This window comes from Microchirus variegatus, assembly GCF_963457635.1.
Source record: "Microchirus variegatus genome assembly, chromosome: 17".
NCBI classification, from domain to species: domain Eukaryota; kingdom Metazoa; phylum Chordata; class Actinopteri; order Pleuronectiformes; family Soleidae; genus Microchirus; species Microchirus variegatus.
The window spans coordinates 25,231,524-25,286,447 of record NC_139818.1 but is presented as its reverse complement, the minus strand read 5'-3'; the positions used below and the strand labels follow the sequence as shown (position 1 = coordinate 25,286,447).

The 54,924-nt window shown below is 41.0% G+C and overlaps 1 protein-coding gene across 1 annotated transcript; it reads left to right on the top strand.

Moving 5' to 3' along the window:
• Nucleotides 1-3,182: 3,182 nt before the first annotated feature.
• On the top strand, nucleotides 3,183-48,153 carry abcc3 (ATP-binding cassette, sub-family C (CFTR/MRP), member 3; the record flags this gene model as incomplete). The annotated part of the gene is made up of 31 exons (XM_083903857.1): nucleotides 3,183-3,296; nucleotides 14,660-14,836; nucleotides 15,895-16,020; nucleotides 18,480-18,617; nucleotides 20,471-20,596; nucleotides 20,814-20,875; nucleotides 22,469-22,600; nucleotides 27,165-27,443; nucleotides 28,590-28,767; nucleotides 28,857-29,018; nucleotides 29,161-29,253; nucleotides 29,491-29,694; nucleotides 30,907-31,053; nucleotides 31,153-31,240; nucleotides 31,571-31,637; nucleotides 32,520-32,646; nucleotides 32,785-32,961; nucleotides 33,059-33,226; nucleotides 34,394-34,580; nucleotides 34,651-34,759; nucleotides 34,847-35,003; nucleotides 35,100-35,307; nucleotides 36,979-37,289; nucleotides 41,728-41,927; nucleotides 43,063-43,189; nucleotides 44,217-44,318; nucleotides 44,868-45,014; nucleotides 45,105-45,263; nucleotides 46,086-46,252; nucleotides 46,334-46,528; nucleotides 48,042-48,153. Exons 1-31 carry the CDS (start codon nucleotides 3,261-3,263, stop codon nucleotides 48,151-48,153), a joined length of 4,668 nt encoding a protein of 1,555 aa, XP_083759983.1. The 5' UTR covers nucleotides 3,183-3,260.
• Nucleotides 48,154-54,924: the final 6,771 nt, after the last annotated feature.

Genomic DNA, 54,924 nt, shown 5'->3' with positions numbered 1-54,924 from the left:
GGTGAGTTCACACTGCGGGTGCTGCTGCTTATCTGCTCGGCATCAGTAAGGAAAAGGGCTGTGGACGTGGAGGAGGAGGCTGCTGCTGCTGCTGCCACCTGTGGGCCAAGGTCAGATCCACAGGTGGGGAACAGCAGGGCTTAGCGCGCGGTAATCAGATCCTCACTTGACAACGCTTCACTGTTCGACAGCCTAAACAGCCTTTACAAGAGGAATACCGGTCTATCAACGCGCCGGTTCCTGTTTTGGACGTAGTAGTACTCGTGCAGTTACCAGTTCGACGTGTCCCGCTTGTTTGTGTTTTGATTGAACGGTCCTTGAGCCTTCTGTTGATAATCCAAACAACGTCAAAGTCCACACTGCACACGCCGGTGCCCCCCAGTAAGTCGACGACCAAGTTTGAAGCCAAATCGTACGGTAAAGTTGTCACATTTCTACCAACATGTCTCACTTTTCTCGCCCAAACACCGTAAAACGTCAGCACTGCACACACCGGTGGCCCTAGGTCAACGATCAAGTTTAAAGCCTGTCAAGCAAACCATCGGACAGTTATGAGATTAAAAGACAGACGGACATTCGTTGGAGATCCTCAGTCATCCAGTGCCGTGTTTCCATCCCGGTATGGTTCGGTTTGGTACAGTACAGTGTGGTTTGGATTTGGAAGACATTTCCATGACGACTGACCGGAAAAAAGACGCGAACGACGTCATGTTCACGTGCCGCGACACCGGAGTCCAGGCACCGTTTACCAGTTAGCTCTGTTAGCTGCATTAGCTCCTTTAAGCGCCGGTTAGCACGCCTACAGTGGAACGAGAGCGGCTTGTTTATTAAAGGAAAAGAGCCGCGCTAACAAATAACGTTAGCGTACCTTTGTACTGCGTATGTGCGCCTCTGTTTTTAAAGTTTAGCGATACTGCAAGAGACTCGAGACTCAGTCGTCAGGGAAACGTGTTATGCGTTAACGGGCTTTAACGTTCACGTCGTTGACGCGTTAAACGTTTGACGGCACTAGTTTGGACCGGTCAAGCCTCGCGGTGGGAGTCACAGGGTACGATACGCTACGAACTGTGTGCTAGAACTGTGGGCATGAGCTTCAAGTGGGCAAACTATGCTAGTCCCACATGGTTTCAGTAACAGGGGCCCCAGATGGGAAGGGCAAACACGGGAGGGGGGGGCACCATGGAAACCACAGACAAACCTGCTTGGGACCCACTTTGTTAGCCCCAATATAACCCTTATGGGGGCCCATAGCTACATCCTGGAGGGTGTTTATCTAGGTGAACTAGCTCCAGATATTCCAGCGATGGTTGAAAACACTCATAAATGCACATTTCCCCCCCCCTTAATGAACGTTTGAAAAATTAATCTTTGATGAAAACCAGATAACTGTCAAGAGAAAGTGAAGCAAGCTAGTTTATGTGGTCTATAACCATATTGCAATTGCTCCCTCTTATATAAATAGGCCAAACACACATGTCTTACACTCCCATGGTGCATTGCTGCTAGTGCATCAACAGCTAAGCCTCAGAGGAGCTGCCCTCGCCGGGTAAGTGGATCCTCCGGTGGTTGTCATGGCGCGTCGGCATCGTCTCTGGAGAGTACAGTACACTTAGTATGGAGTGTTTACACCGTCATTGGTAACAATCGGTGACGCCTGTACATGGAAGTGATGGAAATACCAAGATTAGCCAGTTAGCTTATTTAGTTACAACAACAAAAGTGTGTTTTTAATGTTCTTATAGCATGTTTTTCTTCTGTACACACTAACCAGGGCTGCACAACATTATATGACACTAATCCAAGACGTAATACAAATTAGGTCTTTGATTGTACAAAGTCGCCATATTTCTTTTTCTACTGGGTTTAACGCAGCATGATGTTGCATTACCGCCACCTTCTGATGTTAGAAAACACATTGCACCACTTGATTTAGTCACATTATTGGAAGAGGAAGGTTATACAAGTTCAACTTTTTACTTGAACAAACAAAAAACTTAAACATGTACAAACCACTCACTGAGTCCATGATTTGGCATTACTGCCACCTTCTGGTGTCAGAAAACATTGCGTTGGTGTAGAAGAGGAAGATTAAAGTTCAAGTTTTTTACTCTTAACACAAAAAAAAGGACTGAAACTTTTTTTTTTTTACCAAAACATGAATTAAAAACACTTTACTATAAGGCAAGTTTTGAGTGACAGAATGTAAACATGTATGTTGTGTAAAATGTGTTTAACGACAGCTTAATGTCGCATTGATGCCACTTCCTGGTGTAGAATACGCATTGCACCTCTTAGTGTGCAGTAGAAGAAGAAGGTTATACGATAACAAAAAGTTTACTTTAATAAAAGTCCTTCATCATGACACACTAAATAACGCAATTTAAACATATACAAACCACTTTGTTTCTCTTCGTCTTCTTCTATGGGAGTCCATGATTTTGCAATACTGCTACCTTGTGGTATGAGGGGAAAAAAAACTGTTTTATTTTTTACTGAAACGTGAATTAAAAACACTTTACTTTACGGCAAGTTTTGATTAGCGTCAACATTTAAACGTGTATGTTGTGTAAAATGCGTTTAACGACAGCTTAATGTCGCATTAATGCCACTTCCTGGTGTTAGAATACGCATTGCACCTCTTAGTGTGCAGTAGAAGAAGAAGAAGGTTATATGATAACAAAAAGTTTACTTTAATAAAAGTCCTTCATCATGACACACTAAATAACACAATTTAAACATATACAAACCACTTTGTTTTTCTTCATCTTCTTCGACTGGAGTCCACGATTTTGCAATACTGCCACCTTGTGGTGTGAGGAAAAAAAAGTTGTATTTTTTAACTGAAACGTGAATTAAAAACACTTTAGTACACGGTAACGTTTTGACGAGCGACAAACACACACTTTAAACACGTAAAAACTGGTATTAACCGCTTTTCCCCCTTCTTCTGTGGGGTTAAAACGGCAGCTTGGTGTCGCATTACTGCCACCTGGTGGTCCGAGGAAACTCCCACAGTCACTTCTCCTCGATCACTTTCACAACTATAGTAAGCGGAGGCTCCGCCCTCTCGTGACGTCACGGCTATTTCCTTGCCAGTCGCCCAGGCTCCGGGTAAAACTCCTCCCACTCTACTTTCGCTGCGGCGGAAAGAGCCGATCGTTTCCTGACTGACTGACTCACGGTCGGTCCACGCCGGGATAAGGAACCCTCACTCTCCGGTCGTTGCCGGTTCTCCCCCCTTCCCCTCCTCCGCGGCAGAGATGGAGACACTCTGCGGACCAGAGTTGCCCTTCTGGGTAAGTACCGCTGCCGTGGCGCCGGTGTCCCGCTAAATGTGTCACAAGATCCCGTCAAACTCCACCAGCAGCAGCAGCAGCAGCTCTACTACCAGCGCTGTGTGTTCACTTCGCGTGTAATCGGACTTTTCTCTCTCCCCGGGGGGAGGAATCCATTCAGGAACAGCGGCTAACTGTAAATAATCCGCTTTGATTGCGTTTACGGTGTCAATAAGATTCCATTTAATGTATGGCTTTTTTTTGTCAAATTTTAACTGCGTAAACAACTGCGTGTTAATGTTTTCGAGGTAAACGTGAGTTTTTTTGTTGTTGTTGTTGTGTTTACGACGGCGGCGAAGGTCCGTGAAGTTATCTCGGGTACAGTAGCTAGGTCCCGGCAGGATAACAATAACGACACTTTAGAAGAGGAAGTAGCTAATAATTAGCCACCTTAGACTTCAAATAGGAACATTTATGGGCGGATTACACGCATAAGAAAGTCACTTTATATCGATATTAACAAGGAAGTAAAAGGAGGGGAGAGTTAAAGGAGGTGAAACACGAGTAGTTCCACCTGAGCGGTTTACATGTAAACCGTGACTCGGCAAATTTTTGTAGAAAAAAAAAATCAAAGTTTTTACAGCTATTTCTGTAAATATTAGTATTAGTAGTTTGTGTATATAGTTTGTAATTTAGAGGATATATTTGCGATATTTCTTTCCCAACTGTTATATATTTTATCATTTATTAATGACTTAATGAATTCAAACATGTTTAAAGTAAAGTTTACACACATTTTTGACTTGGAAATGGCCGGTTTAGACATTCGCTATAGAATCACTGTAAAAAGTAGTAACAGGTGGGTCATGACGATGTTTTTACAATATTTCTTGCCCCAACTTTTACATTATTTTAGTATTAATTCACGATACAATAAAGTTTAAACACATTTGTCTTTAGAAATAGCCTGTTTAGCCATTCACTATAGAAATAAAAAATAGCCATCTTTTACATATTTTATTATTTATTCATTAATTAAAACATGTATAAATCAACCAGGCTGGAAAGGCAACTTGATGGAATTAAAAACCGTGCAAAAAGATAACACTAAAGAAGTAATACACTGTAAAAATAGATTTTCCAGAAAGTGAAATCTCTTTTTTTTTCCTAGAGAAGTAATCTGATTTTAGGAAGAAGAAAAAAACATACATTTGTTTTACTGAGACATCACAGCTTACTTTAAGCTGTTAAGATCCCCATCGTGGGAACAATAAAGTATTATCTTATCTTAATGACCAGATAAACAAGATAAAACAATGATATGCGTGAAGTCCCAACTGCTCCTGGTTGGTGTGTGTGTTTTTAAATATTGAACAGTATAGTCTAAAAATAGTTGGATTTATAAGTTAGTTTAGATTATTATTGTTACCTGGTTGGTGGATTTGTTTCAATTTAGTAAATGGCTGGAAAAACAAACCTAAATGTAGATTATTTTTTCCTGCCTTTTGAAATAATAATAATCATAATGTGTGGTGGAATAAATCAGTGATACAAGGATTATATAAACCTGACTTAACTGTGTAGTTCGAGTATCTCCATAACTTAAAATAACGTCCGCCTGTCTGTGCATAATTTAATAATTTATAACTGTCCAATGGTTTGCGTGACGGGCTTCATACTTGGTAGGGTTCTTACTAAGGACACCAGTGTGTGCAGTACCGACTTTGGTGGCGTTTGGACGAGAAACGCGAGAGTTATCGGTAGAAATGCGACATCTATAATATTGCTAAACACCCTTGAATGCTCTCAACTTTGTTGAGATAGCACTTGATTATTAGCCTTCTGTTGGTGGAAGATTCTTTTTTAATAATATTTGATGATTACGTTTGAGAGGAAGCCCAGGAAGTCGAAGTGGACGACTCATTTCTAACATTATCGTCTTGTGCAACCTTTAATATCAGAAGTACTTTACTTTACTTGCATTTCTAGCTACTTGTACTTTTATGCCACTACATTTCCTCTAACCAAATAAAATCAGTAGAAGAACTTTTCAGACTTCTACCAAAGTAATTTTCTGGTAAAAAAACTTGTACTTTTACTCTAAAAGTATCACCTTTTTAAAGGTACTTTATAGAAGACTTTTACTTTGTGGCGTTGGGGATGATTGGGAAGAGTGAAGAAACTCAATTTGTTGTTTTAATAAAGGCTTAATGAGACCATACGCCTGATTGTTCTCGGGCCCCAGATCTTTTCCCGGGTCATCTGAGGTGACTTTCACTGTTTGCTGCTTTTATACGACGACTTCAAACAACACTGCAGGCAGTTGTAATATCCTCCACTGTTGGGTAAATACTCATGCTAAGGCTTGGCTGTGGGGATTTTAATATTCAGCTGGATTTAGACCGTGTGGGCGTTCAAGAAACGCTGGTCGAAAAGGGAGGGAAGTTTTTCACTGTCGCGCAATGAAGAGTTGGGGCTGGTTATTTTGGTAATATTCCAATTGGAAACGCAAAAAAATCCCAGATTACAGATGAACTCTGTGTCGCAGCATCGTGAACGATAATTGGTTGGGATAATCTGACATCGCGAAAGACGGAGATATCACGTCATATCACGTTTTATCAATCATTAAAACAAGTTTCTCTGATTTTTCAGCTTCTGAAAAGGGAATATTTTCCATCTTTCTTTGCTCGGCGCAACAAATAAATCATTAAAATTGATTTATTTTGTGTTTGTGGACAAAATGAGACGTTTGAAAACATAATTGATGGTAAAAATTCTGTAAATTTGTTCCATCTGCGACTAACCCAAACCGGACTTTGGGAATCCTAGCTTTTGAAGGAGTAGCAACGATTCCCAAATTGCTAAATTATTCAGCATTTAAAAAAAAAAAATACTTAAAACCACTTTCTGTGATTTTTCAACCTCTTAAATGTGAATATTTCCTGGTTTTCTTTTGCTCCATATAACAAAGAAAATGAAAAGTTTGTGCTAGCGGGGAACGTTCTAACTGTTTCTGAGAGCTGAGACGTCAAAGAACGTGTGGTTATTACACTAATTACACGCTAGTTTCACGCCGTTTCATCCCCAATATGTTTTATGTTGTTCAAATTTCACGCAATTACACGCAAAATCTGCCGTGTTTTTCCAAATAAACTTGATTTGAAACTTTTAAAACCGTATTTTAACGTGCGGTAAATTGTAAATAACTGCCAAATATTGTAAGCTAATCTGTAAAAATGGACAAAAAGCACTTAGTTACAGGTCCTTTTTATGGTTAAAATAAAATAGACGTTAAAAGGGTTAAAGCCGAGATCTGTCAATACCGATATTGTGCCGAATAAAAATGTCCTTTTAAGTGTGAGGGAGAATAATCATTCATTCATTCATTCATTCATTCATTCATTTATTCATTTATATTCACTGTTGATGGCCCAACAATCATGTGACCACAGCTGTTTCTCGGTATAAAAAAGGCTTCGTGCCCAGCTTCATTCATCAAACCGCCCACAAACCTTTTCATCGTACATCACATGATCTTCCTCTGAGCGCGACTTCTTTGGTTGTTGTTGTTGGAGTAAAAGCGCAGAGTCATCCTCTGCTCAGGAAACGCCTCCGTGGTGACGGTCTTTGCTGTGATTGTGTGGAATGTGTTTTTTGTTGTAAGAAGTTAACCTTTACTTCCTGTGTTTATTTAAACGTGTGATTCGTTTCTTCTCCTCCTCCTCGAGCCGCACATTTACTCCAGTTTATTGTAAAATTAACATCTTTATTTGATTAAAAATTCACTCCAGTTTGTTTGTCACTTGGATTTAGAGATTTATTATTTAGTTTATTAATAGATGAAGTAGTTCTACAAGTGTTAATAAGATTTGACATTTGAGGATATTTTCAATTTCTGGTTTAAGGAACAAATACTGAAATTTTTCTCCATTCGATGCTAAATTTGGATTGTTTTGAGGACATTTTTGTTGTTTATGAACCAATTCATTGTGCAAATTATCCACAGATTCATTGATAGGTTGTACTTTTATTGACCCCATCCCATCGGGGAAATGAAAAGTGACACAATTTCTTATCATAAAGTTGTTTTTGGTATTTATTTATTCTTCGTATTCTATTATTGTTTTTCCTTGTGATAAATTGGTGTTAATAAGGAGGAGACGTCTGTGAGTTGAGTTTACTGCCTCCAGCACCTCAACACGGCCATGTTGGCACAAGTTGTCCAGGCTCTTTTCCTTTTTCTATATTGGCCTCTTCTCGTTCACTCAATCTATCTCTCTGTTGATCTATTATGGGATGTCTCATCTTGTTTGTGACCCAGTTATGATTCGTGGAAGCTTCAGCTGCTCTCGTGCTCGACTCAACGCGGTTTGGTATGGTTTTAGTACAAGATGGCTCCTCCTCAATGTGGACGGGGTTATCACAGCGCGGCTGCATGAAACACTTGTTTCATACGCCACTTGTTCTTTACGCTCCCTCACTTGTTCTTTACACTTCCTCACTTGTTCTTTGCGCTCCCTCACTTGTTCTTTACGCTCCCTCACTTGTTCTTTACTCTCCCTCACTTGTTCTTTACGCCACTTGTTCTTTACGCTCCCTCACGTTTTTTACGGCCCCTCACTTGTTCTCTACACTCCCTCACTTATTCTTTGCGCACCCTCACTTATTCTTTGCGCTCCCTCAGTTATTCTTTGCGCTCCCTCACTTGTTATTTACGCTCCCTCACTTGTTCTTTACGCTCCCTCACTTGTTCTTTACGCTCCCTCACTCGTTCTTTACGCTAAAGTGCTCCCTGATTTGTTCTTCACGTTCCCTGATTTGTTCTTTGCACTCCCTCGCTTGTTCTTTGCAAAATATTTGCGAATATTTAACGTTTGTCAGATTATAAACGTTGCAAACTTACAATTGTTTTGTTGCACTGGGATTTTATTTTATGATTAAATCGACTTTTTATTTGCTTCTTAAAAAGTGTTCTAAGTGATCTAATTCCATACAGAAGCAGACAGACTCTGCTGCCTTCAGTAAAACCACACACATTAACAGGCTGATGTAAAGCCTGGTTATTATCAACATTATACATATACTGTATATATATGTATAGCAGTAATTTAGACTGGGGGCTTTAGCCTGGATTACAGTCTGACAGACTAATGTCATCTTGTATAAGTCTTCATCACTCGGAGCCGAACAGAAACTGCAAAAAGACGAAGTTGTCAGTCTCGTAATGATCAAGTGTTTCTCGTTGGGAAAGTTCACTGTTTGTTTGCTTGGGCGTGTTCTCCGTAACTGAAGCACATGTACACATGTGTACTGCACCTTCTCCGGCCATAAATAACACATCGACGTGTTGTGTCTTTAGGCACAAGTCGTGTCTTTGTGCTCAAATGTTGTGTCAGTGTCACAGCGTTGCGTCTACTTGACCTTGCGCCACCATAAAACATCCACATTGCCTCAGTCCAAGCTAAAGTGGGAGGCGAGGCAGCTGAAATTAGCACACGAAAGTGAAACCAAATCAATAATGTAGTTTTTGTAGTACTTTTAATTCATCAATGTCCCAAAAAAATGACCTAAAATGGTGGAAAAATGTAAATGACAAAAAACATATCATGTGAAATAAGATATTAAATATTAAAGTAGTTCTTTTAGTAGTCAATTGTACATTGATATCATGAGGTTAATGTCAGATAAAACCATTGGTTCATGACTCAAGTGAGTTTATTTATTTATTACCAATAAAATATTACAGTTTCTGGTCTTGGTTGTCTCACTTGGATGGTAACGTGCTAAATATCCTGTCCTTCTAGTTAAGAAAATCCCCTAACTGCAGTTTCAAGTTCCTAAATTGACCGAAAACTGCTAACACAGCCAAAAAATAATTGTAAAAATGAGTTTCATTTGTTGTGTTGTCTTGTGGTGAACTGCAGAAAAAGCTGCTGCTGCTGCTGCTGCTGATGATGATGTAGAAACGGTGGAAAACGACTCTCCATAAAAGATTAACAGGACGAGCTGAATTCCTGTAAACGCCTCACATTTGTGTATAATTCCTTGGTGGCAGCTCCTTGATATATGATTTTTGTTCAGTGTTTGCGTCGTCTTTGGGACTTCCTGCATGTTCTCCTTTTTAAACCCTTACATAAAACGATCATTCCTGCAGCATGAGCAACGATGATCTGCATGTACAAATCTGGTTGTATCTTTGGAATCTATTAAAAGAACGCAGATCCATCAATAACGTGGCTAATGTTTTCCATGTTGGAGTTAAAGCAAACAAGGCCGGCAGCGATTCCTGTCCTTGTGCAGTCTCTTAACTGTTGTTGACCCTTTGGTTTGTTCGTACGCCGGTCTAACGCAGAACAGATGGTCAGTCTGCTGCACGTCCTTATCTAAAACCTCTACAAAAAAGTCTACGTGGACCTGCTCGACGTTTCCGAGCTCATTGAATGAAGGAAAACACTTGTGACATAGAGTATGTCGTTGTGCTGGTGTTGTAGTGTTTTCTCTGGCGCTTTTCCATGAGACCGTTCTAGCACAGAGTCCTAACATTATATTTTGAAGGTGTTATTATGTAAAAATAAATAAAAGTGGCCCCAGTGTTGAGCCTTGTGGTACGCCACAGTTGACCGATATGGGTTTTTCTATGGCTGATGCCGATTTCTAGAAATGAGAGCAGTCAATGCAGATTTTCTTTGCTTTAAAATTAGCCATTGTACCTGCCGTTTGTTTTAGTACCTGCCCTGGTGAGGTTCCAAGTGAGCTGAGCCAGTCAGAGCGTGTCGTCACTGGAAAGAGTCATGAGTGCGACGTCTGACAAAAATCACGTTTTAAAATCCACCACCATGTGTACAAGTTGGTTCCAGTCTCCTTTGCTGCTGACTGTTTTAGCTCTGTTTTTGGTCTCCACCACCTCCTAACGTAAACGGGTGGCTCTTTGCGACGTTGTACGTCCACATCGCGACAGTATATAAATCGTTTTTGTATCCTTTCAGTATTTTATTTGGAACCCTATATAGTTCACAATAGAAAAAGAAAAAAAACATTTATGATGTAAAATGAATCCCTAAATTTACAAATGGTGCTAGACGTAGCTCATGACAAAATTATATACTAGTGCCGCAAGTTTGGGGCGGAAGTTGAGTCAACGAGATAAAAAGATAAACAATTATTTTAACAATTTTTAAAACTATTTAAGCAACCTCTAAACAAGCTTTTTACTGTATTTTGTTTCAATCTGCATTTTTTTTTAAGCGATTATGAAAAATAAAGTGGCCAGGTTGTTGTTGATAAAATTTAGCAAGAGACATACTGTATATTATATTTATCCAAAACATAGTACGTTAGTAGTACAAGGTATCAAAGCCATGACGTTGTTTTTGCTCAAATTGAACCTATATATACATATATATATATGTATATATATAGTTTGTAGTGCTGCTTTTTCTACATCGGAATGTCTTTAATGTCAAAGAAATCTTATTATTATATGTATAAAATGTATAATATTGCCGTGTCAAAATTGCTGTGTCATGCTCCCTGTGAAGTGGAGTAATCCCCACGCCTCTGTCGCAGCCAGGTTGTTATCACAAAGCACCTCAAACCCCCTTTTCATCTCGCCTTTTGTTCCACGCTCAGGTTTCGGGTTTCACACGAAGTGCGATGTAAAGTGCTCTGAAAGTCTGTGAAATGGAAGAAGAAAGACTTCCTGTGTGGGATATGAGGGACTTTCACGCCTCTGGCTCTGACCTGTGTACAGTAAAATAAATTTGATTAGATAAGATTATCAGTTTGACAGTTCGGTATGTATACTGTAAATACCAGGTCAAAAGCGTTGTATGACATGTACATGCGATAGTGCATTTTTCTAATGTTGTGTTGTTTTAAAGCAGGGGGCCTCAAACTCAAATTAACCTCTAGAAAATGTATTATTTGTCTTTGTACAACTTTTGTTTAACTTTTTTTTAATTTTCCTATTAAAAAACCCGCAAAGTGTACTTTTTTTTTTTTTACTGTTTTAGCTCTGTTTTTGGTCTCCACCTCCTCCTAATGTAAACGGGTGGCTCTTTGCGACAGCGTTACAACAGCATAGGACTTATTTTCATTTCCTTTGAGTACTTTATATGGACCCCTATACCGTTTACAATAAAAAAAAACATATATTTATGATGTATAATGAAGCTATAAATTACAAATACAGACAGAAATAGCTCACCATAGCTTGATATTACGCGCCGGGACCTGTATTTAAGGGAAAGTTGAGTCAACGAGATAAAACAACATAACATTTTCTTCAGATAAACAATTATTTTAGTTTCAGCTTCTTAAATTTGAATATTTCCTAATTTCTTTGCTCCACGTGACAAAGAAATCATTCAAACCGAATAGATTTGTTTGTTTTTTTGGGACGATCGATAATATTTCAACATTTTCTCACGAAAGAACTCATTGATTTTTTACCAAGAAAGATAAAAGACACGGTTATGAAACCAATCATTAGTTGCACTTCAACTCAACTTCACCCTAACAGGGTTGTCATTTCCGTCAGTCATCCATCACCACCACGATAATTACGACACTTTTTTCTCCATTCATGGTAAATATTTACGATAATCTCTGTCGTCTAGCGTGAATGTGAAAGGTGTGGGCCTTTATCAAATCCACTTCCTCTTTCAACAAGATAAGAGTCCATGTGAAGAATGCCAAAATGCCTTTTGTGCATTAATATGGTCTTTGTCCAGAGTAAATACACTCAAAGGGTGACATTCATTTTTGTGAACTGTGTGTGTCTGACCTGTAGCAGGAGTCATTTTAGAATGAAGGGTGTGTTAGTTGCGCACGTTATTTGCAATGCAAACTCGTCCCCACATCAAATCTTGATGTAAACACACGCGTGCGGACACATTGAATGGAAATAGCCAAGACAAATAGTCGTCTGTATGTTCACGCTAATGCAAATGTTTGCAGAAGTTGCTCTCGCGTGTCAGTCGGGGCGAGACCACGGTTCATCAAACCGTGGCAACGTGTACCACCAATGGTACGCAAGCTTTCCTCTGGTGGTTCTTGGAGATTAAAGTTCTTTGTGGTTAACAAACGTAGTAGTAGTAGTAGTACTCGTAGTTTGGGTCGTCCGTGCCTTGGTCGGCATACGTTTTACACGCTGAAATTTAACACCATTGCATCCACAATTGAGTGTGTAAAAGGTGCCAGTGAACGGTGACATCATCTCTCTCGAGATGTAACCGGTTAAGGTTCCCACGTGTTAGATTTCACAGTCATGCTGGGCGATTAGCATCCGGTTACCATGGAAAACGCCGGTGCTGATTCAGTGACAGGACGCGCCGGGTGTCCAACCCATAATTTACGAAAGGAATCGTGAGCCATAGGAATATAAAAATAGACTTAGGCCCCGTCCCAATACCTCCCCTAACCCTTACATCTGCCAAAGAACAATTTCATTATATATAATATGTTTTCGCTAATAAGCACGTTACAATGTCAAAATGTGTTGGAATATGTTGGTTTGATATACGTCCACAGGGCCGTTGAGCTTTGAATGCTGATGTCATAAAATAACTGACGATTTTATGAAAGCAGCTAGCTAACTACAGTAGCTAGCTCGCAGCTATTTGCCGAGTGCTTCGAGAGCGTTTGCCCGTCGCGTAGCTCTACATGACGGGCAAAACGCTCCCGGCATTTTTCCTGAATGAAAAAAGTAGAATTGTTAACATGTGACGTAATTTAGCAAGTTTGTTACGTTCACTACGCTAATTTGCATTCCATAGGGAAGCCACTTCCCTCAACAAGGGGAATTTACGGTTGAGGGCACTCCCAACCAAGTGGAAATTTTGGAGGTATTGGGACGCGGCCATATTCTATCCGTAAGGACTTCACCTGCTTTACAAATGTAATAAATCGAGTGAGTAGAAGCAAATTTTCCCGAAAGTGTGTCGGTTCCCGAAGAACGCACAAACTCAGTGTTTCAGAGACGTTCTCCCTGCTGCTGCTGCTGCTGCATCTGAAGCTGATGACTTCCAGCTGTGTTTGTCATACAAAAAAAAACACAATTTACATCCTGAAAAAACGGTCGTAGAGAGGCCTCGCGAAAACATGCGTTTACATTTCAAAGTGTTTATTCGCTTTCCTGCTGAGTCATTGTTCAGAGCGTGAGTGTATTTCGAGGGCAGACTGAAAATACATGTCGGCTGTTTGCTCGAGTTGCCGTGAAATAAAGACGTGCTGTCGAGATGAGTAATGACAATCGGCCGTTTGACAAAGAAAGCCTCGACTTCACACACTCACTCCCCCCCCCCCCGTCCTCTTAATCCCAGTCCACTCTCGCACACATGCCGAGCCGTACACGTGCTCGGGCAGATGGGTGTGGTGATCTGTGGAGAGCGGCCGGAGACTGGCAGCTGTGTTTATCTTGATTCTATCTGTGGGTGGGCCTTCAAACGTGTTTGTCCAGCGGAGCACAATAACCACAGAAGTCGGCGCTGCACCTCAGCGCTGCCATCCGTGTTTGTCTTGCTCCTGCTGATAACCCTGCCGGCGGTCAGTTATTGTTCCCGCAGCAGGGAAAATAAATGAATCTGACTCTTTTTCACATCACGTGAAAGTGGTCATTCCCAAACCCTGGGTCAGGAAGTGGGGCTTGAGCCTCGTTTCCAACCAGGGGAACGGTTCAGTTTGTTAAAGTTCACTCGTTTTTCTTTGCTTTACAATTAACTATTGTACCTGGCACTCTTTTAGTAGTCTGTATAATGCCAGAAAAAGTTGTAAAATTATATTTTGAAGGCGTTATTACTTAAAGATAAAAAGAAAAGGTGGGCCCAGTTTTGAGCTTTGTGGGACGCCACGGTCGACCAATATGTGTTTTTCTATGGCTGACGCAGATTTCTAGAAATCAGAGCCGATTTCGTTGCTTTAAAATTAGCTATTGTACCTGGTGTTTGTTTTAGCCAAAGTGTGGACCAGTTATAAAGACTTTTAACGAAAACATTTCTTGAAACTATTTGTGGAAAAATGACTAAGACAAACATTGTAACTTCTGTTTCTGCGAAGATAAGACTTAAACTCAGTTGTTATCATTGTTTTGCATTGTTCTATAACGGAAAATGCCAACTTTATGATTCTTTACAAGTGTTTTGATACAATTTGTTTGTAAAACCCAATTAACAGAGAATGAAGTTTAACTTTTGAGGATTTTTTTGCTCGATGTGCTTAATACAGTTGGTGAGTATTAAAAATATATATAATTACAGCAGGTTGCCTGTAGGTTGTGCTGAAAAAAGGGGGATGGAAGACGCTCATATTGCTTCGTGGGAGGGGTTGAGATTGCAGAGTTTGCACTGGTCTGATGTGAAGTGTTGCCGTGTGTGTGTGTGCAGGTAGAAAATGAGACGCTCCACACAGACCGGCCCGACCTGCCCCAGTGTTTCCAGCTGTCCGTCCTGGCATGGCTGCCCTGCATCTTCCTGTGGGCCATCACCCCCATCTACCTCTTCTATCTCAAGAGGAACAACAAAGGATACATCATGATGTCCATTTTGAACCGGTTAAAAACGGTGAGAGTTGGATTACACACACACACACACACATACAAATACTGACCCTGGCCTAGCCATACAATGCCCAACCCTAACGCGAACCTCACCATAGTTCTAACCTTAGTCCTAAACTTCACCAGTTCCTCAGAAATTAGGTTCTGCCTCATCAGGACCAGGTTTTGGTCTCCATGGTCCTGCGTTTATGCCAGAAAAAGTCATAACATTATATTTTGAATGTGTTTTTACTTCTAACATTTAAAAAAAAGCGGGCCCAGTATTGAACTTTGTGGTACACCACGGTCGACCGATAAAGGTTTTCCTATGGCTTAGAAATCAGGGCATTCGATGCTGATTTTTTTTTGGCTGAATTTTTCTTCTTGTATAGTATAATTATTTGTATTATAACAAATGGTACAAAACAAATGCTTGTCACCACTTATTTAACACCAATAAGTGTCTGTCTCGTCAATATACTTCTACGTCTGCACTGCAGTGCAATTATACACAGTATTTTCAATAAAAATAACGTGTAAACTATATATTAAATACATGACAAATTTAAATTGAGTGACTTTGTCACATTAATCAAGAAAAAGTGAAAACGGAAGGTGTTTTCACTAATAAAGTAATAAATCAAAGTGGGCCCAGTATTGAACTTTGTGGTACGCCATGGTTGACCGATATAGGTTTTTATATGGCTGAGGCAGATTTTAGAAATAAGGGCAGTCGATGCTGAATTTTTCTTGTAAAATATAACCATTTGTATTATAATTTGTATAATAATACACAAACAAATTCTTGTAACCACTTATTTAACACCAATAAGTGTCTTTCCCGTCAAGCTACATTTTTTTACGTCTGCACTGCAGTGCAATTACACAAATCCATAAATCCATGAAAAATGTAAATTTTGTGACTTTGCCACATTAAGCAAGCAAGAAAAATGGTAAATCTGAAGTAACGTTAATACAAACGCATGCGACCAGTATCTACTTGGTCATGTTGTCATCCAAACAATACTCCCACGATCTAATGGAGCGGCTAATTCACCATCGTTCATTCTTGTCTGCTCTCAGGCGATCGGCCTCTTGTTATGGATCGTGTGTTGGGCAGACCTCTTCTACACGTTCCATGAGCTGCGGCAGGGGAACAGCCAGCCGCCCATCTACTTTATCACCCCGCTGGTGCTCGGCATGACCATGGTGAGTTGAGCAAGCGTCGGCGTCCGTCCAGAAACTCTTTACCTCCTCCTGAGAAGAGTGAACTGTCCCACGTTCACCGCAGCGCACGATAACACAACAGACGTGAAGCGGAGATAAGAGCCTTTGTTTAGATTGGGGAAAGTTTTATCTGAGAGCAACACTTCCTTTTTCAGGAAGGAGCGACTCGCGCTCTAGAAAGGACTTAGGACTTCTTCTTCTTGTTTGTCGGGTACAATGGAAATGTTATATATATATATATAAGGACTAGTGCTGTGCAATAGGTTAGCGCATGACACGTTTCCATGAAAAAGACGCACATGACGTCATGTTTACGTGCCGCGACACCGGAGTCCAGGCACCGTTTACCAGTTAGCTCCGTTAGCTGCATTAGCTCCTTTTGGGGTCGTACCTATGTTCCCCGGGTCCTATGTTCCCCGTTTTTCCCCGAAAAGGTCCTATGTTCCCCACTTTGTATGTGACAGGGAACATGGGACCCTTTTTTTGAAAAATGGTTGGGTTAGGGTTAGGGTTAGAGAAAGGGTCCTATGTTCCCCGGTCACATACAAAGCGGGGAACATAGGACCTGGGGAACATAGATACGGTCCCCTCCTTTTAGCGCATACTGTTGAACTGGAGCAGTCTGTTTATTAAGCGGAAAGAGCAGCGCTACAAATAACCAGCGTACCTGTGTACTCCGTATGTGTGCCTCTGTTTTTAAAGTTTAGCGGTAGTTTAGCGTGACTCATTTTAACAATCGGGAGTCACGTAAACATGACGTCAAACGCGTCAACGTTGACGCCGTTAAACGCCGTTGACGCGCTAACGTTTGACGGCACTAATAGGGATGTGTCTGATCCTGATATCACAAACTCGATAGCTGCCGATAGCTAGCTCAGCTAAAATGCTGTTGCTGATTTGTATTTACGTTTTTACGGTAAGATTTCACATTGTTATCTGTCCGATATTTACCATACACTGATTTTGACCGATACGGAGAACCCGATACCGTACGGCGCTGACATATACGGTGGGAATAAGGCGTGGGAAATCGACAGTGTCTGGTTTTTTTTTGGGAGGAAGTGGTTTCACTCACTTTGAGCCCAGTCAACGTTCCACGGCAGAGTGGAACCGGTCCTTTGCACTGATGAGTGGATCACATGATCACATGACCCACTCTCTCTCTCTCTCGCACACACACACACACACCCCCACACACACACACATTCTCTCAAGAGTACCTTTTACATTGTTCCTGGTTAAAAAAACAACGAGTTAAGTTGTTTTTATTTTTGGCTAACGGCTCCTGTGTTATTCTTCTGTGAGAGCAAGTTTACGTTGGCTCGAGAGTATGAGTCAAAGGCAGCTGAGAGACGTGTGTGTGTGTGTGTGTGTGTGTGTGTGTGTGTGTGTGTGTGTGTGTGTGTGTGTGTGTGCGTGTGCGCGTGCGTGTGTGTGAAATCAGTTCCAGACCAACACATTTGGTTTCAGATATCCGTCAAACTTGGAGAACGTCGCGCGGCAATTAAACTTCACAAAGAGGAAAATCAAACACTGAGTCGTCTTGGGTTTAAAACTAGTTTTGGGATCTATAGTTCTTTTTTTGCAGTGCATTATGGGAAAAATAGTATCTCCTAACTCTTACCGTCTGTGTGTTGTCGGTTTTAAATCATCAGCATTTCCCGCATTTGCATAGTAAATTAGCAGAAACTTAGTAAATATTGCTTTTTATGACCCGTTTTGCATATTTCTTACTGAAAATGCTGTATTTATAATGCGTGCATTTATTCCTTCAGAAATGAAATAAAACTAAAGGATAACAGGAAATAAAATGAGGAAAACTCAATATTAGTATCAGATAAAATGTGTTGTTTCGTATGTGGTTACTATTTGTGTTGTTTTTATATTTTCTACAGTATTTTATTGTCTTATTGTCTATTTTGTTTGTTTTTGAACCCTTTTTTTTTTTAGATATTGTGTTTCTATAGTCTGTTGCACAGCACTTTGTTTCAGCTGTTGTTGTTTTAAAAGTGCTTTATAGATAAAATTGGACATAGCAGCCTGACTTCTATGGATTCTCTGTGGTTAAATTAAACGGAATCCTTCAAAGCTCAGTGTCATTACGACCCCAACGATTTGAGCGGTAACTTCATTCATGATTAATCAGTTGAGGATTTTCCTCGGTGAGTCGATGCGTTGTTGTTGCTAACCGTGCAACAACGAGGCAGAAAACACAGCAGAGTGCTTTAATCAGCGAGAGCCCGGAGGTTGTGTCGGGACACGGGAAAGCCATAAAAGCCGAAGCGGCAGCCAAGCAAGTGTTTGATGGAGGAACATTGGGAATGAAAGACTGACCCAGTCAGACCACGGTTTACCTCGCATGCCCTCAGTGATTCTGTCTGAGCTAATCTAACTCAGGATCTCCCCTGGTATCTCCCTCCCTCCCTCCCTCTTTTCCTCAGCTGCTGGCCACGTTTCTGATCCAGTACGAGAGGTTACGTGGGGTTCAGTCCTCAGGGATCCTCTTCATCTTCTGGTTCCTGTCTGTGCTGTGTGCAATCGTGCCTTTCCGCTCCAAGATCCTGCAGGCGTCCAGCCAGGTGAGTGAAGTCCATACAGAGATTCTCCTCTTCGTACATTATAGATATGTTAGAAACGTTCCAGCTGTGGAGTAAAGACTGAAAATTTCTGTTTTTGGATTGCCTAAAAATATGTGTTCATGACGTTCTGGAACCTTCATTTGCTCCTCCTGAAACGCTATAACGTTTAGCGCTCACCTGCCCGCTAGCTGAGATGTTTCTCAGGAGTTTTTCAGGAGAAAATAGAGCTCAGTTTGTGAGAGCACTCTGCAGGCCGCTAAGACGTTGCAGTAAAAGCTCGTAAAATAAACAAAAAAAACACGTAAGCTAGCGTTGGATTCTTTTAGCGTTGGATTTTAGCCCCTTTTCCACTGCAGGATCATTTACCCAGGATTTTTTGAAGAAAATGTCCCTCGACTTGTAATGTCGTAATTCGGGCTCATAACGACCATTAAAGATAAGTTTGAACTTGATTCTTGGAAAAGAAAGTGACAGCCCTAGCGGCTTCCTGCCAAAATGGCGTTGTTTTGGTTCCCAGTGTTGACAGGACCTGTTTTAAAATAGAGTCATGTGACTTTTTTTCTGCACAGTCACTCATCCGAGGCTGCGTGGAGCGAGATAAGACCCTCAGGAAACATCCGAACAGGCTCGATGACGATAGTCACAAGTGTAGCGATAAAGACGCGGAGCTGAAAATCCACCGGAATTACTCGACTCCCAAATAAATCCACCATTTCTTAAGAGATTAGTGACCTATTAAACATTTCAACTACTTAGATCCTTTAAGGAATCTGATTATAATTCTTATTAAATGGGGAGGGATTAAGTCCAGGCTTTGCTTTGACAATATTGTTTTGTATATTCAACTGTATGTGAGTATGTGAGGGTTCCCACAGGTCCTTGAGATCCCTGAAGCAAGTTCAAGGCCCTTGAAAGATTTTGGAAATTGACCCTAAATAAACACAGGTCATTGAAAATGCTTGGATTTTGTGCAAGGAAGTTGACATTTAGGCGAATGTGACGCCACCTACTCAGGGTTTCATTCGGTTGACGTGAGATTCCTCGCAGAGCGAGTAAAGTTAAGCGAAAGATAGAGCAAATGACGACGTGGCGCCTGGGAAGTTAGAATTCCAAGATCTCGGTCTCAAATTACAAAAGACTGACTGACCAAGATCCCAAAAAATGGCCAATTCTGGAGTGGCCCTCCGATCTTAAAGGGATAGTTCGGAATTTTGAACATACGACCTATTTTCCAAATCAGCCGGTGTGATGGAGACATCTGGAGACGTTTTCAAGAAATTTCATTCAGTTCTTCTAGTTGCCGAGTTCGCTGATGCTATGGCTAGCACAAGTCAATGATACAAGTTAGCATGGCATTAAAAACACTCATACTGACTCCACAGTGCACCCGAGGCAAATCAATTGTAACGGCAGACTATCGATGTACATATCTGAGTTGGAAGATAGGTCTTATGTCCAAAATTCCGAACTATCGCTTTAAGCTCTTCTTGAGCACATTCAGTCCTTGAATTTGACGGAGTTTACCCTGGAAAGTCCTTGAATTTGGTGTGTGAACACCTGTGTATGAGGACAGTGAGACGGTAGTGAGGTGTGACAGTGAGATGATGGACAGGCTAACAGATACGGTGAGACAGGAGACTCTGTGGATTATGCTGTTTGCAGATGACATTGTGATCTGTAGCTAGGGTTAGGGTTAAATGTAACATTGAATTCATGTTAAATGAAGGCTGTTTATGTGCGTTAGAAATGATGAAATTGACTGTAAATGTAAATCGAATTCTGCTGGAACACAAACGACGAAGTGATCTTAATACAGCTTTTCTTCTATCTGCGTCGTTTCACCGTTTTTCCAGAGCCAGGTCACCGACAAGCTGCGCTTCACCACGTTCTACGTCTACTTTGCGCTGACGGTGTGCGAGCTGATCCTGTGCTGCTTCAACGAGAAGCCTCCACTCTTCTCCAGCGTGGTCACAGACCCCGTGAGTGTGCCGGAAAGTGTTGTCTGGGAGAACACACACACACACACACACACACACACACACACACACACACACACACTCACACTCACACACACACACACACACACACACACACTCACACTCATTCATGCAGTACATGAGTACAGTCAACCCGTGTGACCTCTCTCTTATCCTTATTTCACCTCTCTGTCTCTATTTTTCCCCCTCCCTTGCTCAGAATCCCTGTCCTGAATCCACGGCGGGTTTTCTCTCCACCCTGACATTTTGGTGGTTTACGAGGTGGGTTCACAAAAGAAATAATGTCATTTATAAACAATTAGACAAAGAATATATGTCATATTTTGGCCTTTTTTTAATGAGGATAACAGAATTTATTCTTCTGCCCTGCTTTAAATGTTCAATATGGAACGGAAGGTTTATTTGCAGAAAATGAATACATATACTAATCCTAAGCATGTTAGTGATGGTGTTAGAAGAAGCCTTTTACAACATACTGATAACTTAAAGTCATATCTTATCTTAAATATTGGTTAAAATAAATAAAATATAGTTTATTTTTGGCATAATATGAATAAATAAATACAATATTTAAAATATTGAGATTAAACTCAAATTCTCTTATTTATGTGTTTGTTTATTTATTTGTTGACTTCCTCTTCTGTAAATAAGACAACAATATCTGAAAAGGAAGTTGACGTAAAAGCTTGTAAGTGTCTTTAAATGAATTTTTAACAATATTGTCGATAAAATTTAAATTAAAATAAATAAAGGCTTATCTTATTGTAAAATATGGTTGGGTTTTGACATAAGATGAATGAATAAATAAGGAAATAAAGCATGAAAACAAAAAAAAAAGTAAGAAAATAAGTATGTTAGAGGAATATGGCCACATTTGAATATTTATTTAAAACAAAATGAAAAATAATAAAAGGCAGAATATTGAGATTAAACCCAAAAAAGGCAGAATTCTTGCTGTAATCTCAAAAATTATTTATGTCTTATTTATGCGTTTGTTCATATTTGGCCCTAATATTTTGACGTAAAAAGCTTATATACCTTCCTTTTGGTTCCTTTATTAAGAAAATATAATAAAAATAATAAAATGAAGTGTCTTTAAATGAATTTACGCACCAACATTTTTTAATATATGAACAATATTGTCGATAAAATTGGAATTAAATGTCCAAACAACTAGTCCAGAATGATTCACATTCTAAATATGCAACAATGAAGGCAACATAACAAACAAATACGCAAAAATAAAGCTGTTTTACAAACTGAAGTGAAATTATTAGAATATAAGAACGTGTTTTTGGAGCAAAGAAACCAGAGAATATTCACATCAAAGAAGCTGGAAAATCCCTCATTCATTTAGTAATGGATTAATGGAGGACTAAAGTTAGCGATTGTGGATTTTCAGGTTCTGTAATGACACAAAAACACGCGTGAACACGTTGGACGTGATTGACGGCCCATGCCTCAGAGCGACCGTATTCTGTTTTTTTTTTTTTTTTGACATTTTTCTTCTCTCTCGTAAGACGATATCTCCGCACACACACACACACTGCAAAATAGATAATAGCTAATATAGCTAATAGCTGTATAATAGCTAATATCCGGTGGAATCCGATCCGACGAGAACACAACAATAACAATGATGATGATGATGATGATGATGATGATGAGGGGAAGCCCAGGAAGCTCGGCGGAGTCTCTCTCTCTGTGGAAAATGATTCTTATTGAGTTTAAAAAATCAAATTTCATCCAGTGAATGAAAATTAAAACAGATTTCAGAGGATTTCAGTCGACCATAAGTGCTTCCTGTCGCAGATTGATTTAACGTCTCGTCGTTTCGTCTCGTTTTTTCCTCAGAATGGCCATTAAAGGCTACAGGATGCCTCTGGAAGCCAAAGACCTGTGGTCTCTGAACAAGCGCGACAGCTCCAAAGTCATGGTTCCCAAACTGCTGCGGGAGTGGGAGAAGGAGCAGGCCAAGGCCAAGTGGTAAGGAGTTTCACAATAAAAGCCTCATCCTCAACAACAGTGGAGTAAAGAGCAGAGAGCAGGTGATCGAGGGGAGAAAATGAGGTTAAAGCTGGAAACTGGAGAGCGTCTCTGTAACGCACTGTAGAAGACGCTCAGGGTTCATTATCACAGTGAATTAGTGACGCGCTGAGTATCAGGCTGCAGCTTTTACTGTGTTTTACTCGCTTTTGAGTGCCCGTCATGGCCGTATTATTTAAGATTTTATTGAAATTCACATTGATACAGTGGCACACGAGTTTTCAAATGAAAAAAATTACATTTATAAATTTAAAAAAAATTACATTCTTAAATAATAGAATATTCCAAATTTTAAATAAAAAAATATTCACATTTTTAAATAAAAAAAAATTCACATTTTTAAATAAAAAAATATTCACTTTTTTTAATAAAAAATATTTACATTTCTTAATAAAAACATATTTACATTTTTTAATAAAAATATATTCACATTTTTTAATAAAAGAAAATTTAATTTTCAAAATAAAATATTCACATTTTTAAATAAAAAAATATTCACATTTTTAATAAAAAAATATTCACATTTTTTAATAAAAGAAAATCTAATTTTCAAAATAAAATATTCACATTTTTAAATAAAAAAATATTCACATAAAACATTGTTAAATAAAAAAAAGAAACATATTTTTAAATTAAGCAAAAAAATTTTTTTTGATTTTTAAAATGGAAACGACAGTAATGGTGTAATCGTATCGCAGTCGCAATTAGATATTGATTAAAAATCATTCAGCCATATTTTTTGTTAAAAAAGAAGTAGAATGTAGACTAAAAAGGAAGGCTAAAAATGTAGAAATATTACCAAGTATGACATATACACACTATACACTGTGCAAAAACAGGAGTTAGTGCTTTTTTTATGCCAAATATTCGAAATTATTGCCTGATTAATTGGTTAAACGTTCGTACAAACTCTGAACTCTCGTTCACATTGCAGTTTATTTTACAGCGATACGTGGAATATGACGACAGTTATTGTTATAATTTATATTTGAGCTAAAAGTAGAAGAAAACGTCCTCTTTAGTTTCTATGGAAGTTCAAGTTTAAATCCTGTCTTTCACTTCCTCGTCAGAACAGAGGGGAGAGGATGTTGTCTTAGTGGGCGGGGCTTCTTTCTGCACGTGTGTGTGTGTGCGCGTGCAGGCATGTGGTTTTGTGGTTCTTGCAACGATGACTATGATGTTTTTTCTGCATGCTGAGATAACTAAAGGAAACACACACACGTTTGTACAGATATCTCGGTGAGGACAGGCATACATAATGCATTCCTGAGTCTCTTACTGCTAACCCTGAACTTAAACATAATTTTCATAATAAAAAAGCTAAAGTCTTAAGATGGGGAAACTCAGAAATAGTAATTTTGACCTTTTAAACCCCCCTAAAAACTCTGTTTATCATATACCAGTCCAAAAACTACCGATTTAAACTCAACTCAACTCAACTTTATTTATAGAGCGCTTTAGGCAGCTTAAGCTGGTACAAAGTGCTTAACAGTACGATAAATAAAACATGGCACATAAAACATAGGAGACAAAATAAAAACAATAAAACTATAAAACAGTAACAATGTTTAAATAATAAAAAACAATAAAAATGTTTAAACAATAAAACACTAAAACAAGAGCAGAGTCTCATGCTGAGTTGAACGCAGAAGAATAAAAATGTGTTTTAAGATGAGTTTTAAACCACTTTTTCTGCTGTAAAACCAGCAAAACATCTAAAATCGGGGGGAAAAAGGGTTGTTGTTGTTGTTGTTTAATTATTTGTTTAATCATAAACACAAAAACACTGGTTGTTTTCATCCTGATTTTTGATTTTATGCTCAGATCAAATGTGGATTTCACACGTGAGGTTAAAACCTGTTTTTCTGGACGATTATTTACATGTCGTTTTTATTTCCTGCTCCATATAAGAAATAAGAAAGAAAGGAAGGCTGCGGAGTGGAGTGACAGCGTTTCACCTCGTGATTCAACAACAAACAAAAAACGTGTCAAATGACCTCTGACCTCTGCACTTCGTCGCCCTGGGCCTCAGTGTTTCTGTCCTCAGACTCAGTGAGCGTCTTACAGCGAGAACAGTCTGTAAATGATATGACAGCACAATTAGTTCCTGAAAAAGAATGTTGTTGTTTTTTTTTTAAAGCCAAATTCCACCGCTAACTGCAGCCACAGTTAGCTCACCGCTGGAATCTGACTCCTGCGCCTTTAAGCTAGTGTTTTCACTCGTCTCGTGAAAGCTTGTTAAGAAAATTTCTCGCATATTTTCTCACAACCTGAAAGCAAAAGTACCGCTGAGCACATGGACACATTTAGCATAGGCAGTCGCAAGCTAACGGCAGTCTTTTATTAAGATTAGCTTAGCTGCTATCTTCTCATTTGTTAGCAAAGACCAAATAGCAAAACAATAACAATGTTGTTGTGTAGCAGTTGGCTGTAAAAACAAGTTAGCAAAGCATTGCTGCTACAAATGACAAGATAGCAGAAAGCTAATCTTAATAAAAGACTGCTGTTAGCTCGCGACTGCCTATGCTAAATGTACTACTTTTGGCCCTGGTAAATGCTAATTTTCTTCTTCTTCTTCTGCTCACCAAGCAGAAGAAGAAGTAACCCTAACCCTGTTAGTGTCCGAGGGAGCTGTAGCATCGTCCTCTTCTTCTTCTTTGGTAGGAATGTGTCCTTTTCCCTGCGTCCAGACTTGTACCGCCACCCGATGGTAAAGTGGGATACTACAGGACCCTGATGCGCGGGTATGCCAGGGTCTGCGATATGTGTGCGGAAGTATACCATGCACAGGCTTTAGGTTAATACAACTTTTTTAGTTTGCGAATGTCTATGAAAGCCGACCACTAGAGGGCAGTCCATATATTAGCTATGTTTGCGTCCAAAAATCTACTGTGCGCAAGCTAGTTTTGAAGTTTCCGTGAGATGTTTTTTTTAAGAATTTACGTAGAATTTTGAAACATGGAGTGGGGAATCAAAGAAATGCTTCTCTACGTTGTTTTCTTTAAAGTTGAGATATTACAGTCGGCTCTCCGCGCTCTCTCTCCTCGTCCCACATCTCTTCTGCAACTCACTCGAGTAAATCACCAGGATTTACAGCTGCTACGGCTGTAAAAATGCAGGCATAAATCCCAGCCTCTCCCCAGTTTACTCCACCAGCTGCCGGTAAAGTAAGGGATTGTTTTCAGTTTCCTTGTAAAAACACACACGAGGGCCTCTGTGAAGGCCTTTCACTGATGGACGCTGATATAATCTGCTCTTTTTCATGGGATGAATTATGTGTGAAGTTTTGTTTTGTTCTCTTGCTCAGTGATTCCCTCAACTTTTTTGTTGTTGTTTGGGAGCTCAAAAATGTAAAATCAAGACGAGAGCAAAGTTCTTGTTGACATTTTTGCAACAGCTAATATTTTAAACGGGTAAACGAGCCATTTCCTACAGCCATATATGTCTATATATGTCATTTTTATTGTCATGTTGTTTAAAACACACATCATTTAAAGCTGCACTATGTAACTTTCGTTGATGATGTTATTTTTCTGCCTCATGAACAAAAATTGTGTTTACATAAGTGCTTGGGCAGGCTAACGCCGTTAACCGCCACTAACGACATCAACGTTAACGTACGTTAACGCATGCGGCGTTTCCATGACGACTGAGCGTAAAAAGACATGTTTACGTGACTCCCGATTGGTAAAATGAGTCTCTGAAGTAACGCTAAACTTTAAAAACAGACACTCCAGTTCGACTGCAGACATGCTTATGCAGCTAAGGGAGCTAACGGAGCTAAGGGAGCTAACGGAGCTAACGGAGCTGGTAAACAGTGCCTGGACTCTGGTGCCGCGGCATGTAAACATGGGTTACGCACATCTTTTTCCGGTCAGTTGTCTTGCATTAACGTGCGTTAGCGTTGACGCCGCTAACGCGCCCAGCACGAGTAGTTTTTGGGAATTATATGTCGGGGGTTTTTGTGCGGTTGCTTCGACTATCCAAGAAACTCAAAAACTCTGACTTCCAACTACAACTGGAATGTACCATTTCAGTACATCTTCATTTTTGCACGCTTTTGCGCTGTCCGTCGTCATTTTTTATTAAACATTTTTTTATATATATAATTAAAACAAGTTTTTCCCATTTTTCAGCTTCTTAAATGTGAATATTTTCCGATTTCTTTGCTCCGTATGTAACAAAGAAATCGTTTTGTTTGTGGACAAAAAGCAAGATTAGATTAGAACAGAAGTAGTCACGCGCTTGGAGTCGCTGTCTGTCTGGAACTCGTTCCCCATCGACGTCCGACAAGTCTGACGTTGGATATTTACAATTATTTTGTCGGATGTCGACTGGGAAAACCTGGGGAACAAGTTCCAGGCGGACTGCAGACCTCCTGGGCCATTGATCTCCAAAAGTCATTAGCCGAGTAGAGCGGTGCCGCGCTGGAACCGTACAGTGTAAAAGCACCATATGACACTTTAGAAACGTCTCAAAATAAATAATTCTCCTCCGTCCACAGCGATGTGTGTCCGCCGAGCCAGGCGCTTTACTCCAAGCCCCCTCCGTCCTCCTCCACCACCACTAACACCGCCGCCACCCCCCACGGCATCGCAGTGGGCAGCTGCATGAAGCCGTATCCAGAGGAAGCCCAAGTGCTGCTGTCCAATCAGAAAGCCGCTCCCCGACAGCCGTCCTTCCTGCGGGCGCTCATCAGAACCTTTGGGCCGTACTTCCTGATCGGCTCCGGCTTCAAGCTCCTGCAGGACTGCATCACCTTCGTCAACCCTCAGCTGCTCAGGTAGGAAAAAAAAGTCACATGATGTAAAACGTCTATATTTATATATATGTAAACAAACAAACAAACAAACAGACTCCACTATTTCTCTCAGATCTCATTGTTTTGAGTTTGTTTATGTTTTGCATGCTGCTTTGGTTAGCTGTGTTTTATTCAAAATGCAAACATATGATGTAAAATACGTTTCCCTTTAATTCTCCTAATGACTCCAGGCTAAAAAAAAAACACAACCTTATAGCGCCCCCTGTCTTTGGAACAAAGTGACTCGTCACCAGACACTTTGTTTAATAAATTCCCCTTAAATTACTTGACTATATTTGGTATTTTTTACCTTTTCTTTATTCTCATCTGTCACATTTTGACTCGTATATATATTTACTGTCTTTTGAAGCATGTGACTGCATTTTAAAATGAAATTTCTTATAATAATAAGTATAATATAAGACTATGTAGGAGAATAACTGTGTACATTTCCTGTATGTGACCTGTTTACTGCAGCCGTGTGGTTGAATACGTATTTGCTTTCTAAAGAACATGAGTTTAATTTCCTTATATTAATGAATATTATATACAATACAATAACATGCAACAAAAAAAAACCTGGTAAAATAAAAAAATAAATAAACGTAATAAGACAGAACAAGTTGATTAAATTGTGTAAAATAAAAATGAGGCTAAGCTGAAAAGAGAAGTTATACGTTTACTTTAAAAAAATTTTAATATCTTTTCTTGCAGTTTTTATCTAAATTGTGTTAATTTATGGACTTTTTTTCTGTGTGAATTAATTTAGTTTAGTAGAATTCATTGTCGTCCTGAATATTATGGATACTTGGAATATTATATACAGGGAATAATAGAATCTTCATATAAAAAGTCGAGTTGTACAATAAGATGCAAAAAAAACAGTGGTAAAATCAACAATGAGACATAAATAAACATAAGTTGATTAAAAAGCTGAAAAGAAAGGTTGTAAGTTTACATTTTTTGCAGGTTTATCCTAATTTGTGCTACTTTATTGATGTTAATTCATTTAGTTTTGCATTGTTGACCTGCCCGGGGATGCTAGATGCTAATTAGCATCAACGTGTCGCTGATATTATTCCCCACTAGTCCTAATAATAATAATAACAACGAGTGTTTATTTTGCAGGCTGCTGATCTCCTTCATCAAACAGAAAGGCGTCCCTGACTGGTGGGGCTACTCTCTGGCCTTCCTCATGTTCTTCACGGCGTTCCTACAGACGCTCATCCTCCACCACCACTTCCAGTACTGCTTCGTCACCGGCATGAACGTGCGCACCGCCATCATCGGCGCCATCTACAGGAAGGTACGCCAGGGAGATCCGTCACCACTCAGGGTTTGGACGACGGCGACTGAAAACTCACAAACAGAAGAATAAATCGTTTTCTCCTGCAGGCGCTGGTGATCACCAACTCGGCCAAGCGTTCCAGCACGGTGGGCGAGGTGGTCAACCTGATGTCGGTGGACGCTCAGAGGTTCATGGACCTCACCACGTTCCTCAACATGCTGTGGTCGGCGCCCATGCAGATCATGTTGGCTCTGTATTTTCTGTGGCAGGTCCGCGCAACAGATATTTACTCACACTAGCGTTCAAAAGTTTGGGCTCACCTATACAAAACAAACAGGCCGATAGCATACCCACATAATCACTATCTATGAATTTGTCCTTGTATGTTTTGTCCCGTGCTTCGATCGACAGACCCTCGGTCCCTCTGTGCTCGCCGGCGTGGCCGTCATGATCATGTTGATCCCTCTGAACGCCGTGATCGCCATGAAGACGCGAGCCTACCAGGTATGAATTGTTCTTTTTCAAGCAAAAGCATGCTACGAGGTGCATTCAATGACCCCCTGGTTAAATTTGTGACTTCTGCCAAATCTATAGCGTGCAACTGCAAGATGCATTCAAGAAATCTTGTAAATGTCCTCACTTCTGCAAACATGTACTGCCATGTACTTTTTTTTCCTAGTTTTTTAGCTGTTTTTTCTGATTAAAGACCAGTCTGTCGTCTCGCTCCGTGTCGTCTCGCAGGTGGAGCAGATGCAGTACAAGGACGCGCGGATCAAGCTGATGAACGAGATCCTCAACGGCATCAAAGTGCTGAAGCTGTACGCCTGGGAGAACTCCTTCAGGGACAAAGTCCTAGCCATCCGGCAGAAGGAGCTCAACGTGCTGCGCAAGACGGCCTACCTGGGAGCGGTGTCCACCATGGCCTGGACCAGCGCCCCCTTCCTGGTACGACCAGACTGCAACGTGTAATAGATAATCCAAAAACAACTTCATATATATAAAAAGAAGCTATTTTGAATTTTTAAAGGTGTTCTTCTAACAGCTAAGAGCAGCTTACGAGGTGCATTCAAAGACCCAGCTAAAGTTCTATTGCTACAGAGCTTTGAGCTAATAGCAGCTAACGAGATGCATTCAAAGACCCTGGTAAATTTCTGTCACAGCAAAGTGTTGAGCTAACGAGATGCATTCAAAGAACCTGGTAAAGTTCTATTGCTACAGAGCTTTGAGCTAATACCAGCTAATGAGATGCATTCAAAGACCTTGCTAAACTTCTATCACGACAAATTGTTGAGCTAATGAGATGTGTTCAAAGAAACTGGTAAATTTCTATTATAACAAAGTGTTGAGCTAATGAGATGCTTTCAAAGAACCTGGTTAATTTCTATCACAGCAAAGTGTTGAGCTAATGAGATGCATTCAAAGACCCTGGTAAATTTCTATCACAGCAAAGTGTTGAGCTAATGAGACGCATTCAAAGACCCTGGTAAATTTGTGTCACAACAAAGTGTTGAGCTTATGAGACGCATTCAAAGACCCTGGTAAACTTCTATCACGATAAAGTGTTGAGCTAATGAGATGCATTCAAAGACCCTGGTAAATGTCTATCACAACAAAGTGTTCAGCTAACGAGATGCATTCAACGACCCTGGTAAATTTCTGTTGCGACACAGTGTTAAGCTAATAGCAGCTAACAGATTTAATCCACGTAATTTAAGGCTCATCCAACATAATCTATGTCTACACTATCACAAGAATATTGTTCGACAAGCTTTTACAACAGGAAACTGAAGTTTGCAAATCACTCGTTCTCCCACACCAAACCCCATTCAGAAAATCAGTGATTTTATCTCACAGGGGAACACAGGAACTGCTGGCTCACTGCTGCCTCGTGTGGTCAATTTGGGGCACTTGAGTGAATGTGAATGAAGGATTTCAAACCCCAAAGTCACAAATGAACTTTTGAACTGTCCGACAGAGGCAGCAGTGCATCAACGACTCATGTGCGCCGTGATGTAAAATCGTTGTTTTTCTCAATGGGGTTTGGTGCGGTGGGATAAGGAGATTTCACAGCAGTGATTCATTGCTGCTGGATTTGTCAGATAAATGCAGTGAGTGTCGGTGTTGTAACAGTAACCCGGAGAGGACTTTGATCTCCAGGTTGCCCTGACGACGTTTGCCGTGTACGTCTACGTGGACGAGAACAACGTCCTGGACGCGGAGAAGGCCTTCGTGTCGCTGTCGCTCTTCAACATCCTCAGGTTTCCGCTCAACATGCTGCCGCAGGTCATCAGCAGCATGGTGCAGGTTCGTGCGTCTCTTCTTTTACTCTCACTTTACTGTCCTGTGATGGTTTGTTGACTGGTTTCGACTGAAAGTGCTCGTGGTGTCGCCGTTGCTCCTCAGACCAGCGTCTCGCTGAAGCGAATCCAAAACTTCCTGAATCACGACGAGCTGGACCCGGACTCCGTGGACAGGAAGAACACGGCCGCGGGTAATGTAAAAAAAAACAAAAAACACCACAAGATTCCTCCACAGAGACTTTCACCAGACGGAGTTGTAATTACACCATTGTGACGATAGAATCTGCAGAGTCACTCCACACTCTTGTGTAAACTCTCGAGCGACAGGTTCCTTCCTTCTTGAAACCTTTCACCCAGTGACTCGGAGCCTCGAGCACGTTTTTTGCGTGACTCATCGCTAAAACAGATTCTTCTGGTGTTTTGTCCGCAGAGATTTATTTTCTTTTTTTTTTTTACACTTGAGCTGAAGCTGCTGACGACAAACTCTTTGTTTTTGTTGTGTTTTTTTTTGTCCTCGTCAGATTTTTCTGTGACGGTCGTCAACGGCAAGTTCACCTGGGCGAAAGAGGATTCTGCCGTTCTGCACAAGTACGTCACAAAAGACACACGTTAGACGTTTTTAGAACTATTATAAGTTATTAAGTTTAAAGTTAAATTCTACCTTTATTCTCAGTAGAGAATAAAGTCAGAATTCTGACTTATTCTGAGTTTAAAGTCAGAATTCTGAGTTTGAAGTCAGAATTATGAGAATAAAGCCAGAATTATGAGAATAAAGTCAGAATAATTAAAGTCAGAATTCCAAGATATAAAGTCAGAATTCTGAGAATAAAGTCAGATTTCTGAGTTTAAAGTCAGACTTATAAGATATAGAGTCAGAATTCTGAGAATAAAGTCAGAATTATAAGATATAAAGTCAGAATTCTGAGAATAAAGTCAGAATTCTGACTTATTCTGAGTTTTAAAGTCAGAAATTCTGAGAAGTCAGAATTCTCAGTTTAAAGCCAGAATTTTGAGAATAAAGCCAGAATTCTGAGAATAAAGTCAGAATTATTAAAGTCAGAATTCCAAGATATAAAATCAGAATTCTGAGTTTTAAAGCCATAATTCTGAGAAGTCAGAATTCTCAGTTTAAACCTAGAATTTTGAGAATAAAGTCAGAAATCCAAGATATAATGTCATAAATCTGAGAATAAAGTCAGAATTATTAAAGCCAGAATTCTGAGAATAAAGTCAGATTTCTGAGTTTTAAAGTCAGAATTATTAAAGTCAGAATTATGAGATTTAAAGTCAGAATTATGAGAATAAAGCCAGTATTCTCAGTTTAAAGTCAGAATTATGACTACATAAATAAAATACACGAAATCCAGTATAAAATGACTTAATCTGCATCAAATCTTTCCAATCAAAGCAGTAACGGTGTACGTTTAAGAATAATCTGAGCGTGTTTGTTGCATGTGTGTGTGTTTGCAGTATTAACCTGATGGTGCCTCAGGGATCTCTGCTGGCCGTGGTCGGACAGGTCGGCTGTGGGAAGTCCTCGCTGATCTCAGCTCTGCTCGGCGAGATGGAGAAAGTGGAGGGAGACGTTTCAATCCGGGTAAAACGGCACGATTTTACCGTTCAAACACGAAAATCAGGGAAGAAGGATGAACGAGTAGACGAACGAAAGTCTGTGATATTGAGGTCTTTGATCGTGTGAGGGGGAAAAACACAATGTTTTCCTCCGTGTCCTCAGGGTTCGGTGGCGTACGTACCTCAGCAGGCCTGGATACAGAACGCCACGCTGCGCGACAACATCCTGTTCGGGAAGCCCTACAATGAGCAGAAGTACCGCTGCGTTCTGGAAGCCTGCGCTTTGACCCCTGACCTGGAAGTGCTGCCGGGTGGAGACATGACCGAGATAGGAGAGAAGGTATCTGCTGTAGAAGAACTGTATGATAAAAGACTGTTCAAAAAAATGTCGTAATCTGCAAATATTCTGACAAGATAATCCGCGTCTGCTGCTGCAGGGAATCAACCTGTCGGGCGGCCAGAGGCAGCGGGTGAGTTTGGCCCGAGCGCTGTACAGCGACACCGACGTCTACCTGCTGGACGACCCGCTGTCCGCCGTCGACGCCCACGTCGCCAAGCACATCTTCGACAACCTCATCGGACCAGAGGGGGCGCTGAAGGGCAAGGTGAGAGCAGTGTGTGTGTGTATGGATCGATCTCTTAATATGCCATTTTCCCATGTCGATAAATCGGTTTGAGGGTTTTTCCATAATTTAACTAAATTTGTGGGGTTTTCCCGCTTCTTAAATGTGAGTATTTTCTGGTTTCTTTGCTCCACGTAAAACAAAGAAATGATTAAAAACTGATTAATTTTGTTTTTGAGGACAAAAATGAGACATCCGAGAGAGAACATTTCCCGGACATTTTCTGAACCAAACGTTGACTCGATTCATCGAGAGAATAATCGACCGATTCATCGGTGACGCTAACGGCTAAGCTAACCCCCGAGTCAGCAGATTTGTCCGTTACTTTGCCGCCGATGACGTGAAAAGGGGAAATGTAAATTTAACGAGTCTTAGCTTGGGAAAATTAAGTATTTAGAGACTGTTGTATTTGAAAAGTCTGGAAAAGGGGGTTTCCCGATAGGGCTGGGTTCAAAAAATGTGATTTTTTCCGAATAATAGCAACGTTTATTTGGAAGATTCCGTTAAAATCCTTACATCGGTCTCTTAAAATATGCCATTTTCCCGTGTTGGCGAATTGGTTAGAGGGTTTTTTCAGAATTGAACAAAGTTTGTGTGATTTTCCCGCTTCGTAAATGTGAGTATTTTCTGGTTTCTTTGCTCCTCGTAACAAAGAAATTATTTAAAAACTGACAAAATGACTGATTCAAAATTTTTTCCGACATTCCGATTCATCGGTGGCGCTAGCAGCTAAGCTAACACCCGAGTCAGCATATTTGACCCTTACTTTGCCGTCTGTAACGTGAAAGCGATGAAGTATTTCCAACACTGCTTCTCCTCAGCTGCTCTGGTGTGATCCTGAAAGCTTCAGGCAAAGCTGTGCTCACAGCACCCCCTGCTGGACAACTTGTGGCATCTTTTGGCATCTGAAGGTCGAATATTTTGGTTTGAAGGAGTTTGAATACCCAGCCCTGGTGTACGATCCCTTTTTGAAATTGATAGATTAAGCCTTTCATATAAGTTCAGATAAGGACCTCGCTTCGTTTTACATCGACCCGTCTTTTCAGCCGCTCGAACAGATGTCACAGTAAAACCCACGTGAGAGACTGTTGAGCTTGATGTTCACGTGTTCTCTTAGATAACAGCTCTGTTAACCCCTCCCCCCCGCAGACTCGTATCCTGGTGACCCACGGCATCAGCTTCCTGCCTCAGGTGGACAACATCATGGTGATGGTGGACGGCTACGTGTCGGAGATGGGCTCCTACCAGCAGCTGCTCAAGCAGAACGGCGACTTCGCCGAGTTCCTCAGGAACTACGCTCTGGAGGACATCGTGGAGGAGGAGGAGGCGGCCATGGGTAAAAGCAGCGTTCCCTCCTCCTCCCTCATATGTCTATGAATATGTATTTTAAACACTTGTTTTCACAGAGGAGCTGATTGAAGAGGAGGAGATGTTTCCAGAGGACGCGCTCAGCACCCACATCGACATGGTGGACAGTGAGCCGGTCGTCAACGAAGCCAAGAGACAATTCATGAGGTCAGAAAAGATACAGTAGCGTACGCGAGACGTGCTCCACGATACCAATAACATCACATTTTCTTTCTGCCGCTCTCGCTCTTCCAGGCAGATCAGCATCATTTCCGCAGACGGAGAGAACCTGCGATGTCGCTCGGTGAGGAAGCACGGCAGCAGCCAGAGGAAACACTCGGATCCGTCGGACAGGAAGAAACCAGACAAGATGGAGAAACTCATCCAGGCGGAGACGGCGGAGACAGGCAAGGTCGGTTTTCAACGAGTGCTACCAGCGGTTCCTCTCTTGGGTTAAACGACGTAGAACCGACATAATTAGAGACACTTACGCCTTTGTGTTCACCAGGTGAAACTCCAAGTCTACCTGGAGTACGCCAAGGCGGTGGGGCCGCTCCTGTCGGTGCTCATCTGCTTCCTGTACGGCTGCCAGAGCGCCGCCTCCATCGGCGCCAACGTCTGGCTCAGCGAGTGGACCAACGACGCCTCGAGAAATCAGACCGCCGACAACGTCAACCTCAGGGTGGGCGTGTACGCGGCGCTGGGCCTCGCGCAAGGTTAGGAGCCTGCAGCTAAAGCTCGTTTAAAGCGTTGTGGTCAGTAAGTTTGAATGAGCGAGCGACAACGTTTGTCGTTGATGTCGCTCGTATCTGAACTAGGGTTGCAAAATTCCGTAGGAATTAACAGGAATTTATGGGAATTGTCAAACTTGAAGGTTTGGAACTTCAAATATAGTCGTTAAATAATAAACTGAAGCATAATATTTGGTTAAAACAGTCAGATTTGATGCCACTGTTGAGGCCATGCCTCTTCTGCCCCCTGCTGGACGGTTTTATGTTGTAAAGCTAAATAGCTATATAAATATAGCAAGATATCACACCTGGCTAATATCTAGATATGTAGCTAGATATCACACCTGGCTATTATCTCGATATTTAGATTTCACACTTAGCTAACATCTAGATATTAAGCTAGATATAACACCTAGCTAATATCTTGATATTTAGATATCACACCTCGCGAATAAATGTATATTTAGCTAGATATCACACCTGGCTAATATCTAGAAATGTAGCTAGATATCACACCTCGCTAATATCTAGATATTTTGCTAGATATCACACCTAGCTAACATCTAGATATTTAGCTAGATATAACACCTAGCTAATATCTTGATATTTCGTTATCACACCTCGCTAATTTCTAGATATTCAGTTATCACACCTAGCTAATATCTAGTTATTTAGCTAGGTATAGATACTGTATCTGTATAGTCTGTATTTACAAATGAATCCACATCACAGATTCTTTGAATTATCCAAAATTTACACTTAATTCCGATAAATTACCATTGAAAGTTTTTTAAATTCCCTAACTTAAAGGGACACTGTGTAGTATATATGGGTTTAAATTACCCAAATTTCAAGTTTTTATACATATTATGTGCTCCTGCATTGTCTAGTCGCTGTATAATAGTTTTTGTTTCATTTTCGTAGTGTTTCAAAAAGTCATGTAAAATAACATGGTCGCGGGCCGTGGTTGCATAGCCACTGTTAGCAGAGAGACGCCATGTTTCTACCGGAGCCTGTAAGGACAAACGCGAGAGAACAAATCAAGCGTCTCTTTACTTGTAGCGGAAGTCCCGCCTCCTCTCTCTCCGCTTCGTCTGCTACGGCCGCGGTAGCTCCGCCCTCTCCCTCACCTCACGAACCTCATCTGCTGACACGGAGAAAGACGACGAGGACGACATTTGACCAGCTGCGGATACCGTATCGCTCAGGGAAGGGAGGGGGTGAGCAGAGGAGCAGGTCTTTGTTGTAAATTTCAGCCTCTCCTCTAGATGGCACTATAAACTACTTACTTCACCTTTAATTTCTAAAGGAAATTTTCAGGAATCGGGTGTTCACCCCTTTGCAATCTTAATCGTAACGTGAAGACGATTTCATCAAATAAAAATAACATAAATTACTGACCACAGCTTTAAATCACGTTGTTGTTGTTGTTGTATATGTGAAGAGTTTTGCTGACGCTGCCTTTTTGACGCATGTTGCCAAAACCTATACTTTGAACTTCATTTCAGAGGTCGTCATCCAGTGTCTGACGGTTTCCTTCTTCTTTTAGTGAAACATGAACCAGTCGTCTGTGGATAATTCCACTGCTCTCCTCGTCCCACACTCAACTTTCTTCCTCCCTCTTCCTCCTCCTCCTCCTCCTCTTCCTCCCTCCAGGTGTCCTCGTCATGTTCTCTTCCTTCACTCTAGCCATGGGCAACATCGGCGCGGCGCGGAAGCTGCACTATAACCTGCTGGACAACAAGCTGCACACGCCGCAGTCGTTCTACGACACCACGCCCATCGGACGCATCATCAACCGCTTCTCCAAGGACATCTACGTGATCGACGAGGCGCTGCCGTCCACCGTGCTCATGTTCCTTGGCACCTTCTTCATCTCTCTGTCCACGATGATAGTCATCATCGCCAGCACTCCCATCTTTGCTGTTGTCATAGCGCCTTTGACTTTCGTGTACATCTTTGTCCAGGTACTTGGGAACCGCGTTGTGCCAGACGATCCACCACCGCTCCCCTCCTGTGTTCGCTTCCTTCCTTCTTCCTCCTTCCTCCTTCGCCGCCATCGTTGTTGTCTCCATCTCTTCTTCTTCCTGTCCCTGGAACGGCATGTGACCCTGCACGCCGACGTCGCAGCTTTGTGTCTCTCTGTTTTTGGCTTTTTGTCCGTCTACGTTTTCAGTCATGAAATCACTTGGCCTCTCTCCGCAGATGAAACACTTCCTGTCCCGCCTGCAGCCTTTTTCCCCACACCTTTCCTCACACACACACACACACAGCTACTGTCCTTTTTGGCATTTTGCATACGTCTCATTACCGTAACTCCTAGGCCATTTGTCTGGCGATGTGTCCAGGATGTGACACACAGCTCCCCTGCGTGACCCTCATGTGGAGGATAAAGTGGTAGAAGATAGATGGGTGTATACCAGAGCTGTGCGCCCATATACTTGTCATTACGGTAGAACCTCAGGACTTGACACGTTTGTGACGTCAGCTTCTCAGTGCTGTTAATTCCCAAAATGTTGAATAACTGCCAGATACTGACTTTTTTTTGACAATTCTACAGTTAGTATGTTGTTCAAAATTTGACAAAAAAAAAAAAAGTGTCCAAAATTTCACAAAAGTCAAAAAAGAACAATTGACAAAAAAGTTAAAAAAAACCTTTTTTTTTACAGAAATCCAAAAAAATGGTCCAATATTTGTCAAAAAAGTCAAAAATGTGACAAAAAAATACAAATATTTTTACAATAAAGTAAAAAAAAATTGTCCAAAATTTGACAAAAGTAAAAAGAAAATGACAAAAAAGTCAAATTTCTGACAAAAGTAAAAATAATTTGTCCAAAATTTGACAAAAGTAAAAAAAAAAAAAAGTCAAAAATTTGACAAAAAAAGTCAACAAAAAATTGTACCCCAACTATTTGCCCAAAATTTGACAAAAAGTCATACTATACAATCCAAATATTGGCTCTAAACTTGGCTCAGAAATGAGGTTCGACTACTGGTCCTTAAAAAGGTCCTAAAGACAATACAACCCTGACTTTTAGTGATCCACCACCTCCCTCTAGTGGCGGAGCAGTGTTAATACAACCTGTTGAGAACATCTTGCATGGAGCTGGTTTTGTTGAGCAGCTGATGCTCATTTTTGTGATTTTTCTTTGAAACGTGGTACAGATGTGAAGAGGTTGAAGTTTCTGTTTTCCAGTAAATTTCTAGGGTTTGATTTTTATTTAAAAAAAATTTTTTTTTAACCCCACCCTCCAACTGTTGCTGCTCACCCCAAACTTTAACAGTTTTTAGTGCAGTTTTCAGAACATAGCGCTCAGTAGAGTAGGGCAGAATAAATCACTGACAACAGGAGGACGCTCTAACAGCTTAAATGTAATAATTCTGATATTATTTACCAGAAATGCGTCAAGTCAACTTGATCGGGACGTAATTGTTCCCCACAGATGAAAACACGTGCTCAGAGAGCATCGCACACACACCTGTGTCAGTATTATACACCTTTTTTTCCCCAGTTTGTTCGGATCTGGTGGTGAACCTGAAATGCACCTTTTTTTGTTTCCAGTAGCAGCTGTGACCTGGTGAAACCTGAGCAGACACTGTTGTTCCCTCACACAGCAGGAAGGGGGCGTAACCTGTTGATATTTAAAGAAATAAAAAAAGCAGGTGCTGTGTGTGTTGACGCCCGTTGACGCGCTGCCCCCCCCCCTCTCCCTCACAGGTGTGCTGTTGTTGGTTAACTGCCTGCTGTGCCGCGCCCACAGCATGCTGAAGGCGGCCGAGCTCACGCACCGCCACCTCCTGCAGGGGGTGCTGCGAGCGCCGCAGTCCTTCTTCGAGGGCACGCCCACCGGGCGGCTCCTCAACCGCTTCAGCAAAGACGTGGACACTATAGACTCGGCCATTCCGGAGAATATTGACATATGGATGCGCACCTTCTGGTACACACTGACTGTGCTGCTCATATGCTCTGCCCTCACCCCCATGTTCCTCGTAGTCGTAGCCCCGTTAATGCTGTTCTATTGGTGGGTTCAGGTAAATCGGAAAACAAAGTCTGCTAACATGTGTGTGACTGTTGTGTGTGCGTGTGTAGCTGTTGTGTTGCCGTAGCTGTAGCGTGGTTCGTAGTTTGCTAGTCTTAGCTCGTAGTTTCTACGCAGCTTCAACAATAATATATATATTTTATTATTGACAATCAATCGTTCGTGTCCAATCGGACGTAACCCGGATTGAATAAGACCCTGTTCAGATCTGTGTATACCTGGTCTAGTTTCTCGGGTTTCTTCTGTAAGTCCTTCTGTTAGCAACTTCCTGTCCACCCGAAGTATGTTCCGATTCAATTTGGGTGAGAATCTTCCCACTGACGATGATGATGAAAGAAATGGCTCTCAAAACTTGTCAGATTGAACACACTTAATGAAATTCGGTACATGTACGCAGAATCAGACCCTCTACCATCGCACCAAATTTTATCCGGATTTGATGCAGATCACGGATTGGGCGGCCATTTAAATTTAACACATGAAGTCCAATTTTAGATGCTCAAAAAAATGCATCAAAACTCAAATTTTACATCACTCCTCAACACCATTTTTGTGTCTACCGGCTCTTACTTTTTAAACGGCTTTTGTAGATAAAATTTCTACGTTTTTATACCTAACACTGCCGGACACGGACATGACGCGAGAATGTTTTTGTGTCATTGCACGAGGCAAAGTTTTGATGACATGGGAACGCAAATAGTGTAAAAACGAGACTTGACGTGAAATCAGGAACTGGTGCCAATAAGACATCTGTGCGTTGACCTCGTATGTAAACTTTGGCCTCATCTCAACAGATCAGGTTAAAGTCCGATACAGATGCGGAAAGTTCGTCTCGATCCAGTGGATCCAAATGTCAACATACCTGGAGACACAGTGGAGGTCTGTGCTCTCTGAACGGTGAATGCTGCCCTCTTGTGACGGCGATCTCTTACGACAGATGTTAGTAACAGGTCTGAACGGGGTTTGAGCGGAGTGTGAACTCTGGTAGATCTGGTTCATGGTGATTTGTTCTGAAACTATAGTAGCTAATGGTGATGTGAAGGGTTATATTCTGTGAGATTAAGGACTTCTGGGGTGATGGTTCCCTGTGTTCGAATGGTGTTAGGTTCAGGTTGTAATCTGACTAATGCAGCTGAGGTGGTAGTTTGGATTTCATTATTTGACATTTGTGCTGTTACTTCACCACTTTTATACACAAAACCTCTGTTTTCTTTACACTTTTTTTTGTTGAAAACCAGAGTGGGATTTAAAAGCTTCTAGAGCTTCCTCCCTTGCTCTCTTCCTGTTCCTTTGCGGTTCCATCAGTTCGCTCCGAGTAACTTAAAGCTGCGTTCGTTGAAACATTTAAGAGGAAATGTGTGATGTGACACTTATTTTGAGTTTCAGGGCTCCGACGGTACATTTTGGAGGATCTTTTTGAGCTTGTTGGACTGCCCATTGAACAAAAATTGGTAGAGATAACACAGTGTTGTAATCTGCTTATAATCTATTACTCCCTCTAGGGATATAATACTACACTGACTCTTTCTTCCTGAGATGAGCAGGATATTTAATTTACAATGGGAAATTATGGTGGTTAATGCATTAGCTCAAAATCTGGATTATTATCTATTATTATCTAGATACTCACGGTTGTGGCATCAAAATAAATCTGTTTCTAGTCGTCCGTAGACCGGAAACACTGTGTTGATCTGTCTTTTATAGTTTGTAGAACAGATTTAATTTCTATTTCTGTTTCATACTAACATACATACATACTGTATACGGTCGTCATGCTCCTGTGGCGTCCGTCTTGCATGCCTCTTGTGTCTCTGAATGACGCTGCAACTGATAACCAAACTGCTGCTTTACTGCTTTAACAACCGTTCAATATGGCTGAATTTACCAGAGAAAACACTTGATTTTTGATGTGAAACAAATTAAAAAAACACAAAACACCTGCAGTTGAAAAACAAAAGCGGCCAATAAGATGAGATTCACCGATACAGGCGACACTTTTCAGCTTCTTAAATGTCAATATTTTAAATATATGCCTGTAAATATTCCACAATCCCTCTCCGGTGACGGTGTGCGAGACATCGCTGAGGTGATCGTAGGTGAGCCGAGACTCTTCCAGCTCTGGGGTAACTCGTGTAACCTCCGCTGGCATCCGGTCAACAATCTGAAAAATGAAAACCGCAGGTGTTTTGTTCACACACGCCTCCTTAATTCCCTCCGAATGCCTCCGTGTGTGTGTGTGTGTGTGTGTGTGTGGGATATAATTGTTTTTATTATTTGCATATTACCTGCACATGTGCGATGTCTCGTCCTGCCTTAACTCTGTGTGTGTTTGCTCTTTCCTGTCCCCGCCTCGACAAACCCGTAGAGGTTTTACGTGGCCACGTCGCGGCAGCTAAAGCGCCTGGAGTCGGTCAGCCGCTCGCCCATTTACTCCCATTTCTCCGAGACCATCACGGGCTCCAGTGTGATCCGAGCCTACGGCAGACACTCTGCCTTTGTCCACATGAGCGACGTGAAAGTGGACGAGAACCAGAAGAGTCACTATCCTGGCCTCGTGTCCAACAGGTAGGAAAAAGGACAACGAGCACTGTCGGTTAAAGCTGCAGTAGGCGACCTGTATGTGGTATAAAGAATATGACGGAATCACCAAAGTAACACCCGACATCTACATTTGTGTTTATCATTAATAGGATACGTGAGTCGTCAGGTGTTGTTTTACTCAAAATTGGACAAAAACGTCATACGTCCTCAGAAATTTGACAAACACGGCATAATTGTATTTCACTCAGACTATGTCGTCCCGAAATTGATACTACGGTATTTCATGCAAGATTTGGCGATTTTTTTGGGATGGAAAAACTTTCATCCAAAATTTGACAAAAACGACATACGTCTTCCAAAATTTGACAAACACGGCATATTATAGAATTTCGCGCAAGATTTGACAATTTATTTTGAAAAAAAATGTTTTTGCAAAATTTGACAAAAACGACATACTATACCTGTTGTTGCAAAAGTTTTTTCTCAAAATTTAACAGAAACATCGTACGTCGTCCAAAATTTGACAAACACGGCATATTATTGTATTCGCGCAAGATTTGACAATTTATTTTGAAAAAAAATGTTTTTGCAAAATTTGACAAAAACGACATACTATACTATATTGTCCCAAAATTGACCATTTTATTTGCAAAAGTTTTTTTGTCAAAATTTAACAGAAACGTCATACGTCCAAAATTGGACAAAAACAATATCATTTACTTTATCGTCCCAAAATGAAAAAAAAATGTTGAAAGCATTTTGTGGTCCAAATTTTGACATGAATGTTATATGCCGTCTAAAATTTGACAAAAAAAACGCACACTACGGTATTTCGCGCTAGATTTGACAATTTATTGGGGAAAAAAATGTTGGTCCAAAATATGACAAAAACAGCATATTATTGTATTTCAGTCAAGATTTGACCATTTATTTTGAAAAAAAAAATTTGGTCCAAAATATGACAAAAACGACATATGACGTTCAAAATTTGACAAAAAACGCATACTATGGTATTTTGCGCAAGATTTGACCATTTATAGAAATGTCTGAAATAAATGTGACCTGATGCTAATATGCTGATGCTAAAACACTAAGGCTGAGGCCCTATCCACACGTAAATCAATACATGGGTATACAACACTCCTGTGGTGTCCTGCAGGTGGCTCGGCGTGCGGATCGAGTTCATCGGGAACTGCATCGTGTTGTTTTCGGCTCTGTTTGCCGTGACGGGAAAAGAGAACCTGAACCCCGGCCTCGTGGGTCTGTCAGTGTCCTACGCTCTGCAGGTAACCGCTCTGCTACACGTCGTACACATTAGCTTGTAGCTTCATTTACACAAATAATGATGTCGTACACTAGTTGGCATGTAGCGTCATTTACACAAATACTGATGTAGCTCTGATGTCATACACGTTAGCACGTAGCTTCATTTACACAAGTACTGATGTTGTACGCACCCATTAGCAGGTAGCATCATTTACACAAATAATGATGTTGCTCTGATGTCGTACACACGTTAGAACGTAGCGTCATTTACACAAATAATGATGTTGCTCTGATACACGTCGTATATACATTGGCACGTAGCATCATTTGCACAAATATTAATGTTGCTCTGATGTAGTACACACGTTAGCATGTAGCGTCATTTACACAAATATTGATGTTGCTCTGGTACACGTCGTATACACATTAGCACGTAGCATCATTTGCACAAATATTAATGTTGCTCTGATGTCGTACACAGGTTAGCACGTAGCGTCATTGACACAGATAGTTGTTCTGATGTACACACGTTAGCATGTAGCGTCATTGACACAGATAGTTGTTCTGATGTACACACACGTTAGCAAGTAGCGTCATTTACAGATAGTTGTTCTGATGTACATACACGTTAGCATGTAGCGTTATTTACACAAATACTGATGCCGATAGACTTTAACGCAATAAACATGAGAGTTATGTTGCACAAATTTATTGTTTTAATGTTTTAAAACATCAAAATTATCTTAATCTGTATTTATTTTAGGTTTCTTCTTTTTACGACTTCAGGTAACGGTGATTAAACCAAATGACCTGCGCTATAGATTCTATTCTTTTATTTGTCGGTCATTTTTTATTTAGCCTTTTAACAACTTCGTTATTAACACGTCTTAGCGTTATTTTTCGGCCGTTTCAGGAGTTGAATCCGTTTCTTTTGTCGTTTGAGCTTCTGTAATCCATGTCTCCAGCTAGACTCTTAACAAACAACATCAAAAAAGAGCAAAATCATGGGTTAAATCATGATTTTGAACGTGTTTTTGTTGTTTCCAGGTGACCATGTCTCTGAACTGGATGGTGCGAATGACTTCAGACCTGGAGTCGAACATCGTGGCAGTGGAGAGAGTGAAGGAGTACTCTGAGACAAAGACGGAGGTATGTAACGCAGATTATCTCTGCGTGTGTGTGTGGGAGTGTTTAAAAGTTAAACACCCTGCGTGTGTTCACTTGCGTTGGCTTCGCTGTGCTCTTAAAACGTCGGAATTTACTCCGACAGTCAAAGTCAACAACAGCAGACTTGTAAACGCTAACGTGATCCAGAAATGTGAGATTATCTGCTGCCAACGCGAGCCTCTGTTACATAATCTCACTGTACACCGTGTACTTTCTCAAACCTGTGAAGCTGCTGCTGCTGTTAGTTGTTAATGTTGTGAGGACTAAAAATAATCTGAGCAGATTAACTCATTTACACAAATACTGATGTTGTACACACATTGGAACATAGCAAATTTACACAGATATTGATCTCTTACACATGTTAGCATGTAGCGTCATTTACCCAAATATTGATGTTGCTCCGATACACGTCGTTGACTTCCTGTTTTGAAGGTTTTGACAGGAAGTAGCTTCATGTGTGTTTTAACGAGTGGTTGGACAGGTGTACCTAATAAAGTGGCAGTGAACGTCCAATGCTTGTGTCCTCAGGCTCCCTGGGAGATCGAGGATAAGAAGCCTCCTCCTGAGTGGCCCATGAACGGGAACGTTCAGTTCCAGAGCTACAGCGTCCGCTACAGAGAAGGTCTGGACCTGGTCCTGAAGAACCTGTCGCTGAGCGTCAAAGGAGGAGAGAAGGTGACGTGAAGAACCACCAGAAGAAGAAGCACGGTGGAAAACAAACATGGCGTCCCTCTCTAAGGCTCTGTTGTGTTTTTAAACGTTCAGGTCGGCATCGTGGGTCGAACCGGAGCAGGAAAGTCCTCCATGACTCTGTGTCTGTTCAGGCTGCTGGAGGCTGCGGCAGGAGAGATCACCATCGATGAGGTGAACATCTCTGAGATCGGTCTGCACGACCTCAGGTCCAAGCTCACCATCATTCCACAGGTACACGCACACACACCCCACGCACACACACGCACACACACGCACACACGCACACACACACACGCACACACACGCACACACACACACAAATGAAGTTCTGCTTCACAAAGATCTGGCTTTGGTCCACGATGCAACAATTCAGCTTCTTCTTGTTTTTCTTCTTCATCGTCTTCATCATCTTCATCATCTTCATCATCTTCATCATCTTCATCTAATTCATCGTCTTCATCTGCTTCTTCTTCATCTTCTTCATCCTCTTCACCTTCTTCCTCGTCTCAATCTTCATCTTCTTCATCATCTTCATCATCTTCCTCGTCTTCATCATCTTCATCATCTTCACCTTCTTCATCTTCTCCATCATCTTCATCATCTTCATCTTCTCCATCATCTTCATCTTCTTCTTCATCTTCTCCATCATCTTCATCTTCTTCATTGCCTTCATCTTCTCCATCATCTTCCTCGTCTTCATCTTCATCATCTTCATCTTCTCCATCATCTTCATCTTCTTCTTCATCTTCTCCATCATCTTCATCTTCTTCATTGCCTTCATCTTCTCCATCATCTTCTCCATCATCTTCTTCATCTTCATGTAGGTTTTGGACATTTAATCTGATTTTATGGACTAAAACAAAATAATCCACAGATTTATTTATTGATTACGAAGCACTGAAGTCTTAAATCCAGAGAAAACGTTGAAAACCCTCTGGATCTTCTCGCTCAGAAGCTTCAGTTAAAGCCTGAACTTTAAAAAACACCTGAAGGTCAGACACGCGTTGGTGCGGATGGTCTAAAAACCTCTGAGCTTCTCCTTGTGTCCGACAGGAACCCGTCCTCTTCTCCGGGACGCTGAGGATGAACCTTGATCCCTTTGAGCAGTGCAGCGACGAGGACGTTTGGCAAGCTGTGGAGCATTCTCACCTCCACAAGTTTGTCAGCAACCAGCCGTCCAGGCTGGAGATGGAGTGTGCAGAGGGCGGAGAGAACCTCAGGTAGAGGACGTCACGCTCAGTGTTTGAAGCTGTGTGTGTCGTGCTGTGTGTGATATCATGTGTGTGTGTGTTGTCGTTCAGCGTGGGTCAGAGGCAGCTGGTGTGTTTGGCTCGAGCTCTGCTCAGGAAGACCAGGATCCTGGTTCTGGACGAGGCCACGGCCGCCATCGACCTGGAGACGGACGACCTGATCCAGTCCACCATCAGGACGCAGTTTGAGGACTGCACCGTCTTCACCATCGCACACAGACTCAACACAATCATGGACTACACAAGGTCAGACACACAAACGCACACGCGGAAACACGACGATAACAAAGTGCGACCACTTCCTGTTACCGCTGATCTTTAATAATAGTCGTTAAATGACTAGTGAGTGAAAAATGCATATTTATTACCCAAGAATAGCTAATAGCTAAGTATAACATGAAAACGTGTATTTTATTTTGAAAGAATCTCCACTAAAACGAAGTATATCGTGAAAACATGTATTTTATTTTGAAAGAACACTAAAATGAAGAATAACATTAAAAAAAGGTGTATTTTATTTTGTAAGAATCTCCACTAAAACAGAATATAACATGAAAATGTGTATTTTATTTTGAAAGAATCTCCACTAAAATTAAAAATAACGTGAAAATTTGTATTTTATTTTGAAATAATCTCCACTAAAACGAAGTATAACATGAAATCATGTATTTTATTTTGAAAGAATATCCACTGAAACAGAATTTAACATGAAAATGTGTATTTTATTTTGAAAGAATCTCCACTAAAACGAAGTATAACATGAAAACATGTATTTTATTTTGATAGAATCTCCATTAAAACGAAGTATAGCATGAAAACGTGTATTTTATTTTGAAAGAATCTCCACTAAAACCAAGTATAACGTGAAAACATGTATTTTATTTTGAAAGAATCTCCCCTAAAACAGAATATAACATGAAAACGTGTCTTTTATTTTGTAAGAATCTCCACTAAAACCAAGTATAACGTGAAAACATGTATTTTATTTTATAAGAATTTCCACTAAAATGAAGAATAATGTGAAAACGTGTATTTTATTTTCAAAGAATTTCCACTAAAACAAAGTATAGCATGAAAACGTGTATTTTATTTTGAAAGAATCTCCACTAAAACCAAGTATAACATGAAAACTTGTATTTTATTGTCTAAGAGTAGTTACTAAAACAAAGTTTTATAAACTAAGTTCAATAAATAAAATAAAAGAAAACACTTTTCCCCCTAAGAATTCCTACTTAAATGAAGCATGACATGAAAAAGATATAGTTTTTTTTCTATAATTTACTACTAAAACAAAAATGTGCATTTTATTTTGTAGGAATTACCACTAAAATGCATAACGTAAAAAAAACATGTATTTTATTTTCTAAGAGTTGCTACTACAACTAAATGTGTTTATTGACTGTATATGGGAACCTTGTGGGTGTTGTAAAGATCTTTATAAATAAAGATTTATTTGTAAACACCTTCACTAAACTCCATAGAGAAAATCAGTGATTTTAGCTGACGGTGACACAGGAGCTGCTGTCTACTGTTGCCTCGTGTGGTCACTTTGTGTCACTGCGGTAAATCAGAACAAAGGCCTTTAAATGCCGAATAATTTAAAATAAGACACTTAAATGTAGTGATGGAGGCAGCAGTGGATCAGCGCCTCCTGTGTGCTGTGACTTTAAAAAAATCGTTGATTTTCTCTATGGGCTTTGGTGTGGGCGAGTGAGCGGTGGAGTTTCCTGTCGTCTAACTCGTGTCCTCTCAAATCCAGAGTCCTGGTGTTGGACAAAGGTCAGGTGGCCGAGTTCGACACGCCCACAAACCTGCTGTCGCAGAGAGGGATCTTCTACAACATGGCTAAAGACGCAGGTCTGGCTCAGTAGAAGCCGATGTTTTTATTTTTATTTTATTTTAATCCCTTTTTCTTCATCCCGATGTTACGAAGCAGAGGTTGAAGGGACGAGCTGGTTTTTTTTTTATTTTGGTTTTTTTTACTTCCAGGCGCGGCAAAAAAGCTGCGTTTCCCCGAGCACTTGATGCTGTTTTTTTTTTTTTTTAATATTCAGAAATGGAGCCTCTGCTAACGTTAGCATCACTTAGCATCTGTCGGGAAACTACGTCAGGATTTTTTTTTTTTACACAATCTCCTGTTTTCTTTTTGTGATGTAACGTCCTGTGTGGCAAACACTGTCTTTTTTAAATAAGAAGAATTTATATATATATACATATATATATGTATATATATATGTATAAAAATAAGCCATAAGTGCAAGTACTAGTTGATCCAAGTCTGCTCTTTAGTGCCTTCTACAGGATGAACAACGCCAGTGAATGTAACCTGTTTTTTTTATTATTAGTTCTCTGCTGAAAAATGACAAAAAAAAACTTTTTTATTTTTATTTTTTTTCTACAAAGTGAATAATTCTGTGCCACTGTACTTTTTTTCCTCATACGAAACGACAAAAAAACAGCGAGTTTTTGTTGATAAACCCACTTATTTTTGTACTGTACCTTTTTTTTTATTTAAGCCACTTTTTAAAGTTCAAAGTTTTTCTTTTCTATTTCTACTCTAGGGAAGTTTGTTCTGTCGTCGTGTGTGTGTGTGTGTGTGTGTTTGTGTCTGTGTGTGTGTGTGGGTGTGAGATTCTTCTGTGAACCAAATCATATAAAAAAAACTTGAATTCTGTACCACCAAAATATGAATATATGAAATATAATAATGCCTTCATTAAAAAAAAGGAAAGAAAGAACACGGTGTGTGTGTGTGTGTGTGTGTGTGTTTTATTAAAGGTAATCGTTAATATTGATAATTATTGTGAAAAATCTCGAATGAAACGTATATATCGCATAAATTGGACATTTGTGCGAAATTCTTTTTTATTTTTACTGCTATTTCTGTTACGCTAATGATTATTATTGAATGCGTGAACCAGAAAAAACACATTGCATCAGATTTATGTTTGATAAATTGATAAAAATGTAATTTTAACACACTTTCGTCGCTTTGAAACTGGAGTCGTCTGAAACTTCGGCAGCCATTTTGTGTCTCTGGGCTTTTTGTTTACCTTCAGACGCCAAGACACGTGGAAGAAAACAAACGTGAACTTGTGATCGCCTTCCAGCTGAGTGCACAGGATGTCAAAGATAACACAGTTACTCCGCTCTGCCACTAGAGTGTGCTCACGCTCAGGCCACAAAATGCTGTCAGATGGATGCACAGATGGAAACTTGGGATTTATCATACATGAAATGATACGAAGGTACATACGTAGATTTGTTGGCAGATAGATAGATGCACAGGTACGTAGATTGATACGTAGGAACGTAAGTAGATTTGTAGGAATGAAGATTTGTAGGAACATACAGAGATTTGTAGGAACAAGGATTCAAAGGAACGTACGTAGATTAGTAGGAACGTACGTAGATTTGTAGGAATGTACGTAGATTTATGGGAACGTAGATTCGTAGGAACGTACATAGATTCGTAGTATCGTAAGTGGATTCGTAGGAACGTATGTGGATTCGTAGTAACGTACGTGGATTCGTAGGAACGTATGTGGATTTGAAGGAATTACGTAGATTTGTAGGAACATAGATTTGTAGGAATGTACGTAGATTTATGGGAACGTAGATTCGCAGGAACGTACGTGGATTCGTAGAAATTACGTAGATTTGTAGAACGTACGTAGATTTGTAGAACGTACATAGATTTGTAGAAACATAGATTTGTAGGAATGTACGTAGATTTATGGGAACGTAGATTCGCAGGAACGTACGTAGATTCGTAGGAATTACGTAGATTTGTAGGAACGTACATAGATTTGTGGGAACGTAGATTCGTAGGAACGTACGTGGATTCGGAGGAGCGCACGCAGATTTGTAGAAATTACGTAGATTTGTAGGTGTCTACGTAATGTTAACTGTATAAAGGCATGTAAATCAGTACATATATGTGATGATGTATTGTGTGTAGATAGATTTATATCGAGTTAATTTACTTTGTAGCAGTTTCACTGAGCGAATTTTCGGCTAATCCTCTGGAATTTCATGTTTCATCGACAGATGTTGCCAAGGAGACAAGATTTCTCTTGCCCGGGACGATGTCTCATTGACTCCCTGTCTGTCTCATTTGTCCCTGTGTGTGTGTGTGTGTGGTAACGTCTCTGCCTGTGGGCACAACTGTCTGACTGTCTGTCTGTCTCTCTGTTTGTCTTCCTACAGTTTTTGATGAATCTCCTGATCGTCCAACAATGTTCCCATTCAATGTTTGGTAAGAATCTACTCACTGATGACGTCACACAAAAGGTATTAACATTTCAAGAATTCCCATCTCTTATTAATGGGTAAAAAAAAAAAAAACTTTGTTAAAACTCATTTGGATTTGGGTGTGAAATCAGAAGCTTAAACTTTAGACCAAATTTCACCCTAATCCTAACCCTCTAACCCAGGGGTGTCACAGTTAAATGACCTGGGGGCCAATGAGCGTCTAGAGTGGTCAATAGGGGGCCGGCCAAGAGAACAAAAAGTGGAAGAAAAAAACAAATTAAGACTAGCTCATTTACGTAGGGTGCAAATCGCCAAAATGGATGCCAACATTCAAAACGGCCGACTTCCTGTTGAGTTGAGGCCATGGTCTTCCCGCCAAGTTTCGGGAAATTCCGATAGAACTCAATCTATGATAAAGTTATGGGGCCCTTCCTGTATGGTGTGGTCACGTCGCTTGGAATCCGCAAAACTTTTGGACAACTTTGCTAACATTGCTCCGACATAGATTTGTAGGAGCGTAAGTAGATTTGTAGAAACTTCCCGCCAAGTTTCGGGGAAATTCGGTGGCACTCAATCTATCCCGAAGTTATAGGGCACTTCCTGTCTCGTGGCGAATGATCGAAATTCACCAAAACATCATGGGTTGCCGTGGTCACGCCGCTTTGAATCCGCAAAACCTTTCGATAACTTTGCTAACATTGCTCCTACATAGATTTGTAGAAACATACGTAGATTTGTAGAAACATACGTAGATTTATAGAAACTTCCTGGCAAATTTCGGGGGAAATTTCCTGTCTTTTTCAAAATTTCAACGCCAAGGATTGCCGTTGTCACGCTGTTTTGAATCTGCAAAACCTTTTGCCACTTTTGCTAACATTGCTCCTACATAGATTTGTAGGAATGTACGTAGAATTGTAGAAACGGGCCGCCAGTTTGACACCTGTGCTCTGCGAAGTGGGTTGCGCTCTTGCCTTTTCAGCAAGAAGACCCGGGTTCGGTGCCCGGTTGGAACTAGGGCCTTTCTGCATGGAGTTAGCATGTTCTCCCCGTGTGTGCATGGGTTTTGGACTGGCCAACTTCCCAGGGTGTAACCCCACCTATCGCCCTATATCAGTTGTGATAGGCACAGCACCAGCCGCGACCCTCTGGTGGCAGATAAACCGGTAGATGATGGATGGATGAATGAATGGTAATATCTATAGGGTCATACACGGTTGGTGTAGTGGTCAGCGCTCCTGACTTTGCAGCAAGAAGACCCAGATTCGGCGCCTGGTTGGAACAAGGGCCGTTCTCCATGGAGTTAAGCATGTTCTTCCCGTGTGTGCGTGGGTTTTGGACTGGCCAACTGACCAGGGTGTAACCCCACCCAATGTCAGCTGAGATAGGCACAGCACCACCTGCGACCCTCCGGTGGAGGATAAACCGGTAGATAATGGGTGGATGGTAATAACTATAGGGTCATACATAGTTGGCGCAGTGGTTATCGCTCTTGCCGTTGCAGCAAGAAGACCCGAATTCGCCGCCCGGTTGGAACTAGGGCCGTTCTGCATGGAGTTTGCACGTTCTCCCCGTTTGTGCGTTGGTTTTCTCCGGGTTCTCCGGCTTCCTCCCACTGTCCAAAAACATGCAGATTTGGAGATTTGGTAAATTGGTCACTCTAAATTAAAACCGTAGGTGTGACAGTGTGAGTGAATGGTTGGTTGTCTCTATATGTTGCCCTGTGATGGACCAGTCCAGAATATGGACTGTCCAGTCCATATTCTGCGTGGAGTTAGCATGTTCTCCCTGTGTGTGCATGGGTTTTGGACTGGCCAACTGGCCACGGTGTAACCCCCGCCTATTGCCCTATGTTAGCTGAGATAGGCACAGCACCCCTTTGACCCTCCGGTGGAGGATAAAGCGGTAGATGATGAATGGATGGTAATATCTATAGGGTTACGCGGTTGGCGTAGTGGTTAGCGCTCCTGATTTTGCAGTAAGAAGACCCAGGTTCAGCGCCCGGTTGGAACAAGGGCCGTCCTGCGTGGTTAACAATATTCTCCCTGGTTAGGGTCAGGAACCCTGCTAGGTGTGGAAGATCTGGAAAGCTCTCGGTGCACTTTTAAGGTTAGGGTTCCAAAAAATGTCGGCGGTACGTAAGAAATGATTTCACAAAACTTTTACGGGAGGTTGTTTTTCTTTGTGAAAGCGCTTCCACTAAACATTACTTTTAATGAAGCCCGAGTCCTCACATAACCTCCGAGTTGACGGTGTGCCATTGTGCGTTTTTTTTTTTTGTTGTTGTTTTTTTTTTTAAAGGCTTCCTGAAGTCGTAAGTCTCCGTAGCCTGCAGACGTATCCATCCTCACTGTGTCTTGACAGGAGTTTATGAATTCCCGGGCCGAGTGTGAAACAGCTCGTTTATAAACGACAGGTTCAGACGGAGTGTTGGGGTCGACTGAGGTGAGACCGAGTGTTTCCTGACGCTCTGGAAACCCTGAAAAAACGCTTTAGAAAAGCGAGTTTAAGGAGGACGTCGGGTTCACGTGAGCGAGAGCGAGTGAACGTCGGTGACATGCAGAACACACACTGTGTGTGTGTGTGCAGTTGTTTGTAATTACTGGCAGCAAATATAATCCTTCTCACAGGATTGAAACCTGCGGCTCTGAAAGCTCCACATAAACAGGCTTTATTTATTGGCTCGTCACACACACACACACACACACACACACACGCTCAGGTACGGGAGTTGTGCAGTTATAGTGTTGTGCAGGGCGGTCTCTCTTCGCTCTCCGTGTCCTCGGCTGAACCTGCAGGAAAGGAATGGCAGACGTGCAAATTACAGCTCGTTCATTCAATAAATTCCCTGCCAGCGCTAACGCTAACGCTCGCGCCCACACACACACACACACGCATCACCTCATCCCCCCAGAACCTGTATTGTCCTCATCTCACCTCGAGCCCCGAGTCCAAAAAGCTGCTAAAGTTTTTACGGCGGTGTTTTTTTAATTTTTTTTTTATTTCTATTTTCAATCTATCCTGGAAACATTTGAAATGTTGTGCATTAAAGTTTTTGCCCCTTTTGTTCTTTTGTGTTTCTGGACAAAACCTTCAGTACGTTTCCATGAATCCACACTGAAGCTAATCCCGCGTACAAAGACGAGCTGTGTGCAGAGTTTTCTGTATGTTAACTGCTCCACACGTTCGTTAATCCCAGCTGAGCTGATGTTCTCCGGTCATCGCCTTCAGAACCTGAACAAACTCTAATCTGACTCTAATCCAGAGTCTGTCCTCACCTTCCGTTACCGCGGCAACTATGCTAGCAGCCACAAGTACGTTTGAGCTACGTTGGGCGAACTTTCAACTCCGTTGAGCGAACTTTGAACTGTGTTAGCCAACTTTGAACTGTGTTAGCCAACTTTGAACTGCGTTAGCCAACTTTGAACTGCGTTAGCCAACTTTGAACTGCGTTAGCAAATTTTGAACTGTTAGCCAACTTTGAACTGCGTTGAGCGAACTTTGAATTACGTTGAGCAAACTTTGAACTGTGTTAGCAAACTTTGAACTGTGTTAGCAAACTTTGAACTGTGTTAGCAAACTTTGAACTGTGTTAGCAAACTTTGAACTGCGTTGAGCGAACTTTGTATTACGTTGAGCGAACTTTGAACTGCGTTGAGCGAACTTTGATCTGTGTTAGCGAACTTTGAACTGCGTTGAGCGAACTTTGAACTGTGTTAGCCAACTTTGAATTGCGTTGAGTGAACTATGTTGAGCGAACTTTGGATTGCGTCAGCGAACTTTGAGCTGCGTTGAGCGAACTTTGGATTGCGTTGAGCGAACTTTGAACTGTTAGCCAACTTTGAATTGCGTTGAGCGAACTATGTTGAGTGAACTTTGGATTGCGTTAGCAAACTTTGAGCTGCGTTGAGCGAACTTTGAACTGTTAGCCAACTTTGAATTGCATTGAGCGAACTACGTTGAGCGAACTTTGAACTGTGTTAGCGAACTTTGGATTGCATTGAGCGAACTTTGAACTGTGTTAGCCAACTTTGAATTGCGTTGAGCGAACTATGTTGAGTGAACTTTGGATTGCGTTGAGCGAACTATGTTGAGTGAACTTTGGATTGCGTTAGCAAACTTTGAGCTGCGTTGAGCGAACTTTGAACTGTTAGCCAACTTTAAACTGCGTTAGCCAACTTTGAACTGCGTTAGCCAACTTTGATTTACGTTGAGCGAACTTTGAACTGTGTTAGCCAACTTTGAATTGCATTGAGCGAACTATGTTGAGCGAAATTTGGATTGCGTTAGCGAACTTTGAGCTGCGTTAGCGAACTTTGGATTGTGTTGAGCGAACTTTGAACTGTGTTAGCCAACTTTGAGCTGCTTTTCGAAAACCTCTGTTGAATATT